At 50.3% G+C, this 67,505-nt stretch overlaps 2 protein-coding genes across 3 annotated transcripts; one reads left to right on the top strand and one right to left on the bottom strand.

The window, feature by feature from the left end:
- Positions 1–5,868: 5,868 nt before the first annotated feature.
- Positions 5,869–13,993, bottom strand: KLHL17 (kelch like family member 17; the record flags this gene model as incomplete). The annotated part of the gene is made up of 11 exons (XM_080631188.1): positions 13,773–13,993; positions 13,012–13,150; positions 12,392–12,613; positions 11,327–11,443; positions 10,459–10,672; positions 10,233–10,377; positions 9,439–9,606; positions 8,985–9,073; positions 7,916–7,989; positions 6,726–6,907; positions 5,869–6,097 (listed from the first exon to the last, which is right to left on the bottom strand). Exons 1-11 carry the CDS (start codon positions 13,985–13,987, stop codon positions 5,869–5,871), a joined length of 1,794 nt encoding a protein of 597 aa, XP_080487314.1. The 5' UTR covers positions 13,988–13,993.
- A 9,321-nt stretch (positions 13,994–23,314) lies between these two features.
- NOC2L (NOC2 like nucleolar associated transcriptional repressor) lies at positions 23,315–67,206 on the top strand. Of its 2 annotated transcripts, none has more exons than XM_080631073.1 (19): positions 23,315–23,358; positions 23,547–23,720; positions 24,478–24,649; positions 25,130–25,246; positions 25,851–25,971; positions 27,182–27,272; positions 28,000–28,078; positions 29,863–29,973; positions 31,710–31,823; positions 32,470–32,658; positions 34,031–34,170; positions 38,075–38,186; positions 44,395–44,508; positions 44,643–44,744; positions 49,361–49,504; positions 55,245–55,358; positions 59,268–59,403; positions 64,690–64,830; positions 66,783–67,206. In XM_080631073.1, exons 1-19 carry the CDS (start codon positions 23,339–23,341, stop codon positions 66,923–66,925), a joined length of 2,334 nt encoding a protein of 777 aa, XP_080487199.1. In that variant the 5' UTR covers positions 23,315–23,338; the 3' UTR covers positions 66,926–67,206. The 2 variants fall into 2 exon arrangements, with proteins under 2 accessions (XP_080487199.1, XP_080487198.1); XM_080631072.1 differs by having other exon boundaries at positions 66,780–67,206.
- The last annotated feature ends 299 nt before the right edge of the window (positions 67,207–67,505 follow it).

Raw genomic sequence — 67,505 nt, 5'->3', positions numbered from 1 at the left:
TCCTGACCATGATATGAGTCCCTTACTCTGTGGAGATAGAAATAATACGAGTGAGTAGTTAACAACAATCCAAAAGGTAGATGCAGAACAACTATTCCTATTTTATAGCTTGGAATAAACGCAGGCAGCACAGTCATAGGAAATGACAAACTCCCTTTTCATTCCATGGAACTGCGGGTCCCATGGAATACGGGTGGCTGCTGGAAAGTGAACAGAAAACTTAGATCAGATGGTTCAGAGAATTCATGACAAAGTGGTTTACAAGACCCGAAGAACAAAGATCTTATACCAAAGTCTTGCAGGACCATGGAATCCAGGAAGAAATTGCTGAAGTTAATGGGGACGCTGATATTTCAATGGATAAAGAATCCTGGTAGTTATGGGTTTGTCAGTGCCACTGATCCGTAGGAAAATTATGTAAGAGCTGTTAGGGAGTTTGATTCACTTTAAGAATTAAAGGAGGAGAATCTAGTTAATACAAATCAGCTTGGGGCTATGGAAATCAGATCTTGTCCAAGAAATTGAATTGCAATTGAAAAACATCAGGTTTAGTTAATAGAAACATAGAGAGTTAATAGAAAAATAGAGATGACTGCAAAACACATGATGTGACACATCGATGGAGCTAGGGAGACTCCGAGACACAAAGCCTGTAAGATCCATAGATCTCTTACAGACTGGCCAGTCAGGGAGAGTCAATAGCAACTCTAAGAGGGAATTTTCCTTGGGAAAAGCATTCCTATCCTGCTCCAGGAAGCAGAGTTTGTCTCTAGTGGCAGCCCAGCAGCTCCATCTTGCTATGGGAGCAGAAAGGTTACTGGGAGGTGGGTGTGGAATCTGCATGGAAAGCAGACCTGTGACAGCCAAGAGACAACAGGAAGAGATGCACAGAAAGTGAAGCTAAGAGCCAAGCTGAACCTGGAGCCTGATTTTCCTGATTTATTTAACACGAAAGGTTCTTTCTTACCTGAACATCTCCCAGAGGACTGGGATGCTTCTTCAGCAAGGGATGAAGCATTTGACTCAGAGATTTGCTATGTGAGGTCTTGGACAAAACAGGTGTGTTAGACTCTATTAGCACCCGCCTTGACTTGGAATGGAAGTCACCTTGCTCTAACACAGTCCACATATCCCCCAGGAGATAACTGCACAGTCAGGCAACACTTGCCCAGAGAGAGCTGCTGATAATGGACATGACATAACATTCTCTCTCTGTTGTATAGTCCATTAACCTTCATAATCCAGAGTCAGACACCCCTCTGGAGGGCCCCTTGCCATGATTCTGATGGCAGGGGGCTTCTGCAAGCTCTGCCCTTCCTGCACAGCTGTGAAACACCAATCCACCAGCAAACCCACAGGCCAGCACCTGCTGGCACAGCCCAAACCTCACAGTGAACAGCAACAACTGTGTTTGCTTCAGAAAAAGCGTAAGTCCTGTTAAGACCCATGGCTAACACGGTCAGCACTGTGACCAGAAATGTGCTGTTCCTAACATGTTCGTCCTACGTACAACCTTACAGCTCAAACTAGTGATATAACTGCATCTTTCCTGCTGTTATTGCAGCAGGAGAGAGGCAAATATGCAATATACCTGCAAATATGCATCCTTTTATCACTGGGACACCAGTGACATGACCACGGCTGGTAGGACCGATGTGACCGGTGGCTGAGGGCAAGCCCTGTTCTCCATGTGCTGGGTACACAGCTCTCTCAACCCCGCATTGCTCTGCTTCCAGGAGGGCCTCAAACGAGTGGCTCCAGCCTTTAGACAGACTTTTACAGCAGGATTGTTATTTATAGCAGCCTGAAACAGAAGCAAGAGCCTAGAGAGCAGCAAGAAAGAGGACACGGGTGGCTATGGCCAAGTCTGGCGTGCCGATCGTGCAGCATCGTGCCTTAACTGCAGGGATTACAGCACACACGCGTGGGAAAGTTCCCTTTGGGGCCCCATGGGTGTTGCCATGCAGCTTCTCATTGCTCTTTTCACCCCCTGCACTCTCACCACGATGAATGGGGGTAGTATTTCCCCCCTTCTCAGGCAGCAGCAAGGGAAGGCGGATCTGATCCACTGCTGAACCAGGCCAACCAGCTATGCTGGCCCCCAGGCAAGAGGCATGTGGCAGCTGGAGGTAAAGGAGGATGTTTTCCCTCTGGTTTTCAGTTCCAGTGTGGGGGAAAGCTGTCAACAGCAGTTATAAATCAGTGTGCCCCTAAAGCCCCCATGCATTAGGCTGGGCTTTCCCCAGTGGTCTCCAACACCATAAGCATCTTTGTCCCAGCACAGCACCCTTGCTGGGAATACAAAGCACCTTGTCCTCAGGACAGCAACCACCAGATGAGTGCAGGACCAGGACTTGAGCTATGAGCTGCTCACCTGTAGCACAGCAGCTCCTTCTACTAATGCCAGACCAACCTGGCCTCCAGATGGGTGCCTGCTCCTGCTCTTCATACCTCGAAGCCTGGAGTGGCTGTACCCAAGCAAATGCGATCTCTCCCATCAGTGGCTGATCAGATGCTCACAGCTTGCCGTCCATCCTCTGCCTGGGGCTCCTTCCCCTCCTCTGCACATGGCAACACAAAGAGCATCTCCCTGCCCCACAGAGAAGTGAAAAGGAAGGATGCAAGAGGCAGGATCCGGTATTCAAGAAAACGTCTTTATTGTACACGTTGGCTTCTATTGCTTAAATCCCCTCCCCGACCCCATGTAGTGCAAAAACTTCAGAGAAACGGAGTTCCACATAAATAAGTCAGATAACTTACAGAGAAATCAAAGTGACAACGGATTGACATGGAGTAAACCGGGTCTGCCCATCGGTAAGGCCAAGGAGCCCTCTCCCTGCACATTAGGGCAAGGGCTCCTGCCTGGCCTCGCAGATTGACACCGGGGTCCCTGGGTGAACCACATCAACACACACATCCCGCTGGGGGATGCTCCTCCACTGGGAAAAGCTCACATAGGGAATTGCACAAGTAACATGTTGGGTGAGACACCACTAACTAAAACTGGCAGAGAAGCCACACACAGTTGACAGTTCTCCTCCCCTCAGATAGGGTATTACAGACAGACAGACACAGACACACATCCCCTCCGAGGCCTCCTCCTCAGCAAGGGATGTGCAGCACCAGAAGCAAGTCCACCCTGGGATCACCCAGGGTAGATGCCGACACCTCGTGTCCACACAGTGTGGGTCAGGGTGCTCCAGACCCCCGCAAGCTGCTGGGGAACTCTTTTGCCCTTTCCTTCCTTCTTTCTCTTTTAGAGGAAAGCAGTGAGCACCTGCATAGTTAGAACATCACAGACACAAAACGCTCCCTCCCCTCCGGGTTCCTGCAGAACAGGCTCAGGGGTGATATTGCTCAGGACCCAAGTGATGGGGTGACAGGAGCCACACTGCCTGTTTCCCTGATCCTCAAGAGGCAGGGCAGCATTGCACACCAGTGGTGGTGTAAGTCGCTAAAGATTACAACTGAGGCCAAGGGCTCATGGCACAGAACTTCTCCTCAGCCTCCTCCATTGCCCACTTCCCCTCCAGTATTGCTTGCCTGCTGCCCCCCTAAGGCAGCAGGCCCCATTCATGTCAATAGCCACAGCTGGCCAGATGTGAACCATCACTAGAACAACTTAGTTGAAATCAGCCCTTCAGCAGGCTGCCTGGGCTCTGCTGTCATTACACCATTCATCACATAGAGGCCTCAGCAGGACCTCAGCATCCTTCACTTCTGACACAGCCATGGGGCTTTTAGGGTGATTCTGTTCAAACAGGACCCTAAGCCAGGTGAATCTTGCATGCGCTGGTCCAGCAGAAGACTAGAATCGTGATGTTGCTTATAGGAGTGGGATGGAAAGGTGTTCAAGGCCAGGCTGGATGGACTCTTAGGTGCCATGGTTTAGTGTGAGGTGTCCCTGCCCATGGCAGGGGGCTGGAACTGGATGACCTTCAGGTCCTTTCCAACCCTAACTGTTCTGTGATTCTATGATTGAGACCTCATGCATGCAGCAGTGCAGACTTCACTCATTTCACCATTACTTCCAACAAAGCAGATTCAAGTGACCACGTTGACCAAGGGACAACCTGCACGAGCAGAGCCTGGACATCTGCACTACAGTGTCCTTGGGGAGAGGCTGGGGGAGAAGCAGCCCAGATTTCCAGAAGCTGCCGGTAATTTCAGGGGTCCAATGTGAGGCACTGTAAGTGGGCTTCTAAAACATGCAGGCACCTGGCCAAGGAGAAAGCAGATCACCATAAGCATGGTCTGAAGTTGGGGAGTCCCTGTCTCATCTCAAACTCTCCTTTCACCCCAAAGAAAAGAGATCTCTTGAAATCCCCTTGAATGTTCAGGCCAACAAACTGTAAATGAGAGATGAAAAGGAGCAGGGAATAAAGGAAGGATAAAGGAATTAGTTCTGAACAGTTAGACCGTATTTCCAATGCTACATTTGAACACTGTTGAGGTACCAGTGGTTGAGTCATTCCTCTCTAACATGGAGAACACCTGATAACACATCTGAGCTCAAGGCTCACACACACACCCTAGAGTATGCGCATTGCAAACACCACCCAAGAGGTTTCATGGCATAGGTGGGTCTTACTGAGTGGGTCTTATTGACTTACAGTACTGATTTACTCAACCTTTAGCTAATTAAAGTGGTTGCTTAATTGCCAGCGAGTTGCTAATTGCAAATGGTCCCTTTCATGCTGTTGTCACAGTATCTCACACATGCACATATAAACCCATACATCTATAGAGAACGTCTTCCAGGACACAGTCATCATCTCATCCACAAGTGAAGAAAGTAATTGCATCCCTAAAAGCAGATGGGATGGGGAATTGCAGGAGTGTCAAAAAGAAAGGGATGTGAAGTCATTAAAAATCAAAATATTAGCAATTCAAATAACAAAAAAGGCAAAATATTAACACCCCAAAACGTAATGCCAGGAAATCCTCCTCATTTAGAAGAGAATAAGAACCAATACCTTCCCCTAAACCCAGCACCTGCTTTGCAGAGAGGGGAACAGCAAACAGGCCGACCCATTCCCAAGCTGAACCAGGACCATGTGCACAGAGCAGGCAGCCACACAGTCAGTGGAACCTGGGACAGCAGCAGCACGGATGGCAACAGGGTCCCTCAACTCATCCTCCTGGCTGGGGAGCAATGGTCGGCTGGGATCTTGGTGAGTGAGGTGGGACCAGCTGAGCATGGAAACACTGGAGGGTTCAGGATGCTGCATCCAGTCCTGTCTCCAAACCTCACCTCCTCCAGGCTCTGTTCCTTAAGCTGGGCTTCTTCTGTTTTGTGTATTTTAAGGCATCAATTAGACACCATTGAGAACCATACAGCGGCCTCAGAGTCTTCTAACAGTGCACGATAGGCTTGGTTAAAGAGTTAGGCTACAGTGACATTCAGAGGAGCAGTTGCACATTCAGCCGTGTCCTCGGGTGCTGCCCACCTCTGCCACCTCACAGGACTCCTGGAAGCCTCCAAGGCTGGCTGCGTTCATCCGTGTGGCACCGGCTGCATCACGGGAATCCAAGAAGCAGCAATGGTTTTAAGTTCCCCCTCCCCAAAGAAAATCTAGCCCCTTTGGGTGAGCGGCGAGATGAGTCTGAACAAAGCAGAGAGCATCCTCTCTTCTTGCCCTCTACAAGGAGGGTGCTCGTCCAGGAAGCACATTTCTAACTGCTGTGGTCGTGCTGATCTGATGTGTGCACCGAGAACAGGCATGGCTCCAGGGTTCAAGGAATGCTGGGGCTGGAGGCCAGTCCCTTCGCTCTCCTCCTTATAGCGACCGGCTGCCCCGTGGGGTGAGCCTAGTGCTCCACCACACACCCCTGTCCCCTTGAGGTAAGGTAGGTCCTGATTCTTTGTCAAAGGCTCGTCGAAGACACCGACAGGGTGGGCGAGGAAGGGGGTGGGAAGTTGAGGAGTTCCAGCACAGCCACCCCTACGCTGCTCCGGCGTGTGAACATGCACGAGGCTGCTACCCACTTGTTGGTACGGGGGTTGTACTTCTCGATGGAGTTGAGGCTGGAGCTCCCGTCGTTGCCACCTACAGCGTACAGCCACCCATCCATGGCCACCAGGTCATGGGTGCTCCTGGAATACCATGCAGAGATCAACAGGCTTGAATGTGGTGTATATGGGGTGTCGAGGAGATTAGCACCTCGGATGGTCAGGGCTCTGCAACCCCACGAGGCAAGTGCACAGCCTCAAATGCCCACTGAAAATGAACTATTGGGGCTCAAACAGGCCATCAGCAGCAAAGCACAATATAGAGCCTCAGATCTCCCCCTTCACTCCCACTGGAGAAGTGCCACCTCTGAATTTCAGGGCAGCCTGCTCTAGAGGAAGGTGACCTTGCCTATGGCAGGGGGTTGGAAGTGGATGATCTTAAGGTCCTTTCCAACCCAAACCATTCTGTGACTCTATAAATAACAAGCCTTAGGAGCCTAAAATATCTGGAATTCCAAGCTTTAAACCCTCCTGCAGCCCAGCAACACCTATATGGCATTGTTCAGCTACATACCACCTGGTTCTTTATGGCCACAGACTGGCTTCTGCAGAAGGTCCCTGCTCTGCCCTCCTGGCACACACACCTTCATCTTTCACAGTGCAGCAGGGACTGTGGGCTGCCCTTGTGCAGCACAGAGCCAATGGCAGCACTAAGCAAGCCTTGGGCATCATCTGCACTTCATGGTTTGAAGTGCCAAGCAAGGCTCCTTACCTGCGGATGTTCATGGGTGCCACACTCTCCCACGTGTTGGTTTTGGGGTTGTAGCGCTCCACAGAGTTAAGGCAGCTGGTCCCATCGTTGCCACCAGCCACATAGAGCATCCCCTCCAGCACGGCCACCCCGGCGCTGCTCCGCCGGCTCAGCATGTTGGCAATGGGTGTCCAAGTGTTGATCTGGGAAGAGGGGAGGTTTGTGAGATGGTCAAGTCGTTTTCTATGTATCCCTATGGTATCAGTCCTGCTCTAACCACACACTCCTGACATAACGGTGCTCTCCAGAAAGACTTCTAGGGGGATCCCGCTGACTTCCAACTCCCCCATACAGAGCTGCCCCAGGACAGACCTCTGCTGACTGGCTTTGGGAAGGCACAGGAGAGCAGGCGGGAGTCCTGCCATCCCAGGGGCATGAGCACAGACATCTCCGTGCTGGGCCACCAGGCAGGTCATAGAATCATAGCATCCTGTTCAGGTCACAGCTGAATACAGCCCAAGGCTGAGCTGTATCTGTCTCAAATGTGCACAAGTCACGGCTGTGGCTTTACAGCTCACAAAACCCCTCTCTTTGATCTTTCTGCAGTGATCCAGCCTGCTCTGACAGAGCCGGGAGACTGCAGGCCCAACACATGTTCCCAGCCTGCCACAATCACTGCTAACCACCGTGGATGTGCAAGGACCTCAGCTGGAAGCTGGAAACAACTCAGGTCATGTCCAAAAACTGTTCTACAAGAGCTGGCCTACAGGTAATGGGGATAGAGAGTGCCCTGGTGGTTGAAAACTTGGGAATCTCAGAGCTTGGATGGATGAGCTCTGGGCTGCACCCTGGATACTCTGCCCATGCAGAAGAGCTGGGGAGAGACCTGATATCCATTCTAGTTCATAGTCACACGTGGTGGCAGGTCTGTGCTGCACAGGCTCATGTGGGCACACCTTCTCCACTGCAGCTGCAATACTGTGCTAGGAAGTGGTCACGTAGAATCGTACAATCAGCTAGGTTGGAAAAGACCTTTAAGATCAAGTCCAACATCTTAAGCTACAGCTTAGAGACCACACATACCTGATCCCTTACTGGCTGCTAAGTTCTTTAGCAACTTGTGTAGCCCTCAGCTTTCTGCAGGGCCTTTTCAGGCACTCAAAGAGGGGAAAAGATAAAGGGCTACCAGACATGCTCCCTCTTGTGCTTACCTGGGGCTCGTACTTTTCTACTGTGGCTAAGTGGGATGAGCTGTCATATCCCCCAACAGCATAGAGGTTGCCTTCTGCAAAGAGAGTCACACATGCACAGGAGTCAGCCTCCTACAGCCCTTGCCCTTGGTGCCCATGTAGGGACCAGCTAAGCCACCATACCAAGCTCCTCTCAGCAGAGCTCCCCATCTCCTTGCAGCTTGGAGCACTGTGAAATACCCATCAGGCAATTCCCTTGCCACACCACGAGCTTCCCAAAGCTTCCCTCACATGCTGCTTATAGACCTTCCTCATTATGGGAGCTGCAAGTGCTCCCTAAGGGAGCAATGGGTTATTTTTAGCTGGAGCAGGGGATCAGGACTAATGGCAGGCAGAGAGCATGAGCGGGTGATGGAGGGGAGGGAACCTCTGAGTCAGCACTGAGAGCTGAAAACAGAGAACAGGGCAGAGGAGAAGCAGCACAGGGACACTGGGACACCACAGAGGAGTTGCTGGGATGGTGGGGAGCAGCGTGGTACCCTGGCATCCGCAGGGAGGTGCAGCCCTGCTAGGGTGGAATGTGGCACTTGCATTAACCCCATAGCTGTATTAGATGATGAGGTGGCCAATTCTCACACTGCATCCTCCTTAAGGACAGAACTCCTTCAGTGGAGTCTGGAGACATCACAGCATTGCACTGATCCAAGCTCTACCAGGGGTGTCACAACGTTGTGACACCCCTGGTAGAGCTTGGATCATCAGTAAAAGGACTGTTCTGCTTTCATAATGGAGTGGTAGTAAGGGTTTCTCTTCCTTTCTATGGATAGGTGACCATTCATAGCCAGCCCTTTTGCTCCAAAGTAGAAGGGGCACAAAGGAGCTGAGGAACAAGTTGTGGATCCCTTCAGGAGTTGCCTCCAGGATGTGATGAAACCCAGTCACTGGGGACACTGAGGACTGGGGATATGGCAGAGGAATGGCTGAGCACTGGATTCACAAGCTAGGAAGAAGGGGCAGGAACTAGAACAGAAGAACATGGAAGGGAACCCCCAGAGACAGCATGCCCGGAAGCTGGAATGCCATCACCCACCTAGCGTTGCCACCCGGACGTAGCGTCTCCTGGTGCTCATGGCAGCGATGGATGTCCAGGTGCCTGTCAGAGGATCGTACCGCTCTGCGCTGCAGCAGGCAGGGACACAGGAACACAAAGGTGTGACACTGGCAAAGCCCAGCTCTAAGCTCTTTGACACAAGCCCTCAGGGGCAGCTCCCAAAGGAAAGCTTGGGAATAGAGAGGGGAAATGAAGGGAAGAACTGACAAGGGCTGTGTTCTGTTGTGGCAGAGGGCTACCAGGTGGGGTTTTCCCCCCTGAAGAAGCTTTGCCTGGGCCAAAGACACTGGAACACACAGCTGGGTTACAAGACATCTACTCTTGGGGCCAGTCCATCTCTCAGGAGACAACCTTGCGGGCTTCCCAGGCACCCAGTGCCAAGGACAGTGCATGCAAGAGCAGTGGAGGAGCCTGTAACAAGGCATTGCCCTACCTGTTCAGGCATGAGGCTCCATCGTACCCGCCAGCAGCATAGAGAAGCCCATGAAGTGCTGCTACACCCAGACAGCTCCTCCTGGTGCCCATGGACACCTCGGGTTGCCAGGAATTGGTGACGGGATCGTAGGACTCCACTGTGGCTAAATCAGAGGTACCATCATAGCTGCAGGGAGCAAACAAGGAGAACATGTAAGGGGTAGGAAGCAGATGAAGCTGTGGGCTGGTCCTACAGCTATAGAGCCAACCAAGGGCCTAGACAGCACTGCTTGGTGTGAGTCCGTGTCACTATCCCGCTCTCTACCCCTTCCCCAGCTTCCTTAAGGAAAAGTGCATCAAAGGATGTGCTGAAAGTGCAAAGCTGCTGCAGTGGATAACCCAGAGATATGGGAATGCTGTTCAGCCTGGAGAAGAGAAGCTGCGTGGAGACCTCAGAGCAGCTTCCGGTGTCTGAAGAGGGCTACAAGGATGCTGGAGAGGGACTCTGCATCAGGGACTGTAGCGATAGGACAAAGGGTGATGGGTTCAAACTGAAACAGGGGAAGTTCAGGTCAGATATAAGGAAGTTCTTTACTCTGAGGGTGCTGAAGCGCTGGCCCAGGGTGCCCAGAGAAGCTGTGGCTGCCCCATCCCTGGCAGTGTTCAAGGCCAGGTTGGACACAGAGGCTTGGAGCAAGCTGCTCCAGTGGAAGGTGTCCCTGCCCGTGGCAGGGGTTGGAACTGGGTGAGCTTTAAGGTTCTTTCCAACCCAAACTAGTCTGGGATCCTATGATTCTCCCAGCCCCTCCTTACCCGCCGACAGCATACAGCTTGTTCCCAATGGCAGCAACTCCAACCCTGGCCCTGCGTGTTGACATAGAAGCCACCATGTGCCACCGGTCCGTCCGTGTGTCATAAGCCTCACAATCCCCATGGATGGCAAACAGGCTCCCTCCGCCTGCACATGGGATGGTGAACAGAGCAAACAGCAGTGCAGACACCACGGGAAGGGGTTTGGATGAACATGAGAGGGTCTTACCCACAGCAAAGAGCACGGTGCTGGCCCCCTCGCAGCGCCGCGGCCTCGTCCTGCTGTTGCTCAGGACCCCTCTCTGCTCCGGCATGAGGTGGTACTTGAGGGCTTCAATGAGCAGGTCCTTGCACTCCGAGTGGTGCCTCACCAGCAGCTCCGTGTCCACGTTGCTCATGAGGAAGTCCCGGCTCAGCAGAGGCAGCCGCACACACTTCATAAGCTGGGAAGGGAGGAATCACACCCCATTGGCGAGGTGGGAAGGGTTCCTCCAGTGCTGCTCCTACGTCTTCCATACAAACCACAGGGATCCTGGCAAGGCTGACTGACCTGGAGGTGCCTTCCTGCTCACTTGTGATGAAAGGCACCAGAGCACACGGAGCAATTCAGTCTTAACATTTCTGCAGAGGCAGAAGTCCTCAACCTGGCCATGACACATCCCACAGCCCCAATAGATCCCAACCCTCCCCTCTACCAGCACCCACATCCTCTTCTAGCAATCATGCTACAAGTAACAGAGCTCAGACATTGTTCCCCACTGCCCAGCGTACCCCATGTTGCTGCACTGCCCTCAGGAGGCATGTCTAAGTACACACAACCAGCAAAGCTGGGGGACAGGCTGCAGGCAGGGCTGAGCATTCCTGCTGCTCACATCCTTCTCAGAGCTTCATGTATCCAAGCCAGGGATCACACAGGGCATCCCCTTTGGGAGACTGAACTGTCTCGGCATCCCCTCATCTATGCCTGAAGTGGTTTAGCAGGGACCTGTTATCCCTGCCCTTTGTCCACCCTACGGCTTCTTCCAGCCATGTATCCACCCAGACCAGGCACTCAGAGCTGGTCGATGGAACCAGGCCACCTTCCCCAGCACACTCACCCTGGGGACATGCTGTCTTCTGCTGTCCACATCGTGTTTGACCCAGCTGAGCACAGCCCGGTACACCTCCTCCTCTGATGGCACGTTGAGGCTATCACTAGATATGAGGTCCAGCACCTGCAGGGTGGAAAGGGCAAGTATTAGCTGGTGTGATTTGAGAGGAAAGGACCCACTCACACACAGGTAACAAGGAGAGGCAGAGCTCCTGCCTCCTGCAGATGCTGGTGGTTGAGGGTGCGCATCTACTCTCTCTCATAGGATCCAAATAGTAACCAGGTTCCCCAAACCAGGAGCTGTGCCTCTCCTTGCTGGTGTGGAGACAGCTCTGCCCTGGATCATCCTCCTTGGCTCATCCCCCTCTTTCTGTGTCTGAAGCTGCTGCAGTGCCTGACACTTCCAATCAGCATCAGTGAGATCAGGCAGATGACTCGCCTTGCACATGTCCCTTCAGTATTCCATGGGATAGAACCAGGTGCCCTGGCTGTTTCCAGCACACTTGCTTCACTGGCCAAGGACTATGGAGCTGCAGCAGGATACGACCCTCCTCTCACTGCCACACACCCCACTGCCCTGAGAACAAAGGGAAATGTCTGTATCCTGCTGAGGGACCACGGAGGTCGAGTGATGCAGAGCAAGGAGTGGGAACGCCTCCTGGCCAAGGCACAGCACCCTGCAGACAGTGATGAGCCAGGAGCTGTCCTGGCACCACTTGCAGAGCAGCAGAAAACAATAGCTGAGCTCTGAATTAAACATCAGAGCTATGTGAGCAGGGCAGCAACGACTCATCCCTGGGACTGTGCCCTCTGAGGGAGGGCAGTATGCTCAGAGCTCACGTGGCAAGCACCAGTGGCAGCACTTACCCTCCCATCCCTATTTCACATGGCATTAAGCACTCTTCCCGTTTATTGTCTCTCCATGTTCTCTACTTTGGTCCAATGGATTCATTCCCTACCAAACCCTGTCCCCTCAGTGCAGGTTCCTTTGGCTTTTGACACACGGACTGTGTGGATAGAGCACGAAAAGCTTTGCGATTCCTATACCATCACACTCCCACGAGGACCTCACCTGTTTAAGAGGCAGCAACATGAACTCCTCTGTCTTGGACACCTCCACGAAGTGCTGGAGGACATACTTGTGTGCAGACTTGAGGAGGTCGCTGCAAGAGTGAGTGTCAGCAAAGCCTCGGATGCCCAGGCAGTTGGATGGATCGAGCTGGCTGAGCAGGAACTTGCAGCAAGCATCCCGCACACCATTGAGCTGAAGCAGGCTGGCAGCAGGAAGAAGTGTCTGGCAGTGGGGAAGAATAGGGGGGAAAGAGATTTTCCAAAGCAAGGAAACCATTCTTATCCTCATCTCACTGCTCATCAATGTCAGAACAGGTTTACTGAGCCCCTTCAGGCACACAAGCACAATAAGGACAAAGCATTCTTTGTTTCCAATAGGACTAAGCTAAAAGGCAGCTGAGGACACCAAATAGGGCCAGGAGAATGGGAGATGCTCAGACCTGCCCATTGCACAGTGCTTTGAGGAGCCGCATCTGTGGGCAAGGGAAGAGGATGAATGCCCTGGCCACTGCTAATGCAGGTACCATCACAGAAGGAGTTGTGCAGAACAAGCATCCCCAGGGGGTAAGTGTTGTACGGGACAGCTCTGTGGAGGAGAGAGGTGTGTGGGGAAGCTCCTACCTGCACGTTCCCCTCGCCCACCACAATCTCAGCCGTGTAAGCGTATTGCACCAGCTGCTCCAAGGCCTGCGGGTCGATGTCATGCAGCGTCACATGCGTCTGGCGGCTCTCGCTCATCTCATCTGGGGCAACACAGACACTGGGCATGACCAAAGGCCCACAGCAGGGTTGTTTCCACAGAGGGACGCTTGACTATGTGTGGAACAAGTCATATCCACTTCTACAACCCAGCATCACAGCTCTAGGTCTCCTGCCCACCTCTTAGCAGTATACTCTAGGGAACTGGGTCCATGTCTGAATGATGGGCATCAAGATGCCCATGCAGGGTGTTCTGGGCAAAGGGCTTCATGGAAAGGAGACAAATAAGGGATATTCATACAATCACAGAACAGTTTGGGTTGGAAAAGACCTCAAGATCATCCAGTTCCAACCCTCTGCCACAGGCAGGGATGCCTCACCCTAGACCACATCACCCAAGGCTCTGTCCAGCCTGGCCTTGAACACTGCCAGGGATGGAGCATTTACCACTTCTTCAGGCAGCCTGTTCCAGTCTCACCACCCTTACAGTGAATAGCTTCTTCCTTATATCCAACCTGAACGTTACTGCGCTACTCAAAGGGATGATACAGAGTCACCGTATTTCCATAAAGTAAAGCAGTGAGAATAGGGAGCAGGTCAGAAAGGGAAGTGGCTTGCAGAGAGGAGATGGTTGGAAGAGCAGGGAGGCCCTGGCCATGGGGAAGAGAAGAGGAGGACACTACTTGCTTGTGAACATGGCGTGGAAGTACGGGCTGCATGACGCCAGCACCACCTTGTGGGCCTTGATCTCCTTGGTGCCCACGTGGAGCACGATGTCGCAGAGCAGCCCGCGCTGCCGCATGCGGTTCATGCACACGAAGGCGTCGTGGTAGTGCCGCTTGGAGTTGTGGGAGATGCTGTGCCCATCGCGGTTGAGGAGCTGCACCCCCCCTTCCATGGCTGCGGGTGGCTCTCCCTTCTCTCCAGCACTGACAAGCAGAGGGAAACCAAAGCATTACCCAGGCAGGAATAGTGCCACTTAATTCCCATTGTCCCAAAGTACGGTCATGACTGCTCAAAGGCTTTGCACAGGAACTGCTCCTATCTAACTAATCCCTGCCAGACATCACCCTGCTCATGAACCAGAGAGGTGGAGAGGGCAGTGCCTGGAGGAACACAAGTGATACAAAGTGATGCTGAGACTATTCTGTTCACGGACATGCACAGCTGGAAAGCAATCTTTGGATTGCCGTCCTCCTTACCTGCTTTCAGAAGGGCACTGCTCTACAGCAGATACACACACACTGCTTTGCCTTGAAGTTGCACCAGCTCCATGACTCCTCAACAAGGTGCACTTCCATGCAACAGCAGCAGAAGCATTGATCCTGGAAGTCTTACCAAGCCATGCCAATCCTACATTGATCAAACACAGCTTAAACGGACCACTAGAGACAGCAAACATGACAACCCTGCTTAGCCTGAACAAAAGGGAATCCCATAACCTAAAAGGCAAGAGTGATGTTATGGTCCACAGGTCTAAGTGATGTCTGTTCCCTTCCAACTTCCAACTGACTCTTCAGGTGCACTAGACTGATGCAGGTCACTTGCTGCCCCTAAGATAACTGAAGTGAGCCCCAGAGAACCACTGCCCCTTCCCAGCATGGACAGTCTGAGGGCATGAGCCACATTTAAGGATAGGAGGGGGATGGGGCCTCCACAACAGGTTTGGGATGTCTGTGTGCTAGGGTTTGGCACCAGGAGGTAGTGGTTTGGTTTGCAGCTCACTAACGCTTCAATGTACTTTTACAATGTGCTACAATGCCTTTTGGTTGTGATCACTGCAGCCCAGCAAACAGCTCTTGCTGCGCATTCCCAGGTGGCCAGTTAGGAATCAGCAAACACACACTTTAACATCTTCATCTCCACTTCTCTCCCAGCCATATCCAACCCCAACCTCAAGGCTGCACCAAACAGCCCTGGTCTGCAGTAAGGGCAAAGCATCCTACATCTCCCTGGAAGCACCCCTGGCTGTCATTCAAGAGGTAACTTGGAACTTAGAGTAGTTTTGGTTTGGGACAGCCAGCAAAGACCAGAGATGCTGATGGGACCTAATGCAGAACTATCACACGCACCTCTGAGCACGGAGAGGGACAGTCCTGCTCAACCTGGGACAGGGAGCAGGAACATAAACTCAATCAGCTCATATAGAACAAAACCTGCCCCAAAAAGGCACGTTTTCTCTTTCCACGCTGTCTGTGCTGTTCTGAGAGGCATTTGGCTGTGTCAGCACTGAAGGAAAGGTGGGAGAGGGAAAGGGGATGACTGAGCAGCGGGAGGAAGAAGGGGGAGGGAGGAACAACAAGGAGCCGCGTGCTGCGTGGTGCCTGCCTGCGCATCCCTGCCGCGAGAGAATCCCTCACAGCACCTCCACATCCCCAGCCATCCCGGGCCTAAAAATAGAGCCCCACCACGCTGTGCAGCCTCCTGCTTGGGTCTGAATAGCGATGGTGTCACGTACGAGAGGCTGGGGGAGGAAAGGAGATGAATAAACATCTTTCCTGAGCAGGAGAGAAGCCTGCAATGCCCTCTGCTATCTGCATCATCCGGCGTGATTCCTCATGCCCCTGGCAGCAGGGAAGACTCAGGGGCACACAACAAAGGCAGCGCCTGTTGATGCTTTCCAGTAATGAGTGAGATGCCACTGTGCCCTTCATAGGGAAGAATAGCCCATGAGTTAGCTGGTCTTCTCCTACACTCCTCAGAAAGCTGTAGTGTGTTAACTCACACTGCTGGATGAGAGGTACCCACACGAAGGTGGTTTGTCACTGTTAGCATCTCTAGCTAATCCTTTCCCAGACCTGGGTTAGTGGCAGAGAGCAGATGGTGCTTTCTTGCCTTTACTCCCCTCCCTGGCTGCAAGCTGAGGGCTTTCTCGATCTGCTTGAGCTGGTTTATCTCTTAAATACACTGCTGAGGATGCTTCTCCACATCCCTATGTAAGTCATGCCCCAGCCCTAACTGAGAACTTCCATCTCCCCTCCTGATAGAGAGGGATAGGAGCTCCTGGCTCTACAGCAGTGGGAGGACCAGGATGTGGTAGAAGAACAGGGAAAAGATAGGACAACTTCTCTTTGTGCTCCTGGAGACTTGTGAGGAAGGGTTTGCTGCCCTGGCCCGGCTGGGCTGACACACGGCTTGGTCAGGGGAGACACACAGAGGGCACAGCAGACTGAAGGTTGCTGCAGCTGGTGCATTGGCATCACAGTGATCAAACTCATTTCCAAAGAGGGTCGGGAATGCTGGGCTCTCTTCCCAGCCCTGCTACTGAGTCATTGCACAGCTCTGGGCAAGTACAAATGCAGAGTGACAAGGGTGACATTATCTTCCCTTGCAACGATTCCCACAGCCACGAGGTAGGGGACCAGCTATTGCTCACTCCCTCTCCACCTACAGCCCCTGCTGTGCACCTCATAGTGCTCTGAAGAGCTCTCCATCACCCACATTGATGCACAGCACCCTGAGCTACACCACCACAGTGTCACTTGGTCTTTGATGTGACCAAGCAAGGCCATAAGGAGATGCCATGGGGCTTTTGAGCACCCCTGCACCAGGGGACAATGCACAGCCTGACCTGGCCCACGTGCAGCCTGAATCAGCCCTGCTTGATGGTTTATTGCTACAGCCGCACTACAGCCCCAGCAATCCCTTCCCGATGGGAAAATGACATCCTCCTGAAGCACAGGGAATGCTGGCATGGAGCTTGCAGTGGGTACAGCCCCTTCACCCCACCGCCCTCTGCCCTGCAATCCCATCAGAGCTCTTCAGTTTAATGGATCAGAATATAATAAGTGAGGAAAAAAGGGACACCCCACTGCTGCTTGTGCTGCTCCCTGTGTCTGAACTCTCACCCTCACTGCCAGCACTCAATATTCCTTCTTTCCTTCTAAAACTTCATTCCCAGGAAGTGAAGGTCTATGAGCATCACTAAGACACAATTCACGGGAACAGTGCCTGGACCACAAGAGACAGTGAAGCAGTGTCCAGAGCTGCAGTCAATACAAGCCCACTTTTGTGGAGCAGGCAGCACGTGTTGAGCATCAGCTGTAAAGGATGCGGGGCCTGACTTGTAATAACTCTTAGGTTATGACAACAAGAGGAAGGCGCTTGTTTGGCTGCGATGCGACAGAGCGTGGCCGTGCATAACAGCTCTGGTAATGAATGCAAACGATCCCTGCCCAAAGGGAGCTCTGTTCTCGTTGCACAAAACACCAGCTTTAGCTGAGAAGCATAAACAGGGAACAGAGGATCCTCCAGGGAGAAGCTGAGCCTGCCCTTTCCCCAGGAAGGCTCTGGAGAATGGCTTTTTGTCGACGGCCTGCATGGAGGTTTTGTGTCTGGCAGGAGAGAGTGCAAAGACGCATCCTGTGCAGCTGGTCTGGTGTCAGGGACAGGTCTGTGCTGTGGAGAAGTGATATCCTCTGCTCTAAAGCATGGAATCAGCCAGGTTGGAAAAGACCTTCAAGATCGTTGAGTTCAACCATTCCCCAGCACTGCCAAGGCCACCACTAACCCATGGCACCTAAAGCATGAGGTGCCCTGAGGCCTGACATGAAATCATGCTTAAGTCTATCACTTCCACGTGTGCCCTATCCTTACATTGATATCCCAGTACCGCTTTTCAGCTGCAAAGCCCTGGTTTGTGCACAGCACTGCATCTCCCATGGAAGTGCTGCTATTAGACCTTCAGGATAAGACATGAAGTCCTCTCTGGTACTCACCAGCGTCATGGCACTAACAGAGCAGAGGGCAGCACAGACTAGGTCAGTAAGGTGGCATCATATTGCCAGTTTCCCTATCAGGGAGTCATTTCCCTCCTTCCTTGGTGTTGGGGTTCATCTTCCAAACACAAGTCCTGTTTTTAGCCCTGCAGACCTCTGGCTCTGTCCTTAGGCAGGAAGGGGCTGCTCCATTCTAAGCAGTGAAGCCAAAGCACTGTGCTCCACAACAGCATAGCACAACTCATTCTGGGCCAGAAGCACGGCATGAAACCTTGGGGAAGATGGAGCTTGACAGTGGAGTCACAGACAGAAATCACTGCTTCCAAGTGCATCTCCATCTCCCCTACAACAGAAATCAGATCTCCTATATTTAACCCTCTAAGAGGGGTCACGAGCCATTTGCAGTAAGCAGCCTCCTGCAGTTCAGCATCCCCCCAAAGAATGCAATACAAAATGCACATTAAAGCTCAGGGCAGCATCAGCCTGGGGAGGAAAGAAGCACAAGCAGCTTCTTTTCTCCTGGAAGCAGGGCTGGGAATGTTCTCCTGTGTTCCTGCAGGCTCTTTCCTCCCTGCAACAGTCAAGGGACACAAACAGCTGAGCTGGCACTAATAGCTGCCGTTGTGCTGCTGTAAAGAGCACTAATACAGTCCCAGCATCCAGAGATGCAGCTGAGCACACGCAGGCCTGCAGATTCCCACCTCTATTCCCTTGTGGAGTTAATTCAGCTGAGCCACCCCTTTTGTTGAGCCCTGTCCATGTCTAAAGAGCAGCTTTAAGCTGCCAGATGACAGGCAGTATTTTTGCATCAGTAATCCTCTTGCAGTAAGCATGTCTAGGACACCAGGGCTGTTTTCACAGGCTACAGCACATAGACACTACCTGCCCTTATACCTTCAACTCGGATAGCCCAAATTCTTGCTTCTTTCAAAGGGCTGGTGCTGCCTGTTACAAAATACATTGCATTCCTATCTTTCCTGCTCCTTTCCCACAATAAGAATGAAATAAGACTGGAAATCATCCAGGCCCAGGGCTCAGATGCAAAGCAAGCACTAAATCAAGGCTGCTGTCCCCACCAGGACATGTCCCATTAGCATCACTGATACAGACAGAAAGCTATCCCCTCAATATAACACTTTAGGTTCAGTTCCTTCTCAGGCCCTGTAACACTTTCCCTGCATCCAGGGAATTCCAACAGCTCAGATTCTTGTTAATAGAAGGTTAATTGTGTGTTCAGCCTGAAAGAGCCAATGACTGTGAGGAAGCAGAAGGAACTAATAGCTCAGGACCAGCAAGAGAACCAGATGCTCTGAGCTGCAGCTCCAGCCATCACTCCTGTGATGGCTGATTTACAGCTGCACCTACATAGAGGTCAGGACAGCAAACAGTGATGGAAATGTGGCAGGAGGAGCTGTCGTTCCTGGTGAGGTGGCAGAACTGGGAAGCTGGCAGTTTCCGACAGCCGGATTGAGGACTCGGACACCTTGTGCCAGCTCCTGATGGACACAGAGGAGCACATGATCGCAAGAACGCAATGGGATGAGCTGCAAGGAGACATTAGCAGCACGTATGTCAGCTCCAAACCCTTCTCCGCACCACCTCCTGCTGCCACCACTGCCCTGAACACATCTGCCTTCTATTCCCTGAGCCCCCTGCTATGGATGGGAGGGCAACACATGCTGCTGCTGGCCATGGAATGGGCTCTGAGGGCACCGCAGCAGTGCTGAGTCTGCAGGACTGCTCGGTTGGGTTTGGGTTGGCTTCTTTTAATGCATGAGGCATAACTGACACGCACTGAATCCTCCTGTCTAGACATCTGCAGAGAAGTGACAAGCTGCCAGAGAGGATGTGGAGCCTCGGCAAGGGGGTGGGGAGGACGGGATAAAGCTGCACACACTTGCCAGCTCCACAGCACAGAGAGACAGTGCTGGCTTCAGGCAAGAAGGGCATTGAGCACATTGACCTCGTCAGAGGCTTTCAGCAGCTCAGTGGGTTGTCATCAATGGGCTCTGGTGCACGCACAAGGCTGGAGGTCTGTTCTAATTAAAGCCTCTCTCCCCATCACTCCTGGGGAGCTGTGTTTGGGAACTCAGCTCCAAGTTGCTCTCAGTCACCTCAGCTCAGGCTCAGAAAGGCTTTAGATGGGAAAGGAGGGAGCACAAGGCAGAGCATCAATGCCTGCCCTGGGATATTCCCATACCTGGAAGAGACAATGGGTATCCAGCCTGCTGGGTACAGAGTCTTCTCTCTCTCTCATGCACACTTTGCTGCTCTTCCTGCAGACATCTTCAAAGGCTTTTGCCTTCAATACATTGCAGGCAGGGGATTGCAGCAGCTCCAAGCAGGGATGCTTGAGGGATTTAGAAGCACCTCTGCTAACAATCGGGTCACTTAGTAATTGGTTGTAAGGGTCGGGACCTGAATAGGTTCATGACTACTGAATTAGGGTTAGGGAGAAACAAGGAATGGAAACTAATTCATGCCTTGAGGTGCTGCAGCACTGGGATTAGGCAGCAGCTCCCACAGGCCAGCACAAAGCACACCGAGATATAACTGAAAGGAGCCCTTTGCCAAGGAAATGTGGGTCATGTCCTAATTCCCCCTTCCCAGTGTCCCCCACAGACACAGGGGAGGAGCTACTGTCACATCCAGTGCTATTTTATAGCACAAGCAGTGCCAAACCTCTCCATGTAAGCATCATGCAAGTCTCTCCAGGCAGCAGAGTGATAGCTAACAGCTTCAGCTGCACTACCCATCACTGTGGTACCCCTGACCTCCCTCCAAGCATCTCTGTCCCCAACTCCTCTTACTCAAACAGGTAACCAGCCAAGCTGAGAGCACTCAGGTCACTGGAGGCAGCCCATAGAAGAGTATCTCAGTATTCCTGGCTCCTACACGTGCCCAGGAGTTCCTGTCTCAACGTCCTTGGCCAGCAGCTATTCAGAAAGGGATTGTGCCCTTTACCTGTCTGCTGTGCAAGGTGACACTGGCAGTAGGTGGCAATGGGCCAGCTCAGAATGGTTGTTACCAGCCAGCAATGCCCTGACGTCAGATGAGAGCCAGGAGACTTGGGACTTGGCTTCTAAAGGGGAAGTTGACTCCATGGCAGGACACTAGGAAAGAAGGAAAAGGCACTTGGGTCTTTTGGCTGCAGTGAGCAGATCTTTTACTGCTGCTCTGGAGTGCACTGAGTCTCCAAACCAGGTCACCAGGGATGCCATCACCTGCATCCCTTTCACAGAGACCTCATGGTCCACAGCACTTACAAAGCCTCCTTCCAGTCTCAGCCGTAGTGTGGGTTGGCAGCATGGAGGTACCAGACCCTGTAAGCAGAGAATCCCCTCACATCATAGGCAGCAGCACAGAGCACATACGTGAAGATTGAGCTATGAGGAGCATGTGATATTAACGGCCCTAAGTTTGCTGGCACACTGGGAATTGCAAATGAAGGAGCTTGAATCCTTGATCCTGACTCACATCCTTTATAGAAGGCAATGTGGATTGCAGCCAGCTCTAGCAGGCCAGGTGGAGATGATGAAGACCCTCAAGAGGACCAAGCCCACCAAATCCAGCTTGCCTAAGGGGTTGGAGGCAAGGCTCCTGCACCTGAAACAACACAGAAGCCAAGCACTGAGACTTCTTTGAGCTGCTGAGCCTGAAATGCAGCTGACAGAAAGCATTAGGGACCATCCTTGCTACCCAAGGTGCTAAGGAGCCACTCCATGTGGATTCTGGACTGCCAAGCCACGAGACAAGTGACAGTTATGTCTGCCAGCTTCTGGTCTGCTCTGATTTAGATGCTCTTTGCTGTGATTCATGAGTCAGTTCTCAGGAAGGAAACTCAGATCTTGACATCCAAAATCCCAAGGAATCTAACTCACTACCACACTGAATAGTATTTCCATCAGATGTGCATGGGTCAGGAGAGAAACTTGGGATGCAGAGGGGAGAGATTCCACAGATGTTAGCTTGGCTGTATTGATCATAACCAAAAGGCATTATAGTACATTGCAAAACTACATTGGAGTGTTACTGAGCTGCAAACCAACCCATCAGCTCCTGGTGCCAAACACTAGCACACAGACATCCCAAAACTATAGCTGAGGCCCCATCCCTCCTCCTATCCTTCAATGTACCTCATGTCCCATCCATACTGGAAAGGGGCAGGAGCTCTCTGAGGCTCTTTTCAGGTGTCCCTGTCTTAGGGGCAAGAAGTGACGTGCATCAGCCTACTGCTGTCAGGGGCACAAGCACCCGAATATCCACATGTTGCTGAATCACTCCAGAACAAACCTCCCTCCCTGTGGTCTCCAGCAATGGGGAGCACCCCAAGACAGCGCTGATGGGACAGCAGCCCTTGAAGTCAAAGGGGATCGGGCTTCCTTTACAAAGAGACCCCACCAAAGCAAGGCTGCTGCTCCTGCAGTTTCCTGGCTTGGCACAGAAGCCCGATGGGTCGGTGGCTGTGTCCTGGCACACAGGGACTGCTACATTCCTTCCTTCCTGTGGGGAAGCCGAGGTCCCAGGGCCACATTTCCTTGGAGAGGGAGGCAGAACCCAACCAGCTGCCTGCTCACAGGACCACCTCCATGAACAGGGATGCTCTAGCTCAAGGAGAGCCTTCTGCCCTAAGTCACCGCAGAGGCCAGATATCCTCCCTCCTGCTTGTCCTCCCGGGTTGCCACATAACCTGAGGCAGCGTTTCTCCCTTTGCCCTTCATCCCTCTACACCTAACGGTACCAAACACCCCGTGTGCTTCCACAGAGCGCAGGCAAAGCCACACCGGCCAGAACGGCTTTTCCCTGGGCCCCAGCCTGTCGCTGCGGCTTATTCCCGTACGGAAGGGATCGCTCCACGACTTGGCAGAGGACAGGGAAGGAGAACACGCTTGGCACAGACGCGCTGCCGGGCTTGGCCACAGATTGATGCCGAGATACAGCGGGGCAGCGGCTCGGAAACAGCATCGGTGGCTGCTCTGGTACCAGGTAGACAAAGTTGCGCCCTGAGCATCCCTCCTCCGGGGGCATCCTCCTCCTTCTCCTGCCGGCCCCCCGCTATCCCCACGGATTCCAGTGCTCCGGCCGGGTCCGGCCCTGCCGCTCCCTCCTCCTCCTCTCCCTCGCCATGCCCGGTGGTACTCACAGCTCCGGCTCGGTGACGGCCCGGCCCGCGGGATGCTCTTGCGGGGCACCGCTATTCCCGCACCGCTGCCGCCGGCCCCGCGGCGGGGAAACGGGGCGGGGAGACGAGGGGCGGGCAAGAACGCGGCTCCTCCTCGGGACAAGGCAGCCCCGCGGCTTCCTCCTTCACCCGGAATAACCCCCGCCGCGGAGCTGTGAGAGGGGGGATTCGAACCCGTGGCTGACCGGGAGCGGTGGGGGGGGGGTCCCGCAACACCGGCCCCGCTAAGGCAGCCCGGTGGGGGGCGTGGCTAGGGCTCGAAGGGGGCGTGGCCAGCTCCATCACCCCGCCCCGCTGAGGGGCGTGCTGGGAGCGGAAGCGGCGACCGCGTTGGAGCCAGGAGAGTGGCATGGCGGCCGCCGGCAAGAGGTGAGGGATAGCGGGAGGGCTGGACTAGGCCGGCTGCTAGGATATGGGATGCTCCGTAGGGTACCACGGTATCGGTGGGAGCTACTTAGGGTGCTCCGGCACCGGCGAGGCCCGTCAGCGGTCCCTCATCCTCGCGTTAGGGCCGCCCTGAGCGGGCAGGCCCGCTGAGTCTCCCCTTCTCTCCTCAGGAGTCTGGCGGAGCTGAGCCTGGACGAGTTCTTCGCTGCTGGGTCTGAGTCGGAGCCTGACGGTGCTTGGGAGGAGGAGGAGGAGGAGGAAGCTAGGCCCGGCAAAGGGGCTGCGGCGGAGCGGCGGCTGAATGGGAAGGCGAGGCTGGCGGGGGAGGCCCGGCCGGCTCCGAGGTGAGGCGCGGTGCAGCCCAGCGCGTTCATCGGCTGCTCGGCTGGGTGCGCTTCTCGGTGTTGCCTCATTTGTAAGCAGAGGGTTCATGCTATCTACCGTAGAATGGGCCGGTTCTGGGTCAAAGGGGGTTTAAAAGGGCAGTGACCATGGTGGGGTTATGGGGTACAAGATAGGTTTTCTGTTGTACTTGGGTCAGTTCAGTAACTGCAGTGAAGAAACGCTTATATGTGCTTTTAATCTTTCACAGGGTATATTGGACTCAGGCAAAGCTGACTTTAGCTTTCCCCAGTTTGTGTGTATTTGTATTTGCTCTAACCAGAGGACTTTGGGGTACGTGCAAGATACAAAGTGAAGAGTAGTTCTTAAGCACTGATAGTCATTATTAGAAGCCAAAGCAATTCTTTAATGCTGGATTGGATTTTATGATGCTTTCATTGTCAGGTTTCTCTGGCAGTGCCTTGTATTCTTTATAAAGCCTATGAGAGTAATTCAGGGAAATTGAGAACTGATGTTTTGTTTTCATGCCCTGTGATCCCTATCTCATATCTCAATATACTTGTTATCAATAGTTTAGTGCTGCATTAAAGTAGCCTTTCACAAGTCCTCTAGAGCAGGGATACAGAGCTGTGGCATAGCCCTAATCATCACTCAAACCAGCCGCAGGTGTGCTTTAGTGCCCAGGAATTGCTTGTTTCTCTTGCAACAGCAGCAGAAGTGTGAGCAGTGAATAAATGCCTGTTAATTGTTATCCACCAGGAAGAAGGGAAAAGCATCTGAACACAAAGACCAGCTCTCCCGGCTGAAGGACAGGGATCCTGAGTTTTATAAGTTCTTGGAGGAAAACGATCACACCTTGCTGAATTTTGATGCCTCGGACAGCTCGGATGAGGAGGAGGAGAGGGTACACGTACCACCTGATAAACTGGAGGTACTAGGCCCTATCTGGAGTGCTGAAACCAAGTGTTTCGATTACTTGTTAAATAGTTGAAGTTCAGTGCAAGGCTGAAGTATATTCAGGCTGATGAGGGCACAGAGGGCTGGGGTGGGGCTTCTGCCATGATCATCTGCAAGTGTGCAGGCTTGTAATCAGAAATCAGCTGCGCAGGAAGAGTTTAATGATTGTCAAAGCAGAGCCTTAGAGTGTGTCTTCTCTCTGGCTTTTGCTTTGTGTCACCTTTCCCAGTGAGGGTTTGTTTTGCCTTAAGTGATATGGTTTCTCCTCCATGTTTTATGTTATTGCATGTTGTGTTTATGTAGCAGAGCTCTGATTTCATTACTGCCTTACATAAAGTGCTGATAACAGCACCAATAAACCCCACTGCTGCCTTCCTCTTCAGGAGCTACTCAGTAAAAGAGGTGCTGCCAGAAACGTGTTAAGTGTTCTCTGTTTTGCTGTTAACTTCTCTAGGTAGCAAGTGATGAAGAAGATGAAGATGATGAGCAACAGGCAAAAGTCAAACAGAAAAGAGCTTCTTTTATCCCTGTGAGCCTGAAAATGGTTGAAGAATGGAAAAGAGCTGCAGAGGTGAGCAGGGAGTTCTCCTTTAAACACTCTTCCACACGTGTTGCTGCCTCAAAAGGACTGAACTCTATTTGTTCATCCTTCACAAAAACCTATAGAGAAAATGTATGTCGTTATGTAGGTCTTATTCCTAGAGCTCTAATTACCTCAGCATGACTTCTCTTTGCCTTGGGCTGCAAGGTTAGAGTATGTGCACTCCATCTGAGGAAGACTTGTGTGCCTCAGAAGGGGTCAGAATGGTTAACTGTGGATTTTGTATCCTCTTGGAAGCATTGTGCCTTTGGCAGCTCTAGGAACTCTTTTTAGCCACATTTTTAGTGATGAAGTGGTTTGCTGCTTCTGCCTAAGAGGGAGAGGCAAAGGTCAGATTGGATAGTTGCTTGCAGCTGATTAATTGCTTCTCAACCCCCAACGAGTTAAAACCCCTAAAGCCCATTTTAGCACAGGTGGAGGCCATTAGCACTCATTAACTCTGCCTTTACACCCTGTTAGGTGCAGCCATTTTTGCAGTCCAACTTGCAATGACTTCCCAGTACTCCATCCCAGTGAAGTGCTTCAGAACACTGCTTCCCTTTTCTCCTCAGCAGTCCTTTCCTTCTTTCCTCAGAGAAACCTAACACCAAAACTATTCCATGCAATCACTCAAGCCTTTAAAGCAGCTGTAGCAACCACCAAAGGAGATGATGGTGGGGCTGATCCCAGCAAGTTTGAAGTCACTGATGCTGCAGGTAAGTTGGTTGCCATACTACTACAATGAGAGAGGGAAGTCATTTGATAGGGAAGGTTTAGCTGTTGGAAGAGAGTGGGGATAAGTACTGGCAGGAGTTAACTTACCCTTTCTGTGCTTCATTTCACATAAGTAGCTTATCTTCCTGGTGGTGTCTGTGCAGTGGTATCTCCTCTGGTGTCCTGGAGTGTAAGTGCACCTCTTGATGTGTGTGCCTGGAGCAGCTGGGCTTGCAGGCTGCTGAGGAAAGTACCACTCTTCATTCACTAGGCTGCTTAGAGTGAAGGTGAAGCTAGGTACTATTTATGTGCTTGCAGTACACGGGGGTTTTGGACAACTTTTGCTGCAGCTTCTTGCTGTTCCCTCTTAGAACTAATCCAAGGCTATTTTGAGTCTCACCTAATAGTGTTCTATAATCACAGAGCAGTTCAGAGTTCAGCTGCATTATCAGGTTCACATTCCCCTAGCTGGGACTAAGTAGCTAAGTATTGCATGTCTAGATCTCCTCTTTAGGATTATCATACCTGTAGAACAATAGAGATGCAACCTCCAGTCTTAGCCGCCTTTTACATAAGCTCCAGGTTTTGCAGACAGTCCTGGATTAGACTCACAACAGCCTGGCTGAGAGGAAACCTCTTCATTAGTGTCTTGGAGCTGCATATGCTGCAGCCACACTTACTTTTACCACTAAATTAGCAGGGACTTTCTCACTGTGTTTATCAGCTTGTTACTGTGTGCCATCTGGAACTGGCACTCTGGGGTGGGACTAATATCCACCTGCTGTCCTTAATTTCTGGCCCAGCATAGGGCTTTTTATATCTTTCATTGCTTTTGTTAAAATCGCTTTCTTTAATACGAGATATTACATAGAATTCACATGTTGTACATTTTGGTGACTATTTATTAAGAAATGCCTTTAATTTTCGTTATGGTTTGGGGGAGATGGTATTACGGACTCCTAGTGATGGGTCAGGCTGCTTTTGTGCTTGGAGCTGTTCGATCAGAGGGTAAAAAGATGGCTGCTGTGCCGAAAAGCTGTCCAGTTGTAATACTGCTGTTTAGCTAAAGTCTAGGGTAAGGCAAACTGCTCTTATGTGGAAGCTTGAGGAAATGGGATAGTTCTGCTATGGGAACTACCTTCAGGAGCTCTTTTCAGATTGGGAATATATGGCAAATCATTTACAAATGCTTTTCTGTCTTCTTTTAACCAGTGTTCAATGCCCTTGTGTCCTTCTGTATCCGGGACCTCTTCCATTACGTGCAGAAGCTGCTTTTTCCAAAACCCCCAAAGAATAAGCACAAGTAAGTCTGAGATTTGAGAACTGCAGGTGGGATAAAGCTGCTTGGGGCTTTTGAGAACTGCACCATAGCTGGAAAAGGTGCCTGTATGTACGTGGAGTATCACAAGTATGTGACTTGTTAATCCAAGGCTTTAGCAGCTGTATTAAGTCCTTCCTCATCCCCTGGAGGGAATGTTGAGCTAAACTTTAGGTTCCTTGTTGACAATGGTGCCTAGTCTGAGAAGTAAATTCCAGTTCTTTGTGTAAATACCAGTCTGGTTTCTTCCCCAAGCATGACTAGTACAGACTGTCTGAATTTTGGGATGGCCTTGGGGCACTACTTCATGAGTTACAGCAAATGTCTCACAACTAGTTTGATCCCAAAATAGACTTGCTTGCTACAAGCCAGCTTGTTCTGTTCTCAGGCAATGGCTGCAGAATGCCTGACTAGAAGATAGCATCAGTGTGATACAGGTTTGCACCAGGCTTTCTGGTGTCACAGCTCCCTGTATCACACTTCCAGAGATGCTGGGAAGCTCTGAAATGAATTTTCTCCTGCTTCAGGCAGTTTTCACAGGTCAGAAGTACTTCTGCTCACCCATAACAGTTGTTACTCCTTTAACTTCTTGCTTTGCAAGCAGTTGTTCTTGTTCACTGGCAATATAAAGGACTGAACTCCCTTTCTGATGCTGACATCTAATTTATTTGGGGTTCTTTTAAACCTAAACCCAACTCTTGCTCCTTTCCAGACTGATCCTCCCTTCCACCAGCCCACTTTGGAGCAAGCTGCGACTGGATGTAAAAGTGTACCTTGGCTGTAGCATACAAGTAAGAAACTTCAGCATGGTGGTGTTACTGGGGTCAGTCTGCATCACTGGGCTTCTGTTCAGGTTCAGGATGTTTTGGAATAGGCAGATGGGCTTTCAGCAGTAAACAACACTGGTGGAGTCACTTTTCCCTTTGGAAAGGCAGTTAATCTAATTTGAGGGTAACTTTCTAGTTATCACAATACTGGGAACCTTGGGTATTGATTTCTGTGCCTTCTTGTGTAGTGGAGACTGAAGAAGACTGGCTGAGGCTGCTGTGGGCAGAAGCAATCTCAGCGAGTCTAAAAGCCTTGGACATCTGAGATTGTGTCTATCCAATTCACTGTCTTGTTTTGGGAGTATTTGGTTTAAAGATGTGGAGGTCCGTAGGGTGGTTGGGTCAAAACAGGCAGCCTGTAAAGAAGGGCTGAGTTAATATTCTGGTACTTTCCTGTCTTGATTTGTCTGAAGACTTAATATTTAGTGGGTTGCAGTGTTGTGCTCCTGTATTATGCATCTTCAGTTCAATTTTTGGCATTATGATCTTGCTACTTGTAATAAATGTGAAGGATGTAATGTTAATAACCTCACATATGACATTTCCAAGTATGATTGTGTTCCATCCCTCTAGGATACTCATCCATCTCAAGTTGCTCATGTGGTTCAGAGACAATGGATGGATTAGTTCTGAAGGGAATTTCCACCCCCAGTTAATTTTTTGATTGCTTCATCATAATCCTCAACTTGGGAATATCAAAAACACAATAACATTTGAAATACTCATTGTTCAGAAGCTGAAGGAAGGGCATATAAGAAGAACACACTGATGTCTTAGCTGTAAGCTGGCAGAATGACTTAGCAGAAAGAGCGTTTTGTGGTGCCTCTTGCCAGCAGCAGGAGATTGCAGTAGAAGAAGAAAAGCTGGCACTGCAGTCCTGGTGAAGTATCCCTGGTCCTGTACTTGCTTCCAAATCCCCTTTGTCCCAGGCTTCACTACAGTGTTCTTCTAGCACAATATCTTCTGTCCTTTTAGTATGAGGGACTTTGCAAAGGAGACCTGTTCAGTCCAGAATCCTTGCAGTGCAAGGAGGAGAATGAGGAGGAAAGTTTAAAGTAGAAGAAATGCCTCTGCTTCCAGCAACTGGGATTGGAGGCAAGAGGGAGCACTGCATCAGGCATGACTCTCTCCAATTGAAGTGACTTTGAGTCACTTCATGTTCACATTAAAACTGCTAACGTTTCCGGGTTTGGCTCCAGGTCAACTGAAACAATATAAAGATATTGTTTCTTAATAGCTTGTCTAACCTTTTCCTTGAGCTAGAGTTGACCTCTTGATACCCAAGAGTATTCCAGCTTCCCATGAAAGAAATCCTGGTGAAATCCAGTAAGTTCTCAAGTTCTGATGGCCTGTTTCCAAGCCTTGTGTAGCGTGAGGGTGTCTTCATCATGCTTTGACTGTAGTGAGACAGCACTGGTGTCCTGCCATCTGTAAGCTGTCTTAAACTGCTTTTGCAGTGTACGCAAGTGAGGTTTTATGTGATGAGCTCAGGTGCCGTTAACCATCCAAGTCCAGTAGCCTGCGCTCACATTTGCCAGGGTGATGCACTTTCAGGGGTGTTATTTAACCCATCACATGTCTGTTTCTTTCCTGGTACAGCTTTTGTGAGTTTGCTTGAGCTTCTTCCTATGGAAGGCTGGTATTCCAGGCGTTTATTAACAGAAATACTTGGAAACAGCTTAATGGTAAAAGAAGAGGTGATGGGGACTCTGCACTAAATGGAATCATGTTTTCTTCTCCTTCCGTAGCTCCTGTCTTGTTTAACAGAAGCCTCAGTTGGTGCAGCAGTTCTTCAGCATGTTAATTCCATAGTGCCTTACTTTTTGTCCTTTCCAAAGCAGTGTCGTGCACTTCTCAAGGTAAGGTGATGTCCTCTGTGTTATTTGGATCCAAGTTACTTCCTTAACCCCTTCTGATGAGCCTTTTGTGGGATTTGGGCTGTATCCCATGACACCTCAGTTGTTTGTACTCCTCTTCCCTTGCTTTTCTTTTGGTTCTGGAAAGGATTCCTGCTTCTTTTGTGTCACCTTTTCTAGGTGTCATGAAGTGCTGTCACACTGAGGTGAGTGGGCATGTAGCTCTGCGTGTAGCTACTACTAATCCCTATGCCAAGTGACACGGAGGTGTCTGCTTCCTCAGTGCAGATGGAGTAATTGCTGCCTGTGTGTGTGTGTCTGTCTGTGATACTATTTCCCTCTCCAGAGCTGGGGGTGGAATGTATTTGCAGCAACTTAGTCACAACTGCTGAGCACTTAAGAAAAACAAAGGGGGTGTGGAAGAGGGCAACGGGGTGGCATTTAAATGGAAAGCTTCAACACAGCATTTAAATGAGGCTGGGAAGCCTTTGATGATAAAGATGACTGCTATACAGTGATGGGAGGCTGGTACACCTCATATCTGGAGGTGTAGCAGTCTGCTCACTGCTACAATAGGGAGTTTAGAGTAGGCTTTTTCAGCCCTGTGATTGGAATCTTTCTGATTTTGTGTAGAGTTCATTACTATAGATAACTAGTTTTAGAGGCACCAGCCATCATTGTGGTCCTGCTGGAGCAGATGCTTCCTGACAGGGCCTGACACATCCGAGTCCATCTATGCTCTGAACAGGTAAATGCAGGCAGGCCTGGGAAGAACAAAATCTATTCACTTGCTTCTCAAGAAGTTAAGAGACCAATATACAATCGCTTTATGCAATGCAGAGATGTGTAAAACTCTGATTAATGAGTGTACGTGTCAGTGGTGGGCTGTCTGTTGGCCCAGACCTCTACATTAACTAACTTACCCTTCTGCAGCTGATGTGGGGGTTTTTATGCTGCACTGGGTGCTCATCGTCATGCCTGTACCAGTGACTAAGGATATGGCTCATCAGAAGTGCTGCCTTGCGCAGGTCCTGTCTCTGGCTCCAAACCCTGTTGTTCTGTTGCTTGAATTAATACAGTGAAAGCCTAGGGAACTGAAATTAAGTCAGAACTCTGTCGCAAGGAGATGTATCTTGGGAAATGCAACCTGTTTGCCTAGAGGGGAAAAGCATTGATAAATTCAGGACTCAAACTCTGGTGTCCCCTCTCCAGAGATAAATACATTCTTAATAGCATTCTTTGAGGAACTGGAATTTCGCGCTCATGGTAACTGTAGTTGTATTCTGCAGAATGCAATGTAAGACCTCAAAATCACTCTTTTAGTTGGGCTGGAAGATGTATTGGTCAAATGTGTGATGCAGCGTGGTGTTGCTGTTGGGGATGGTGAGGAAGATTTGCAAAGCCCAGGAGATCATCACATGCACAAGCTGGTGGTGCCTGTGCTCAAGTGTGTATTTAGGCCCCTGAATAAGAGTGCATTTGTTTTTGACATGCTAGCTCTGGACAGTTTCCTTTATTGCTTATGGCAATGTCAGCCTTGCCTTTTGTGTGGTCGCACAGCTAGAGTGTGAGGACAGAATGCTGTGGCTGATGTTATGACAATACAGCCTGCCATCTTTGTGTCATCTTCCTCCTCACTTGCTTTTATGGTGTGAAGGAGCGAAGCTCAGGCCTGTCTGTAACCAGGAAGGGGCCCTTTATCCCTTCACTTACCTGAGTCTTTTTATGTTCTATTCCAGCAAGCAATTAGTTTGTGGAGCACAGGGGAGGAAACAGTGAGAGTCCTGGCCTTCCTTGTGCTGAACAAGATCTGCCGCTACAAGAAAGAGCTCTACCTGAGTCCCTTGCTCAAGGTAAGGCTGGTACTTTCTGTCTCTGCAGCTTTTCTTTCTCATGTTACATGCAATGACCTTAGAGAGCAGCCTGTTGGGTAGGGCAGGTGCTGGGGATGATGCTGGCTACCTCCAGAAAATCAAACGGGGAAGAACAGAGCAATATCCTGCTTCCTACTACTGTGCTTCCTGCTGGAGGTATTCAGAGTCATAGCAGGGAAGGCTGCTGGTACTCATCTGTCTGCTGGATAAGTACTCATCTTCAGCCTCTTGAGGGCTTTCCTCAAGTGCTCACGCACTACTTGGTGCTGCTGAGCTGCTCTGATCTTTCAGCTAATAGCTGAGGTTGCCAAGTGTAGTTTGCTTAGATACCACTGTTAGAGAAAGAGGACTGTGACCAACCTTACACATGTGTGGCTCAAAGCCATCCTGCAGTTCTTGCAGAGAAACAATGATATGGGCAGCTCCAAGCTCTGCTAAACGGACTCTTTCTCATTTTCCCTGAAGAAACAGCAGGCTGGATTATTACTTCCCCATACTCCTTTGAAATGACTTGTAAAAGGAACAGTTCACCCCTGGTTTGGACATACCTGGGTGGGATATGCTAGTGAAAGAATGGTTTTGTTCTGTTTTATATGGTTGTAATCTTGTCCTTTTTTCTGCTCAGCAAATGTACATTGCCTTTGTGAAGAATTCCAGATTCACCTCTCCCAATGTCCTGCCCATGATCAACTTCATGCAACGTACACTGACAGAGATGTATGCCCTGGACACACACACCTCTTACCAGCATGCCTTCATCTATATCCGTCAGCTCGCCATTCACCTGCGCAGTGCAATGACCATAAAGAAGAAGGTGGGTACACATCAGTATGGAAGGAAGGGACTGGGAGCTTCAGAGATCACCCTGTAGTCTGTGTTATTTCAGCAGGGATGCAGACAAAAAGGTACCTGCCGGGTGGGGTCACTTTTCTCTCCCTAATTTATAAGAATTTGTGGTGCACTTCCCATCTTCTGCTTTGGGCACTCTTTTTCCACTCTGAAGCTGCTGTTTACAGCCTGTGTCACAAAACCTCAAGGTAAAGAAGATTAAGAGCCACCCTGGTGGCTCTTTGCAGTGAAGTCCATACTATTTGAAGGACTTAATTGAACAAAGCAGCTCAGACCTTTTGGGAGCAGCCCTGATTTCAGCCACCTCCAGTCTGACCTTGGAAATCTGAGTGGGATTGCTAATCCTGGCTTTATTCATGTTTAGCAAAACAGACCCTTATGGATTAATTGTTCAGCTGCTCCCAAACATGGCAGGATTGGTGACCACTTAAATCTCCTGGCTATTCAGACGTGGGGATAAATGAGCAGAGATAAATGAAGTCTGGGCTGCATATGCCCTAATTGGATTGCATTGGCTTCTTACACCCTCAATTCTGGCCTAGACAAGAACTAAATCCAGTGGATTTCACAGCTGGGGTGGGTTGTAGGAACTTGAAATGACAACTGCACAAATCCCAGCAATAAGCCAATTTAAACTGAGCAGTAGGTGGCTGTCGGGAGTGATTACAAGAGCAGATTGTACCTCTGTTCTATGCAGGAGAAGCTGAGAATGAGCTTCTTGGTACATCTCAGTGACCTGGTGAGAGCTGGGAGTGCTCTACCTTTTCCAGCTGCAGCTGCTACATAACCAAAGGAGTTTGAGTGCAGAGGGGGGAAATACAGATGAATTCAGATGAATTTCTTGCTGGCTTGAACCTGTACTCTGGCATTACACACCCTTTTTCTCCCCTCTCTGGTCTGCAGAAGCCAGAAGACAATTTACGAGGGTGTTTAAGGTTCCAGCCTTCCTACCTGTGGGAGACCAGGGACTGTGGGTAAATGGAACAGTTAAAGTTTTCCTAATGCTTGGCCACATCCCACCAGCTGCTGTGAGCTGAGTTATTAAATCACTCTTCTCAAATGAGCCGTACTTGTAAAGAAAAGCAATGTGTGTGTAGCTCATTACTTCCTTCAGGGCACTAACTAGAACCAAATCATAATGCTGCCAGTGCAGCATCTGAGCTTGCTGGATGGTGGCTCAGCCACTAGCATCAGAGACAGCTAAAATGTTAGTTATTCCTTTCTGAGCAGTGTCCTCTTGGGGAATGCTGGATAGAATGAAACTGCAGAGAAACCAATGAGCTCCTCTCCAATGCCACATCTTCAAGTTTGTGCCTGTGTTCTTGCCTTTCCTGCAGGAGAACTTCCAGTCTGTGTATAACTGGCAGTATATCCACTGCCTGTACTTCTGGTGCCGGGTTCTCAGCACGATCTACCCCAGTGAGGTCATGGAGCCATTGATCTACCCTTTGACACAGGTCATCATTGGCTGCATAAAGTAAGTAGGAGTTTTGTCTTTTGGCTACAGTTCTTTCTCTTGCTTGAGGTAGCAGAGCAGTTACTAAGGGGTGTTACTGTTGCATGATTTGGATTTAACCTTGCATTGTAAGGAATTGAGAGCTGCTTCTGAAGTGTTCCAGCTGAAGATGTGTTGTGAACATCTATATGTTCAGGTGGTGAGGAAGTTGTGGTGCAGGTTACTCTTTCCTAGGCTAAATTCTCTGTATAATAGAAGTTGCACAGCCTGGACAGATTATCCTTCCAGTTGTACACAGTGACAAAGAGAATGTTCTGACTTGCCTCAGAACCCAATCAAGTCCTCATCTCTAGCTCTGTAAATACAGTTAGAAGATGCATTTTTTTGTGCCTATTTGTTAGAATTTGAAGAACAAGGACAAGTTCATTGTTTTTAATGTCTCTGCTGAGAATTTGTCTGTTTTCCCATCAGTTTATATATGAATTCATATGCTTTGAAATGACATTGAGGGAATTTATGCATCTCTGGTGATCTCTGAAATCCTGTTAGCTCTGTTAACCAGATTCTCAGCTTTAAAACACTACCCCCAGCCTTGAAAACCTCCCAAGTGGTGATGAGGATAAGCAGATTTAAATGATCTTTAGAGCGTGCTTATATCCCTCTTCTCATCCCCCATGTGGCCAGGCTGCTTCCCACTGCTCTTGTAGAGCTTTAGTTGTCTTGCAGACAAACCTAGCCAGTTTTCTACCTGGCCAGGCAGATAAATCAGCTATGTGGGGCCAAGAGAGGTGAATTGGGTGAGTCTCAGCAAGTAGAATAGTTTAGCATCTGTGATGAGCAGGGCTGAAGGACAGTTACTGTCTGACAAGGCTTTAAAGATCTGGGAACCCAACAGATGGGTTCTAGGGTTGGGAAAATAGAAATAGATCCCACCCTGGCTTCCTTACTGAGCCAGTAATAGTCCAGTGTCTAGGATATAAAAAGGGTGGCTCCTTCCTGGACATAAGCAACTCTTCTCAGTGCTGTCCAAACTGGGACTAGCAAGAGTATCTCTGTGCCCCATCCCCTGATGTGGATAGGTCTGTAGCAACTGAGTGGGGTGGAAGAACTTAGGTTGTTTCTATCTGAGGTAAGAGGCTACAATAATCTACCCTGCAGGTCAAGGTATTTCCTCTTCATGGGCCACTTTATGTGTTTCTGGAAGGCCCATTTAGGGGAGTGCATCTGCTTGAAGGCTGCTTTGTATCTGGCTGCTGCCAGCAGGTTTCCTAGTGGAGATGGCTTCAATGACCCCTCCCTTTGTGTCTCTGGGCTGCTGAGCTTTGAGGATGCTGTGTAACATCTGGAATAGCTTCTTTCGCATCTGCTCCTGATGTTGTAGTGCTCTGGGCTACATCCCAAGGGTGATAGTGCTGGGAGACTCCTCTTCCCCAGTGCCTGTTGTACCGGGAGGTGGCGCCTAGCTCCAGCACAAGGGCTGAGCAGGGTGTCTGTCTGTCTGTCCGTGGGACTGATCAGCTCCTGGCCTCTTATGGGAGTGGAATGGGGCGAAACCACCATTCATCACAGGCTTTTTGCTCTAGGCAGGGACCAGGGCAGAACTTGAGAAGTGATTTAAGAAGTTAACTGGTAGAAGGCTGCCTGCTAAAATCAGAACTAGCTCCCTCATTTTCCTGCTCCTTCTCGCTTCCAAGCATCTAAAATGCATTTAAACTACTTTCAGTAATACATACTTCTGAAATAGACCCCTTATGTGTCTGGAAGTTACCTGTGCTCAAGATGTGCTCCAGGGAAGTTGGACTGCTGAGTGGAGAAATGCTGGGAATAATGGTGTCTGACTTTTGGGATGCTGGGAAGGGCCTCATTGCTGAGTTTGCTCATGGAATTGCCATGGAGTAATGAGTGATGCTGTTTTCAAACAGCTGAAGGGTCGCGGTTAGTTTGACCCATGGGGGGGTGGTGTAGCTATTGCAGAGATCACAGAACATGGATATTTCCCCTTCCTTCCTTTGCTTTGTGCTTTTCTGTCTCCACGCTCCATAAGTCCCTCCTTTAGATCTATGTGCTTGCATTTGAGTTGGTAGTTGGGTTTATTTGCAGAGGAGTTGTCATAGAAGCTCCTGTTTTGATATCCCTTTTCCCCTCATCCTATAAAGTGGTTTTCTGACCATGTCTACCTGGATTTCTACCTTGCTCCCAGCCTGAGCTATAGAAGTGAAGTTCCTCCCTAGCTTATAGCTAAACGAGGATTTTTGGTGCCTGTTAAGGGTTAGTTTCCAGCCTCTCAGCACATAAAGGGCAAGGCACAGCCTCCCTGGAGAAGCAAACACAACCTTGGTGTCCCTGAGCAGCTTCCCTTGGTGACCTGTCCTGGTGGGGGGGAGGCTGACGTTGAAAGGAGCTTCCTCTGTCCTCTCTAGCCAGAGGAAGGCTGTGGTCACCCAGAAGTATAACAGGAGGAGCTGTAGCAAGTAAATAGAAGCTTGGAGAAGCCTTTAGGCTGTTTTCTGCACCACAGCCCATGTCCTGGGAGATGTACAGCAGGCATTCCAAGAAGCAGTGATGGTAAGGCATTAGAAAGAACTCTCTACTGAGATGAGATGTCAGTTTGAGCCTGCACTGTGCAGTGAGTAGGCAGTTGGACCTTTCCCAGCAGAGCTGGGACCCAGCTGTGTTTTGTATTCTCTGTGCATCCAGCTATTGGGAAGTGGGGCAGATTGTTGCATCCTTGCGCGCACTAAAATTAATGGCCTTGGTTTACAGTAAATCCATACTCTTAACAGGTTTATTCCTCGATCAATTAATTCCTGGGAATGGCTTTCGTCATCTCCACTGGTGTCAGAGCAGGGGTGCAGAGCAGATTTATTCCTGTAATGGATCCAACGATAATTATTTCACTATTTGGAGCTGAGGAGATGTAGGTGATTTATGATGCCTGCTCAAGCATCTTCTCTTTGCCCTCCTGGCTGGCTCTGCAGGCTCTTTGGGGAAGGGTTCCTTGGTCAGACTTGAGCCTCCTGGAACTGTGGGGTTTGGGTTGTTTGAAGTAGTCCTGGTTAGTGCTGGAGGCATCCATGTTTTCAGGTATGGGTCATTCAGAGTGAGAGGTTTCCAGAGGGATACAGGAATGAGGTCTGTGTCCTCTGGCTGATGTAGTGCTGGGGAAGCTGACCCTTCTCAGGCCCAGTCTTACAAATGAAGTTGGCTCTAGTTCTCTCAATACCTGAGTGCTTAACCATTTGAAGTGGGGGTCAAAGGAATTCTGGCCTTTTCCCCTCCATGCTCATTACTGGCTGTTCAAATGTACATCTCGCTGCTCTGAAGGAGATGGGAATAGCTCTGGATTGGAGAGCTGAAGAGATGTGGCTGTGAGAGCTCACCCTCATTCCCATTCTGTCCTTTCTGATATGCTGGTCTTGCTAGTCCAGCTCCTGCCTCAGCAACATTCCACACTAAGGGGTATGCATGAACACTGGGTACACAAAGGGTACAGAGCCTGAAATGGGAAGCATATTCCTCCTTGTAGTCTCTCTGGTATACTGGGGGAGCCCTTTTCTTGGTAAACTTGCTGCTTTAGATTGCCATTTTACTGCTGGTTCCTACCACTTTTATTGCCTACCAACCTGTGCTGGGAACATGAGAGCTGCAAGTGTTGAACAGCATCAGTGATAAACTTCATCTGCAAAGCTCTTGTAGCACTTTCTCCCAGCAGAAGCTGGCAACTTAGTGCTGTGGTTGCAGGAATGTGTGTTAGTGTTATAGCTTTAATGTGTGAATCCTATTTTGAACTATGGGATAACTTTAGCAGCTCAGATTGCTGTGCAATACTAAAGCTCTCTGTCTCTTGGAGAGTAGGAAAAGCTCTCAAGTGTCATTGAAGGCTGCAGGTATAAACTTGCTCTAATGTCTGTCTCTTTCCCTCTAGGCTGGTACCAACGTCTCGGTTCTACCCCCTGCGCATGCACTGCATCCGTGCACTTACACTGTTGTCTGAGAACACCAGGACCTTCATCCCAGTGTTGCCATTTATCCTGGAGGTTAGTTGCTTCCTGCAGTCCTAATAACAGCTAATACCTCCTACCTGCTCAACACATTCATTCACTGTACCTACCAACAGCTTCCAAGGTTGCCCAAGTTGCTCTCCTCCCTTTCAAACAGCATCAGACAAGGATGTATTGTTTGGTTAGCAAATAGAATTAAGCCTTTATTGGCCTGTCAGCAGAGAGTATCCAAGATAGGTGGGTCCAGAAATGCATTCTAAGGTGGTTTAATGCAGCCAGAGTAGGCAGTGGGTTTGCCAAAGAGGTTCAGAGGCCCAAGTGGTTGCAGTAAATCCCCAGTTACTTACTTGATGCTGCTGGTGTGTTTATATCTTAGCAAGAAGAAGGATTTCTACCTGCAGACAAAGGGAAAGGAAAGGAATCCACAAGGGTCTTTGCAGCTTTGCTGCCATGAGAAGGTGGTGCAGAAGTGGTGCAGCCAAGTTGCACTGAAGAAGCATGAGCAAGGCAGGGTGAGGTATGCAGAAGCCCCAGTAGGTTGGCATGAGGCTGGACACTGAAGAGGAGGAGGGAGACTTCTATAATAAATGACCTGAGTCAGCCAAGCTCATTCCTAATCAAGTTCTGTTGAAGCAAAAGGCTTTTGTGGTTTCGTGTTGTTGTAAACGTCCTTTGCAAACCGCATCCTCTGAGCCTATGAAAGGCAGTGGTGTTTATAAATCTCCTGCCTCCTCTGCTGCTCCTTGGCCCTGCCCTGTGTGGCTTTGCCATTCGCCTGCTTCCTTCCTCTCCTTCATGCATGTTTGACATCCTGCCAACCAGATTTAGCGATAGCAGCATCTCCCCTCTGGGACAGTGGAGCTTGGGGCGAGGATGCTTTTTGCTCTTTAGTGCTCTGAGAGATAAAACCTTTTTCCCCTTGGGGCCTTCCCCCCGCTCTTTGCCTTCTGGCCCCAACACCTCAGCTTTAATCTGTGTGTCAGGCCCCAGCCAGACGTTACCACACTGCACACTGAGCTTCCGCCCTGCTTCCACATCCCGACCACATCCGATCCTGCTGTGTGAAGCACTGCTCAGTTTAGCTTGTCCAGGTGCTGGTGACAAGGGAGAGATGGGGGCAGGGTAAATGTGTGCATGTGTGTTGCTTGCATGCTCTTTCACATTGCTTTGTCAGTTATTTTGCTTCAGTTTCTATAACCTAAGAGGAATGGGATGATGTTAAACTCAAACCTTCCTTCCACTGTCAGCTTTTCCCTTCTTCCTGCCTGTCTCCTGCAAAGGATCCCTCTAACATTCTGTGGAGTTACCAGGAGCATTCAGGGCTGTTCCCTTTGTGTACTTCCATCTTCCCAATTCTTTCCTCTCTGCTGCAATGGTATCTGAGCTCTCTTACAACCCTTCGAGTGTCTCCATAAGCTGGCTCCAGGCAGATGTATTCCAGCTGTGTGGATGAGGCGGTAGGAAGCTTTAGCACACAAAGGTGAAGTGACCTTCCCAAAGTCCCAGAGTGGCTGTGGTGATGCTGGAAGGAGAATCTGTGTCCTGATGCCCAGCCACAGAGCTTTAACTATGAGCCTGTTTCTACCAGCTTACAAATTCAGCAGTGACTTAGTCAGTGGACATTTGTCCCATGCCACATCATGTCATGAAACAAAATCCATTTAAAGCCCATTATCCAAACTATTATGAGATTCAAGGATCTGATCAGTGTTTTGGTTCTAAGCAGGAGTAAACTTGAGGAGCATGACTGGGGTCTGGGGAGCAGAATGAAACTTTCCCAGCCTAATGTATGCTCTGTGTGATAGGAAGGAGGAAAGGCTGCTCTGTCACTGTTGCAGTTGAATCCAAGTGCAGTAAAAGAATAGCTGTTGGGTTTGTGACCCTCTATTTTGTGCCCTTTTTAGAGAGGGCTTTACGTGGCCGTAGAGTGTAGAGTTTATGTGCAAGAAGTGAATGTAACTGTGTTTCCCTTCCCCCTCCCCATCAAGCAAACCTAAGCCTTGCTACCTCTTGTCTCAGCCCTGTTGCTGCTGTGCTTTCCAGAGACAGCAAATTGAATGTCTATACAATTCCCATAGGCACAGGAATTCCCCAAGCCCCTGCCAATAGCAATAAGAGCTACCTGCCTGATGCATCTTGACAAGGGCTGATGCTCCCCAGCGTGGGCATCCAGGGCTGTCTCCCCTCTGACTCTGCTTTCCAGGACGGAGCAGAAGCAGCTAAAATTACATCTTAGGAGGAGGTGGCTTGGGAGAGGGTGTGAAGCAGGCTTTATTCTTGCACTGTTACTACCCTTGAAGAGCCTGTGTGATCCCAGGCTCTGCTTTTTTGCCATCACTTCAATTCCTGTGTGACAGGCAGTAGTTTCTGCAGCAGGAAGATTGGTGGCTCGTCTGCTGGACAGTGGATAAAGAAGGTGGAAATGTCCCCCAGGCACATTTCACATGCCAGTTTAAAGCTGGCTTCGTCGGGAAGGGATGGGGAGAGCAGGTTAACCCTGATGTTCTTAGGGAGGCAGGAGTGTTTCACTTTGACACTTGAATGGCTTGGGTCATGCAGCTTGCTCCAGAGTCCTCAGGGGCTTGGAGTGCAACATGCAGTGGGTTGTGTCAGAGGAGCTGGTGTGAAGGTTGTACTTAGAGAGCTGATAATGCTGGAGCTTGTCCTACATGTAGCACAGATCTGAGTTTTCTACAAGACGTGGGCTCTTTGCCCCCTTTAAAAGGGAAACAGAACTGGAAGTTGAGACAGAGCAAGCTCAGCCACTGCTCCAACTGAAGATGGATCTTTTCTTTCCCTCATTCTTGTCCCTCCACTGTTACTTTGCAGCTCTTAAATTCTGGATTACAGCCCTACAGGTACCAGGGGTTGTTTGAGTGAAATCATGCCTGACCAAGCTAATAGACTTCAGTGAAGAGACGATGGGCTCAGTGGATGAGGGGAGAGCAGTGGATGTTGTTTATCTCCTCTTTATCAAGGCTTTGGATACCATCTCCCACAGCTTCCTCACAGACAAGCTGATGAATTGCAGGCTAGATAAGCAGGCTCAAAGGTGTATTGACAGCCAGCTGATCTTCCAGGGCTTATGCTGTAATCAGAGGCATGAAATCTAGCTAGAGGCGAGTGATGTACACTGGAAATGGATACTGGGGCTGACAGTGGTTATCATACTCACTGATGATTCAAATGGTGGGGCAGAGTGGCACCATCAGCGACCTTGCACATGATATGAAGCTGAGAGAAGGCTGTGTTAGAGCTTTGCCAGCAGTTTGATTGTGGTCTTTCCCCTCTGCTGAGCATTAGTGAGCCCACAGCTGGAGTGCTGTGTCCAGTTCAAGGGGTGAGAAACATGGACATATGGGAGTGAGTCTAATAAAGAGCCACAGAGATGAAGGGAATGGAGCATCCTTTCATGTGAGGAAAGGCTGCAAGAGTTGGGACTGTTCAGCCTCAAGAAGATGAAGATCAGGGATGAAAGTCCCTGAGCACTGGCACTGGTTTGTCCAAGGAGGTTGTGGAGTCTCCATCCTTGGGGATGCTCAGACACAATCTGGACATGGTCTTGGGTAGCTGGCTCTAGGTTGTCCTGCTTGAGCAGGGCACAAGATGACTTCCAGAGCTCTCTTTAAACCTCAGTCATTCTGTGAATAACGAGATTCGAAGCCAGATTTCTCTCAATGGCAGTTAGTGCTGAGAGGCAATAAGCAGAAACTGAAATACAGGAGGTCCCACTTAAGCACTGGGGGGGAAAACAGCCCCAAAACCCACCCCCCCAAAAAAAACACCAACAGTTTTATAGGATGAGGCTAGAACAGGCTGCATAAATCAGTGTCTGTCCTTGGGGATACTCAAGATATGAGTAGGAGGTTGATGCCAGGCCTGAGGGAGAGCTGCAGGCAGGCCCAGCAGAGCTCTGGATTCTGCTGTGATCTGGCCTGGGGCAGCCAGCTTTGGGTTGATCAAAGGAGATGCCAGGAGGCTTTTGCTAGAGCCTGAAGGAAGGAGATGTGGTTGAATGGGGTGGAACAGTGCGAGTGCGGTGGGTGCAGAGTTGGGTCTCTGGTTTGTACTCTGCCAGTATAAACTATATGTGAGCACCCTTCTCACTAGCCACGTGGAAGTCATCTGTGAGCTTGAGCTTGCCAAAAAGCCTTCCCCTTCCTGCCTGTGTTGCCCTGTTCTTTCCTCTGTGGTTATCACTTCAGCCAAATTGTTGCCTTGTGCTATTTTCTGGCCCTCTAGTCCCTCATTACCACCTTTCCACCCTGCTCCGGCATTCCTAGACATCAGTTATCCTCTCCTGCATAGTCTGGAGATGGGAGAACCACATTTTCCCCCTATCCCACACGTCCTGACTGGGGCCTGGGAGAGTTTCAAACCCTCTGGTTGTGTTTCCCCCCTTGCCTAGAGGCATCCCGCAGAGCCCAATGCCTTTTGCTTTAATGTGTCTGACCTTCGGGATCAATACTGCTGTTTTGGCCAAAGAAATAACCGTGCATAACAAGGTTTATAGCATCGATTCCCAAGCCTGGTGCTCTTTGTTTTCACAAGCCACCAGGTTTGTCCCCCCCCTTCCAAATAATCTGGATTGACAAATAAAATGTACAGAAATCAATAGTTGTCTCCATGCTTTTCTGCCCTGGGGGCACTGGGGTGACCTGAACACCCTCCCTTACCTCCTCACCTCAGCCTCTAGCAATCAGTGTGCTGCATCCCCACCTTGCTGGGCTGCTTGGTGGCTGATGATGAATGTCTTACTGCTGCAGAGAGGGAAGGGAAATTATTTCCTGCTTAGGAGTGCAATTTATAAGCTTTGGGGACAGGGATAGAGGAGCTTTGTGCTGCCTTTGAGGTGCTCCTCAACAGCCTCCTCAGTGGTTATCATGCTCTTACTAGTGACCACCTCCCCTGATTGCTGCTTGTTGTCCCCTGATGGGTGTCTCTGGGAAGCTGCCTCACATCAAGCTGGTTTTAGTGCTCTTACCACCTTTCTCCTGAGGTCTGCCTCTATCTTTTGCTCCTTCCTGTATCACAGCTTCAGAGGAAGAGCAGCACAACACACAAGGGTTATTGGGGTAACAGTACCCTGTTGCCTACCCAGGGCAGAAGGACCAAGGCACATTGTGGCTTGAGCTGATTTCAGCTGAAGATCACTTGCCCATGTGCCAAATGTAGCCTTGCAGGGAAACGAATGGAGGTTCTCATTCATTCATGTTACTCTTTCCCCAATGAAGTTGGGAAACTCCTCCCAGAAGGGAGTAAGGAAAGGGCTTTCCTATTGTAGTCTCAATTCCAATTTGTTAAGCTTTAAGACAATAATGGCTCTTCTGAATTAAATCCAAGCTTGAGAGCCACACACACGTGGCCTTCCTCTGTTTTCTTCTTTCTACTATGTCAGCTTCATACCTTCGTATTCCTCTCCCCAGCCATTATCATTAAATGAGCTCTGGAAGAACACAAAAGCAAGGTTCAGGTCTGCCTTTTGCCTAAGCATCCATCTGAACCCCAGAGTTTGTGTGTGCTCATCACTCGGATGAGCAGGGTGCATGGACTCCTCTCAAACTCTGGGAAGAAGCCAGCATGTCCCTTGCTATCCGATGGCCATGGGGAATAATCTGCACTAATTTAAAGGCTGTTGAGTTAGAATTGGTACAAAGGACACCAATGGGAAATGAGTTAGAATAAAAACCTTGCCTGGTGAGGGTTGTTCATAGAATAATAGAATGGTTTGGGTTGGAAAGGACCTTAAGATCATCCAGTGCCAACCTCTTGCTATGGGCATGAAGAGGACTTCCTGGTTTCTGCTTCCTGGGGCAGTTATTTCAGTGACAATAAAAGGGTAATGGATTTGGTGTAAGCAACATTTAGTATTGCTTGTTCCTTAAGGGACAGCTCCAAAATGCACTTTGGGCTTTGTAGTATGATCGTTCTGCCCATGAGAAGTACGAGTCTGAGGAACGAAGCTTGAGTTTCTTGTGCTGTTGCTTGTGTTGGTTTCCTTTAACTCACGTTTCTGGGGCGTCTTTCACACCCAGGTCTCTATAAAGCTTCAAGCGTGGTTGGTGTTTGCTCCCTACCTGTTGCTTGCAAGGGTATTTAAGCAAGCTGGGGGACAGTGATCAGAACGGGCAAGCAGGAATCAGGATTTGTGGATTGTCTTCTCAGCTCTGCATGATCTTAGTTGAGTCATTTGGTATTTGGTTTGTGCTGGGATCATCTTTACACTCTTTCTTTTCTGGTGTAGGTTTTCCAACAAGTGGATTTCAACAAGAAGCCAGGACGTATTAGTGCTAAACCTATAAACTTTGCAGTGATCTTGAAGCTTTCCAATGCCAACCTGCAGGAGAAGGCCTATCGAGTAAGTGGAACCCTGGCACAGCTTCTCTAAGCAACAGGATTGCCCTGTCTTTGTGTTCCTGTCCTTAAGCTGGAGACTCGTTTCCCAAGGTTTAGTTCCTATCTGATACCTCTATTTCTCCTTCCCCTGCTCAGGATGGACTCATCGACCAGCTCTATGACCTGATGCTTGAGTATCTCCATTGCCAAGCCTACAGCATTGGATTCCCAGAGCTGGTTCTCCCTACTATCATTCAGGTAAGGTTTAAGACTCTTTTTGGTCATTCTGTAAATGTGCACAAAGCAGGATAAAGCTGTTTAAGCTAACGGGGAACTCGGGATGGTCCTCGTAAGGTGAGGGAAGAGCCGTTTACCTTTTCTTAGTTACAGTTTTCTTTGTGTTTTGGGGAATTCTTAGGAAGGAGCAAACCTTTAGAGGCAGCACATCTAATTAGGAGGCTGAAGGTAGGTGACAGTGGAGTTGGTTGCTCTTTTGGAAGCCAGAGTGGAATAGAGGGCTGTGTAACTGCTGTAGGGATGCGGTTTTGACTACTGAACGCAGATGAGTTCTTGGCTGTTGGAATTGTGTTGTCTCGGAGCAGTATCTGTGCTGTGATCCCATGCTTTTCCTTGCCTCACAACCTCCCTCGTGCTCTCCACAAGATGGCAATCTTCCTTCCTTTCGCAGTGCTTCCATCAACTGAGGCACTTTCTCCCCAAGTCCCTCCCTACAAACCAGTACAATTCTTGTCTTCCACCTAACAGTGGTGCCTGCAAAGTAGTCTCCTTCCCCTCTCCCCTGCCATTCCACAGTGCAGGATGCTTTTCCTAACCACGTCCTGTTTACATACTTCATTGTCTGCAATCAAACTGCTTAAGAGTGCTGTGCAGCTGGGTGCGTTGTGCATAATCCTTCCCTAATACCTTGCTAGCTGGGTGGCTTCAGTTTTGAATGAGCAGTGACCTCTCTGCTTTGAACAGTAAGATTGCTTAGTGTAAACGTGTTGGAACTTGTTCCCTCCCTGCCTCTTAGCCCTATTTTTAACTCATGAATGACACATGTCACACTGTTACATCCTCCACTGGGACATGAACCTGTTTTGGTGTCTGCCAAGAGACCCTGTGCCTGCACATCTTGCTGCTGTGATGCCTCTGGTTGACGTGGGTGCAGTGTCTCAGTGGGGACCCACTTGGGTCTCGTTTCTGCTCTGTAATAGGCATCTGTCAGGCGCATGACTCTTGGCTGGGTCCCTGCAGCTTGGCACGGCCCATGCCGAGCTGGCAGCAGGGTGCTTTGGCTAATGTGAGCTGACAGGCACTCGCTGTGCTAGGGGAGCAGCTCCTGTGCTTGCTCTTTGCGTGCCTCTCCCTTATTGGCAGTGAACAAGGCCCTTTCCTCTCAGCCAGCAGCTGCTGAGAGCATCGGAGCTGTCGGAGCCGATGTTCTAGCTGGGATGAGAAACGGCTGACGGCCCTCTGGCACCCAGCACCCTGTGGCTTCCAAACACACCCTGGGACCAGCCTCTGTTTCTGCAGAGAATTAATGCTATCACATTTCTAGTTGGCTGCCACTAACCACAGCCTCGTGGCGTCTGCTGGGCTGGGGTGCTGAGGTTGGCTTCCCAAAATCTCCGAGTCTTCGGGAAAGCGTGTGTGTGTGGGGAAGGCTTTTCTCCTGGAAAGCTTCCAGTTAACTGTACGCATCCATCTGTCCTGATTCTTCCTCTCTGATGAGCTCACGCTTCTCTCAGTGCCGTGTCGTAGGGGCTGTGTTCCAGCTGGCGAGGGGTTGAGTTCCTTGTCTTCTGGTCAGCGGCTTTGGGAGCAGCCAGGCTGAACTGCCCTCAAACTGAGCTTTCAGTCCTCCTTGCCTGGAAGGCAGGAAGCACCCCAGCACGTTAAAGGAAAGGAGGGGCAGAGCAGGAAACAGTTCAAAGGCTTCTGTTCTGCCCAGCCGCTGGCACGACCCCATGGTGGTGCTGCCTCCGCAGGCTGGTAAGGAGCTCAGAGCGCAGAGCCTCTGTGTCTGGATGCTTGGAAGAGACTGCCTTTTCCCTTCTCTCCTCTAGAGCCCTGACAGGCATCACATAGGGAGGTTAAAGGGAAGACTGGGCAGGGTTGGGGGGGGTCTGCTGGGTGAAGGCAGGAGATGGCATGGCAGAGGCATGACCTGCAGCTACAGAAGGGCAGGAGGTGCTGGTTTGCCTGGCCAGCAGCCATTCCTGCCGCTCACACTCTATCCCAGGCTGAATGTTCCCTTTGCTTTTTGTGGGTGGGGGATTGGGCTTGATCTGGGTTCCCTGCAACCCATGCCCAACCCCTTCAGGTCATTTCTGGTTCCCTGCGTCGCTTACAGGAAGAGGAGCTGGGTTTTGCTGTGGTCTCTTAGGGTGTAAACCAGTGGTGTTTAAGGCAGGCAGTTGGACAGCATCAGTCCCACTAATCACAGAGCTGCTTAGCTGGGAACCAGTGTGAGATCTTAATGATGTATGTGCACACACACATGTTCTGATTGCTTTTATTCTGCAGAGATATGACTGTTGTGTTTGGCAGAGTGGAAAAGGACACACACAGAGTCCCTTTCTCTCTTCTACCTTTTACCTTCTTGGTTGTATTCCCTGCCTCAACACAGCAATGAGGTCTCATTATGTTTCATTACTATCTGTGGCAGATAGTGGGGGGACTGTGAGGGATTGCAGGGGTAGGAGAGAGGAGGAAGGGGGGGAAGCAGAAGAAATGAGGCATAGGGCTGTGAGAGCAAGCACCCGACACCAAACTGCACAGATAGAGGCAGGGATTTTGCAGGATTTCTGGTGACACTTCTGCAGTGGAAGAGAAATGATAATGTATGTGGCAGCGGATGGAATGGATCTGGGGCTGCAGTTGGGGGGATCAAGTGAGATAAATGGAATGACAAATGCATCTCTCAGTGGAGATAAATATGCAGCACCTATAAAAGAAAGAGGGGTGTGAGACTAGGACAGTCTTCAGCAGCAGAATGGTTTTGCTGAAGGTTTCTCTGTACTTGTTTGATGGGCTGGATGCCTTGTGGAAAGGGGGAAGTGTTCATTTTAACTCCCGTTTTCCCAAGTTGGATGTACCATGGCAGGTTGGGTGTATGCTGGGGATAAAGGGACAAGAGAAGCCCCTGCTGTTAGGTGCTGGGGGACATTTTTCATGTGTGTAGCAGACAGCAGAGCTGCAGCAGTATACCCATCAAGAGAGCGGTGTCCTGACAGAGAGAGGCTAGGTGTGACTGTCACCTCTTGATCAACATTTAATACCTATCCACATGTGAGATCAAGCCACCGTATAGGCTTGATGGGAAGGAGACATTATGTTCCTTCCTCCAGCTCTGTGTTTTGAGGCAGAACATTTGAAGCCATAAGTGGAGAAGGCAGGACTATGTCTGCTGACTAGAAACTCTTCATCTCTATCATGATAGCATCTGCAGGTCACAGCTGAGATGAATGTTCCATTGTGGTTAACCATTATCTCTTGCCTCACTGGATCTCTTTCTCTAAATCAAGTGTCTGTGCATTGTATATTTGTGTGTGTGTGTGTATATATATATGGCTCTAACAAAGAGCTTGGCCTGCAGAGTTTGGGCAGCACTCCAGAGGCTTGTCTTGGAGCTGGAGAAAACTGTTAGCAGACACTACAGTAAACTGGAATTCAAGCCATGAGTCAATGGGACATCGCCATCTCTCTTTCTGTCAGCAAGAGCTTCCATTGCTTCCTCAGCTTTTAGTTTGGAGGTGGCAGAACAGTGCAGTGGTGTTGGAGGCTGGTTTGTATTGGGAGGGGAAGTCTTTAGCAGAGAGAGAAAAGAGGTTTGCTTGAGGACAACTGGGGTAAAAAGGAAACGGACACAAAAACATGCAATGAAATCTCTTTGACAGTAGTGAAGTGCCTTGGATGGAGAGAGAAAGCAGGGCCATGTTCTCTGTGAGTAGGATGGTGCTTGCCCTTTCTGGCTGTAACAAGGTTTGTGTTTTCCTGGCAGAGTGGCTCTTGGCCTGAGAGTTGCATGTAAGGTCTGAAAGAAAGCATCCTGTAGGCATGTGCTGCACAAGTTGTTGGACATTGCTGTGTGATGGGGGTGTGGGTTTGCACCCTTGAACGTTCAGTGGTGCCAGTTGGAGCTGGGTTGGGGCAGTCAGACATAAAGCAAACTTCACCCCATGTCACCCATCTGTCCTGACCCACAGCAGCAGCACCGCGTTTCCCTCTGTGCTGTGACAGAGACTCTTACACCCAGTCAGCAGATCCTTCCACCTCACTTTGAAGTCTCTTCTGAAACTCTGCCTCCAGTCCCAGCGTCAGTCTCATCCACAGCCTCTTGTATTTGGTATTCCCATTCCAACACTGACTGTGCTCTTCCTAGAAACCCTTTATCATGATAACATCTGCAGGTTCCAGCTGAGATGAAGGTTCCAGTTTCTTGTGCTTTTGGTCATCTATCATCCATGTATCCACTGTTATTCCTTATCTCTGCATCTGGTCCACAGTCCCTCATCCTATTTGGCTGAGCAGGAGATAGTGATACTGCAGCTGTGATGCCATCTCGGAGCAGAGGCCAAAGAGAGCTCAGGCTTTATTTCCTGCTGGCTGCTTGGATTCCACTGATAACTCTTTTCCAGAAAGAAGTAGTGTTAAAGGGTGCAAAGAGCTGGGTTTGAGCTGGATTCTGTACAAACATCTGGCCTGTCACTGCATCCTCCCAGACCAGGGTAGCAGGACTCCAGGGGTGATACACTGGGGTATGGTATGAATCGAAGGGAAGAAGTGCCCCATGCTGTCACTGAGGGTAGGATCTCTTTATGGAAATGATTACATTGCTTTCATTCTTACTCTCCTTTTCTTCCTCTCAGCTAAAATCCTTCCTGAAGCAATGCAAGATTGCCAACTACTGCAAGCCTATCCGGCAGCTCCTGGAGAAACTGCAGGAAAACTCTGCCTACATCTCCAGCAGGCGTCAGAAAGCTGCCTTTGGCGTGGCCAGCAAGGAGGCTGTGGTGAGCCTGCTTCTTCCATCTGGGCTTCCTGGAAAGACAGACAGGCTCCTGCTGCTGGGGTTGGGCCAGTGGCAGAGGGAGGAGGGACAATGGGATCATGGAAACGGGAGGGTGTGAAGTGGGGCAGATGTTCACAAACAACTGGACACAGCAGGGCTCTGATGCTGTAGCTGGCAAGAGCCTCATGGAAAAGAGTCCATAAATAGTGCCCTTCTATTATTTGCCTTCTATTATGTGCCTTCTATTATTTATAACACACAGACATGCATGGAAGCGCCTTGCTTTGCTGGGGCATCTGTGATGAGAAGCTTCTTGGTTTTCATCATTTGTTCCTGTGCCAGTTTGTGCCTGAAGTGGTGGTGGGGATTCTGCTGCCTCTATAAGTGTGGTGTTTACTCCTAGTGTGTAGACACCAGACTCCAGCAGTGTAAAACCAAGCCATTGGCAGACTGATATCTGGCAGTTTAGGATCCTGAGGCAAGCCTTTCCCCATTTTCCTGGGCCCTTGTGGAAACAGAGCTATAGAATCAGGGAAGTTATGAGCCATAAGAACAGTCATCAGGCATCTTGCACTGCAGTTGCTTCTCAAGAGAGATCCTGGTGTATCTTCTCTCTGCAGCCTAAGCATCCTGCCTGCAGAGCAAATTGTGAGCATATCTGACACTTAGAAAAGTTGCTTTGGATCTGGGTGGTTCTTAATGCCTGTGGAGTAGTTGAGTTAAACATCAGGATTCTACCTCAGTGATGAGATGAAGAGAAGTTGCCTCTGGTGATGATGGAGGCCCCCTCTTGTCTTAGGAAATGAACTGTAGCACAGCTAGAAAACAGTGTATTAGAGGGTGTGGTAGCTAGTAGTTGGCCATCTGGCTTAACAGGCTGAGAGATGCTGCCTTTCTCCTTGTTTTCCCTGCTCCAGGAGTTTGCCTGCTCTGAGCCAGGTCCTCCTAGGGACGATGTAGCGTATTATCAACACATTCCTTACAGTGTTCTTGTTGGAGCTTTTCCTTTTTGCCTTGCTCCATCCTTCTTGGCTGCCCCATCCCTGGCAGTGTTCAAGGCCAGGTTGGACACAGGGGCTTGGAGCAAGCTGCTCCAGTGGAAGGGGTCCCTGCTTGTGGCAGGGGTTGGAACTGAAGGAGCTTTGAGATCCCTTCCAACCTGAACCATTCTGGGATTCTTTGAGGACCTCTTGACCTGCCCTAAACTCTGAGGTATGGGAAATCCAGGCCCTATGTAAATGAAGCCAAAGGGAAGGAAGCCTTTTAATGAAGCTTGGTTTGTGTGTCCTTTGTGTTGGACATTTCAGCTTTGTTTTTTATCCAGCACAGCAGCCTTTGCAAGCCTGACAGTAGGTGAACTACTGAGAGGAAGTAGTGGGTTTGACTCCTCCTTTCCTGGCAGGATTGATGTGAAAATGTCTTGTCTGCAAGGTGGATCAGAGTAGTGTCTGTCCACACGGTATCATTGGGAAGTCTGGAGTTCTGCATCACTGGAGAGCTCCACCTATTGGAATGGAGCTGAGCATGGAGCAGCAGTTGCAGCACAGACTAATTTGTCCTCAGGCACGAAGATGCAGGGACTGCAGGAAAATTAGCCTTTAAAATCCTGGCATATCAATGCCAGGCCCCAGCAGCACTATTCTGGCATTAAGGGGTTGATGGAACTGGGTTGGAAGTGTCTTAAGTGTCTAATTTGGTTCTGTAAATGCCATTCTGGGCTGGCCTGTTTTGCTGAAGGAATCACACTTCCCGTCTGGAGTGAAGTGGTGAGGCTCTTGTGGCTTTGTATTTGTTACAGGCAATGCTGTGACCACCCACCCGCTCTGCAGAGGCAGATTGCACCCTCTGGGACTCTCCACGAAGCAGATGAGCTGGGGAAGTCGTTGGCTGAATAAAAGTGGATTTCCAACAACTCAGCCACAGTCTGCTCTTCCCAGCAGCTCTGGCTGCAGTCCCTTGTGTAAACCTAAATGGTTCTTTTAACATCTTGCTGCCTGGAGGTCTCGAGCTGACACTGATGCACTTGCTTTCCCAGGGATGTCTGGGTGTCTCAGCAGCAGGAATCAGGCAGTTTTGGCTCTGGAAGGGTGGTAACAGGCAGGAGGATGGTTAAGGGAAGCAGGCACCAGTTCGCTAAGCCTGGTTGGAGATGGATGTTCTGCCCTTTAAGGGGATAGAGCAGCAGTGTGAAGTGCTGCTCAGGGAGGATTGCCTGTGCAGTCTGTATTTGATATCTATGGTGGTGTGCTGTGGGGGGAGAGAGCCTTTCTCTTCCTTCACTAAATGGGATATCAGTGCTCCTGGGAGCAGACAGCCCTCTCGGTACTTCCATGGGGTGGAAGAGCCATGGTGGCTTCTCTTTTGTGCCCCTGTGTTTTCCCCCTACACCTTTGCAAGCAGATGATGCAGATTCTTAAGAAGGGCCATAGCTCCCACAGAGGTTGGGCTTCCCAGAATGGTTTGGAGTGTCCCTCGAAGTCTGGGTTGAGTTTGCCAGCCTGTCTCCAAGATATGTGGGGCATTGGCACTTCTCATCAGCAAACACTGCCAGAAAAGGGAAGGGAAAGAGGGGGGTGAAGGAAGGGGAGGTATTTGCGTGTCCCTCTTGCCAGCAAGAGCAATTGAAAGCAAATGCTTTCTGGTTTTCACATGCCTGCATTTATGCCTGCTCCATTGTAATGGAGCTCCAAATTCAGAGCTAATTCTTCCATGCAGCGTGCTGAAATGTGGCTTTTGTGGGGGGAATGAGAGTACTGGGCATGCTTTCGAAAGGTGGATTTTACCTAAGCGTCTATATGTATAAAATAGATGTAATTAATATATATTAATATATATATAATTTTAAAGACACAGCCTGAGGATTACACTTAGTGCAGTGGAGGGGAGCATGATGGTGCAATGTTAACTTAACATGGAGGGATCCCTCTGTGCATCCCAGGAACCATGGTAAGGAGGGATAAGCACACCAGATGTGTTCAGCCTGACTTCTTCCATGTAATTTTAAGATTGAGAACTTCTCTTTTCTTTTCCCTGTAAGCAGCAGGTTAATATTTGAGGGTCAGTGCTTTTTGAGAGCACTGATAGGTCACTGTAATAGTTAACGTGAGGGGAGCCAAAGAAAGCAGAGCCTGTGGCTGAAGTGGAATCCAGATGTATAATGTGCAGCTGTGATTTTAGGGTTGTCTGCACTGGTGTGGGCCCTGGATTGGCAGGGAAAAAATGCAGGGAAGGAGAAGGAGCTGCAGTGTGTGCTGGGCTGTGTCACAGCTTCGCCCTGAGCTGGGGAACCTTCATTTAAGAGCAGCGCAGCCCAGCGGGCTGTGGCGCTTAATGAGATGTGAAGTGTAGGGAATGAGCTGATGGAAAGTATTGCCTTGTTTCCATGGGTTTTCCAGATCTTCTGAGTCCATCGCCATCTCACATATCAGATGGGAGGGTTTTCTGGGGAGCGGGTGATGACCTTTGGTACATGTGATGTGGGCTTGAGCCATGCTGGGTTTTTACCTGATAGCACAGTGATGCAGAAGCAGTAATAGAAGGAGACTTAGAGATGGTTGAAATGGGTAGGATGGCATCCATTCTCTCATGAGGTGTTCTAAGTAGAAAGATGGGAGTGTTTTAATGGTCTTTTTTATCTCTGGGTTTCAGCTCCCTTTAAAACCAAAAGAGCTGTATCAGACAGAACAAATAGACTTTTGCCCTCTGCACGAAGAGCCTTTCTCAGAAGCTGTCCGTCCCAAGCAGCATTAACAAATTGCCTGATTGCAGCTGGCAGCCTGATAGGAGCCTGATGTATAAATGGGGTGACTTTGTCCTCCTTGGGAATTGCTCCTCTTGCCATAGTGGTGGGTCAGATTGACAGGAAGGCTCTGCTGTCTGCTGCCTGGCGTCTGGGCTTGCCAGCACTGCTGGAATCAGCAGTACATCAGCTCTGCTCACTGGCAGCCTGCTTGGGAGGAGACACAAGCTCCAGCCCTGCAGACCTGGAGCTGGGATACAAGCAGTCCCATGGGACAGTCTGGGACCTGTGATTACCAGGTCCTGTTTGGCTCAATGCAGTATTGATAGTGCCTGGTGTGGGATGCGTAAGTAGGTTCTGTGCTATTAGAGTGCAGGTGACACAAGCTGGTCACTGTTCAATTGCCAGAGTTCAGCTCCTGGTGCCAGCTACAGAGACCACACATTATGTCTGCTTCCCTCCCAGTGATGGGCCAAATCAGGAGCTGGCATAGAATGATGCATTTCACTCCACAATATATACTAAGTACTTGTTTGTCGGTGTAAGGTGGGAGCCCTGTGCTGCTATCCAAAGCTCTGTCTTATTCATACACTGCTTCTTCTCATGCCTTGGTTCACAGGCTGCAGCCAGCACACCACAGCTCCCTAATTTTGGGGCTCAGCTCCCCAGAAGCAGTTGATTTGAGTTCTGCTGCTGTGTTTGCTGCCCTCAAGATGGTCTGGCCCTTCGTTCCCACCCTCAGGCAGAAGCATTGTGTACCCACAGCTCTGGATTTGTTCTTAGCCCTGGATCCAGGGTACTCCTTTTGTACCTGTGTTGATCTTTGAGTGTATCTGTGCTAACCCTTGTTCCTATTGCTCCTTTGCCTGTTTCAATTCCTACTTGTATGTCATGTCTTTGCTTCCATTTTTACTGTGGGGTGATCAAAGCCTCTGGGCACTGTGGTAATCCGGTGAACGGGTACAGTTCTCTGTGGGTTTTAAGTTAAAGGGATGTTGGCAGCTTAAGAAGAATGCTTTTTAATATGACATAATCTGCTCCTGTTTCCGCACCAACATGCCAAATGATTGAAGCATAAAGGAATTCTTAACCATCTCATTTGCTTCCCACCTTCACAGTGCTCACCTGCTTATTCTGCCTGCTTGGACAGCAGAAACAGGCTCAGCACTTCCTCATGCTTGCCCTCTCAAGGTTGGGATGAGTCCAAGACCCTGCAGGGGAATGTTTGTTTCAAGAAGAAGCACTTGGCTGTAGAACAGGCACTCAGACATCCCTGGTACTTAGGTCTTGTAAATGCTTGTGTGACATTTCTCAAGTGATCAAATGCCTCATTGAAGGAGCAGGGGATGCATTTTGTTCTGGTAGATCCTCTGGTCTGTCCCTTTGATTCCTGCCTTCAGGATTCAGTTGAAGTCATTCGTTTTGCATTACAGGAGGCTTGATTTGACTTCTTTGTCAGTGTCTTCTCACCAGAGCTAGAGCAGAAGTGGATATTCAAGGCCAAGATAGCAGTATTGGACACCAGAAGTTACTGAGCTGATTCTGAGAGGCCCTGTTGTCAGTTCACAGCAATTCTGAGAATCAGGCCTCTTCTAGAAGGGAGAAATAGGAATCTGGGATCCCACATTCCAGGCCACCACACTGAGAAAGTCTGGTGATCTTCCATGAGCTGAAACACTGTATGCACCACCATATAGATGCTCCTTTATGAGAACTTCCTTCAGTGCCATTGGTATCCATTGGCTGCCCATTTCATCTTCTGGCTTTCTCAGATTCCCCTGCAGTGCCCAGGTATTGCTTTTCCTAAGGAGAGTTCCATAGGTGATTCACACTTAGTCCTTATTGCCATTCTTAGTCATGGTTGCCAATTTCTTACCCTGAAACTGGGAAAATGTGGTTTGGGAAAGGATCTTGCCCTCTGCTCTTGAATCCCTACACTTGCCGGATGTATTGGAAAACTGCTTTGAAAACCTTCCTTATATTTGCCTCCTTCTTTCCCCAGGAGCAATGGGAGAAGCAAGTCAAAGAGGAGGGGACACCTCTGACCAAGTATTACACTCAGTGGAAGAAGCTGAGAGAGAAGGAGATACAACTGGAAATCAGTGGCAAAGAAAGGGTAAGGATGGAATACCCAACTTACTGAACATCATCTGTGCTATGGGAAGACAAGAGAGCCATTCCTGGCAGTGGGATTGTGGCTCATCAAACCTAGCTCCACTGGCATGAGCTGAAATGGGCTTGAGCTGCCTGAGTGCATAGGCTGGGCATTGTTAGACACAGCATGAGTGTGGCTGGACAGCAGCCTAGCTGATGCCTTCAGCTCCCTATGGATTTGTCTTGCTGGGATCTCTTAGGTGTGTCCCCTGCGTGTAACCTGTTCATTTGCCCAAGTTAACAGAGGGTAGGTGGCACAGAAAGTATTAGTACTATGGTAAATTTCCCTCTGTGTTTAAGCTCATGCAGTTCAAGACCCATTGGTACAGCAGCCTTTGTAATTCAAGGCTAGGAAGCTGAAGACAGTAGTGATAGAACAACTGTGTGCACTGGCAGGGGTAGGTGGGGTAACAGATTGATACTGTCTGAGCAATGGGGGCAATAGCCCCAGTGGATGGTACTTTGGGAGCAAGCATGTGAAGTTTAGACTGTGGTACCCACAGTTCCTGTTCCGTGTATGCAGTCGTGGGCCTTCTCACATTGCTTTGGGCAGTTTGCATCATGTCTTGCTTTCTTGCTAGTAAAACAGAGCGGGTTAAGCTTGTGGAGGCCTTTAGCTCTTTTTCCAGCTCTGCGGAATGTGATTGCCATGCTAGATCCTAACTGCAGGAAAGCAGGGAGGGGAAGATGCCAAGGGAATATCAGAGATGGGTTCTGTGTTTTCTTATCTCCCCCCTGTGAGGTTGGACTTGCTGTCTGGACATGGGCTGTTTCCCACATCTCCTGCCCAGGGGAAGGCTCCTCATGGCACTGTGCTCCAGGATGCTGTGGGTGGGAGCTTGCCTACTTAGGAGTCTAAAGGAAAGCTGTCTGGATGCTAATGCAATGCAAGTGGCTGAGCCAGGCTCTTGGCCAGGGAGCAGGAAATAGATGTAATTGGTGCCTCCAGTGTATGGTGGGGAGCAATTAAAATAATCAATGGGCCGTGAGGATGATTGGCTCTGGGAGAAGGAGAACACCTGGGACAGCCTGGAAACGCTGAGGATTGTGTACCAGCCGGAGATAAGGCTGAACTTCCCTGCAGCAGCCATAGAGCGAACAGAAAGCACTCTGACTTTCTGTGCAAAGCCAGCAGAATGTGGCCTTTGCAGAAGGGAAATTGGGGGGGGACACACGACTGAGAAACAGCAAGAAGTGATGGGGAACTGCAGCTCCTTGGGGTGTCCAGGACCAGCTGAGGTGGCAATCTCCCCTTAAGGGGCTTTGCTTTCATATAGCAAGGCTCAAGAGGGTGACTTCTGAAACCAAAAGCCTGAAGGGCAGTAACAGGGCCTTGGTTTCTCTTGGAGAAAGGGGGCTGAACAGATCAACTGCCGAGAGGCAGGCTGTGCAAGGCCTGTGGCTGCCTGGCATCTCTGCTTGGTGAATGGGGCTGTTGTCTCTCTCGGTGGGGACTGCTAGTTTAATGATCCAGCATTGTGAGCCCCAGCAGGAGAGTGAACACCATGAGGCCCATTAGGGCTGGGAAAATCCATGTCCCATTAGCAGCCATTCGGGGGGAAGAAAAAGTAATAACAGCAAAAATAGGCCTGGCTCTGAGCTGCTGGGAGATGCAGCTTGCCTTCTGTAACAGCACTGACCCTGTCTGCCCATTCCATTTGCTTTTCCCAATGGTTTTTAATGGGATGTAGGCTACTCAGCTTCATGAGACTCAGTAGATAGTAACCCTTTAGCTGGGGATTAAAGGGCTGGCCCCCAAACGACCTGATTAGTGCTACAGGGTGATGAGCTCAGGCTGTAGCTGTGAGCTGGGCTCAGTACAAGTCTCATTCCTGTGCTTTATGATCCTTATAGCTAGAAGGGTTTTCTGGTGCCTTTATTTGGAGGTGCCCATCTCGAAGGCACTTCTATGGAGTCTCAGGAAGTTGGAGGTAACACAACTCAGCATGATTCAGCACCAGGTCCTTTTTAATGTGCTCAAGTTGAGTTCCAGCAGTCCTGATGGCATCCAGAACTGTGAGCTGCTTTGGAAATGGGGACTTCTCATAGGCAGTATGAAAATACAGGGAAGTCCCAATTAACAGCCTCTGCTCCCTGCTGTACATGCCCTGCTCAGGACGCGTGAGGAGGGAGGATGAGACCTTGCATGATTTGTGTTTCATTTACTGCTGCTGGGAATGACTGGGGTCCTGGAGGACAGGACCAGCCAAGAGGGATGTGGGCCGTTGGTGCAGCAGTAGTTTGTTGTCAGAACTGGGTTTCTGCTTCTGTTTGTGATGCTTTTAACCTCAACTGTTTCCTGGTTAGGCAGAGCCGAATTCCTGTTCAGCTGCTGTAGAGTGATAGCTGCCAGGCTCTGCAGGTAGCATGGCTCTGGGCACAGAAGAGGGCCCAAGGGTGCTGCCTGTGACTGGGATACTTAAAGTTACCTGCCAGAACAAATGAGAGGAGAGCAGCACGAACCTATCCGGTCCATTAGAACTGGTAGGGGCTAAGGAAAACGTTTTCACCCTACAAGCTCCCTTGCTCCATAACGGAGCTTGCTGGAGCTATGTGAACCACCCTAGGAAAGTGGATGGGTACAGCTTAGGTCAGCTGAGGGCAGCCGTTTGGCAGTGACTCTGGATTGCTCTTGCTGCATTTAGCTTCCCAGGTCTCTCCTCTGGCATGCACAGACTTGTTTGGAACAAGCTGCTTTCTTCATGCACCTCCCCAGCACAGACAGGTCTCTGGGAGGCCAGTGGATGGAAAGGCATCTCAGAGTGGAAAAGAGCAAGTATTGGTTGGGGATTTACTCCCTTTTCCCCTTCTCTGGCCAGCCTCTGACTTTCCATCCTGGTGCTGCAGGTTATTGCTTGTAAGTGCTCTGCTCCTACAATCAATATTGCCCAGCTGGGGACCATCACTGTGAAACGGGCTGGGAGAAATTGCTGGAATTGGCTGCTGGAGCAATGAGCATCTCCTGGCTCCCGTTGTCTCTTCCCTCTATGCCTCTTCTGTCTTTCTTCCTCTCTGCTGAGAGACTGCTTTGTGGCTATTCCTGCTGGGGGGAAGCTCGCGGGAGGGTTGGAGTGGATGTGGAGCGTGTTGAGGGGTGGTCTGATGGGTGGGAAGAGAGCAAATGAGTTATTACTCACAGGGTGAGTGTTTCCAAGCAAGCTAATGTGTGCTAATGCCCGAGTGCTTCCCAGGAGGTGTGCAGCCAGGCACGGGCAAGGCAGCTGATGCTCACAGAGCACTTGGGATTCAGTTTGCATTCTGATTATCTTTGCCCTGCTCGCCTGAGCCCTTGCAAGTAAATCCTCGTCCTGAGGTGGTGTCAATTGCAAGTTACTTAATGGCATTGATATTGGCCTTGCTGCAGCAGCAAGGCTCTTGGCCCATTGATCTCCATAAGGGGTAGCTGTGGTGTAGACATCTTCAGCACCTTGGCATGTAACTGTGCTCAGCTCTCACAGCTTTTGGGGTTGGAGGTGACCAGCACAGTGTGGCTTCATTGTGCTTGGCTGCCCAAGCTCACATGGATGCGTGGCTTTGAGTCCAGAGATCTAGGACAGCTGGATCCATTGCTATAGATACATCTATATCATTTTTATCCGTGCTAAGGTAGCAGCAGTAGATGGCCCATTAGCAAAAGCAGTTTATTAGGTAAAGATCAATAGAGCAGTGGTGCTTTGCATGTATCAGTCACCTTTGTAACAGACTCACAAAGCTGTGGCTCTCCTTGTTGGCAGCAGGCAGACCCAACTGTTCTTGGCAGTGTGGCTTACCCAGACTGGGCAAAGCCAAGTTCCTGTGTCTAAGCTCAGTGATTTAGGTTTAAAAGTACAAATTAAGGTTGTTCTTACTGGTGCTTTTGTTTTTTTTCCAGCTTGAAGACTTGAACTTCCCAGAAATCAAACGTAAGAAGCAAAATGAAAGCAAGGAGGAAGATAAGAAGGAATTCAAGGACCTCTTTGAGCTGGACAGTGACTCTGATGAGGAGAATGCTGGATTCCCTATAAAAGGTATGGGGCTGGGGCTGGGCATACCTTCTGCTTGTCAGAATTCTCTATGATGTGAGTCGATATGGTCTTGCCCTAATGGGGTGCATGCTGGCCATGCTTGGTTCAAAAGGTGCTCTGTTAAGGAGAGAGAGCACAGGATGATGATGCCTTTTGGAGGCATTTTAAAGTGACAAGAAGCGGTTGGGAGGCTTTTATCCTTCTCTAGCTCTGTTTTATCAATCCAGCTCTTTTTAAAGCCTTATTTCCTGCATTAACCTTTTCTATACGTGACCTGTAGTCTCTCCTCCTCTTAGCACTTTATCAACAGGCACTGACCTCGGCATCACAGCCCAAGAACTGGGGGATGTGTGGCTGAACACAGACCCTGCTTTCAGAGGCTTCAAATTAGCAGCCATAGGTTCATATCCTAAATCCCAAAGAGTGAGTTCTCCTTCTTGTCCAGGTTCTGGGCTGAAGTTTCACCTTGGAGAACATAAAAGTGAGTGGAGAAATCCGTGTTTTGTTTCCTCACCTATAAAAGAAGACTGTTCTAGCAGACAGCAGTCTTTGCTGTCTACATCCCTGCAAACAAGAGCTATCAGAGGGGCTGGCTACCAGAACAAGGATCTTTGGTGGAAGAATGGTTATTCTCTCTTTCCATGCACTTCTGATTTATGTGTATGATAGTGACTGATGTTGCAAGTGTTCTGGACAAGCCAACAAAGGGTCTGTAGGGAGAATGGAGTGATGTCACTCTCTGGCTGTGACCACGAGAGGGCCACAGTAAATTGTGGAACCTGCTTGAGAAGTTGATGTGATTTGAGGCCAAACTTAGGTGTTCTGTTTGTGATGTAGGATGTTTGGGCCATCACAGGTACATACAATAGCGTGACTTGAAGGAGCACTGAGTTTTCCTGTTTGGAGATTTAACTTGTGGATAAAGTCCGTGTGCCCATTGTAAGGCATGAGGATAAACCTTGAGGCTTAACACAGAACCACTGTCTCCCTCACAGGAGGAGGAGAAGGCTGGAAAGCTCTTGTTTGGTAGCTCGAGGTTGCAGGTAGGTGACCCAGCAAAGAACAGGGGGAGAGCAGAAGTGAGCACATGACTGAGAGATCAGTGTGGCATCAAAATGAATTGCTGAGATAGATCCTTGAGATCTGGGGTTGTCCTGCCTGCTGTATGAGTCAGTGCCTTAGAAGAATCAGTGGCATCTGTAAGGGCAGTGATAACTGCAGCTCAGGAGGCAGGATGCTGTGATCCAGGGAAAACCAAGGTCTCTTCCTGTGCCTCCCAGGAACTGACTTTATGTACACTTGAGAGGTTTCTTGGACTGATGGCCTTCCAAATACCCATTGGGATCCTAATGGGGCATGTCTGTGATGAATATACACCCCCTACATGTGCTTGTGCTGCGTGTCCATGAGGTTCTTTGGCAGCTTTAAGGGCCTGACATATATTGTGCAGAGAGTGCAAGTGAGGACTGAGTTCCATATGATGCCAAAGAGCATCCCTGCTCCATGTGTGCATCCCAGAGCTGTGGTACCTACTCACTGCTGCCGTTGGTATCCAGCATTCCTGGGTCAGCTGCCTCTCCACAGCCTTTGTTCCCAGCAGGGTGTTCTCTGGAGGGATGGAGCAGGGCCTGAAGGCAGCTTCCACCTCAAGGAGCGACTGTGCTCAGCTCCACCATGGGTCCTGAGGCGCTTGGTGGAGACAGCACTGGGTCTGCACTATAGCAGAGGGTGAAGTCCCCTCCGGGCTGTGGCGTGACTCTGCAGTGGGAAAGGGATAGGGAACAGGGAGGCTGGGAAAAGCGCCTGTGTCTTGGGAGATGCATACAATGAGCTCTTGTTCTTGCTCTGTGTGGGGTGTGAGATGTTCCCAGCCCTGCTGTGCATCCAGTAACTGTCAGGGCTGGCTGCAGCTGGAAGTCAGAGAAGCCAATGCTTCAGTTTGCTGCTGAAGGGAATATAGCTGTAAAGCAAGGAACATAGCTGTAAAACAAGGAATATAGCTGAGACTGTCCAGTGATGCTGACCTCCTTGACAGGGAGAGACCTATTCCAAGATGGGCTGGTGCTATGAAAGTATCTGTGTCATTGATGTGTCACGGGGATTTGGGAAGCCCTTCTGACACAACACTACTTCCAGACATGGGCAGGAAGAGGTGGAGCTGGTGGGCTGTGCCCTCTCTGCGCTAGGAATGGAAGCAGGGGCATGGATTGGGAATGCCAAGGTTGATGTGGGAAAGAACAGAAGGCTCCTTGGAAAGGTCAGCCATACCCAGAGGTGTCCACGCTCTCCTCAGTAGCAGCAGCACCCAAAACTGTTCAGTTCTCACTGGAAAGAGCCAGTTCCAGGATCCTGGAAAGAAGGAGAGAGGGAGGGACCACTGGAAAGGAAGGAATTCCCTGCTAGAAAAGTCCTTGCTAAGTACTTGCATTGGTTTTGTTGCTGTAACTCATCCTCTTGGGCAGCCCCATGGGTTAAATCTGTGAGGATGGTTCCCTGGTCTGGAAAATTCTCTTCCCCCTGATGGTCACTACATAAAAGTCTGGATTTCAGACCCTGCTGCTGGTGCAGCATCATCCTGGCTCTCTGGTGGGATGCTGGGTACGGAGGCACAGTGAGAATGGCTCCCATCTCTCCCCAACCACAGCACTGGGCTTGGCAGAGTTGCCTGTGTTAGGATGTTGTAGTTGTTTTGGCCTGTCACATCCAGACCAGATTCCCAAGAGTGGAAAATTGCCTGCTGAAAGCAGGGAAATCCTCCCTTTGCCGTTACTCAGCTGCTGTTCAAAGCCCCCCTCACCTTTTCTTCCGAGTTACATGAAGTATTGTATCAGTGCGATGTTGATTTGGGTTTGCACTGTCCCTAATCCCTAAGGAAGAGAGGTCTGGAGGGCAGCTACAGTCCTTGGGTTAACCATTGCCAGCCAAAACATCTTGCTCATTGACTAACTTGTACCTCAAAGACCGTGTCTCACAGCAGAGCAGGCTTCTGCAGAGGTCTTTCCAATCCCAAGCAGGGAGTGAATGCGGGGCTTTCTATTCTCACAGTTTGCCATCACTCCTTCCTGGCATCATCAGCAAGTAGATGATGATCCTGTTGTTTTCCAGCAGCACTGATGCACTTGTGCATTACCTTCCCTTCTGTTCTGAGCATCCCCCCCTTGTCCACCCCTACCTCTACCATCCTCATCCATGCTTCAGCAGGGAAAGGAGATGTGCTGCATCCTGCCCCAGCACTAGTGCAGGGAATGGCCATTGGCATGGTGGTGGTTGCAGCTTACATAGCCCTTGGTGCCAGGGTGCTGCTCCCACATGGGGCCACCAGCCCCTCTCTTCTTCCCCTGGGAACCAAGAGCAGCAGCATCCTCTTGGAACAGCATCCCTGGAGCAGGCAAAGAGGGGCCACTGGGACTGCCCTGGAGTTGAATAGGGAATAGATTTCCCAAAGAACAGGAGACACTGTGGTATGGGAGGGGAACAGATTCAGATGGGTTCCTATGGGGAGAATCAGTGTGGGCATAACATTGTGGTTGTGGATTCTCACAGGGCAGGATCAAGGCTGCACATCTCAGGCGAGGGCAGAGCGTGGGTTTGATCCATCACTGTGTCACTAATGGGGATGGGGAAGCTCATGCATTCCTCTCATTTACCAGCTGACAGATCCCTGCGAGGAAAGGCTCCTGGAGGTTATTGATGGCTCAGAATGAGGTGCTGGGCTGCCTCATCATGAGCCACTTAAAGGCGAGGAGGGAGCGTGGCTGCAGCATCTCTCTGTGCCCGGCTGTAATGAGTGCTGTGTCCACATTAGGTGTTGCTGTGCCTCTAATGAACTTGAGCAGCTTGCTTCATTTATCCCTCATGTAATTATATTACAGCAATTTAATGCCAGGGCTGTGGAAGGAGAGGTCAGACACTGTCATTTCCTAAGCAGAATAAGCATGGCCCTTCTTATAGTGGTAAAAGCCCTGTTGTGGGCTGGCAGCTTGAGGATACAGGGGCAGAGTGAGGAGGAAAAGCACAAATGAATGACCCAAGGGCCCCAAACCCAGTCCCTGCCCACATCTGGCCTCCTCGGGCTACTCTCAGATGAGCTGTAGCTGGATCTGTTGGTGCTGTTGCTGTTTGATGGATGAGAAGGTGCCCCTCGGTGTTGCCTGAGCTGCTCAGGTGCCCATCAGTGTGATGTGGTGCAGTGATGTGCTCTGCGATCCATCTCCGCATGGATGCAGGTTTCCTTTCTCCATGACATGGAGCTTCTGGTCCCTCGGGGGGCAATGGCAGGGAGGCTGCGTCCTGCCAGAGCTGATGGATGGGTGAGGATGGGGAGCTGGGAATGCTGCAGCCACCTTATTGATGGCTCTGTATCCAGTTCAGTGAGTAACACAGGTCAGCTGCTGAGGAGGGAGGATGGGGCAAAAAATAGATGCCATGGTGCGGCCCAAGGGTCACAGTGTGAGAAAGATGTATGGACAGCTGGCAAGCAGGAGGGGTGAATAAACTGCTTCCGCAGCAGCTTTGGAAGCAAGGGAGGCTGCCTGCAACACTGAGCTGGGCCTAGCTCAGAGAGAAGGCAAGGAGCAGCTGGTTCTTCTGCTCCCTCTGTTTGTATTCTGCCTTGCTCCACTGCAGTGAGCTCAACAGGGGTAAAAGCAGCCTGGTTCTGGAGGCTGAGGGGCAGGGGATTCCTTCCAAGGCTCCCTTGGCCCTGGCTATCCATCTCCAGAGGGAATTTGCAGCAGTATCTGTTCCTAGACCTTTCTGTTCTCGCTAGCAGAGGGAATAAAGCTAAGAGAGGTTTACAGCGATGCCCTGGACCAGACCCCTGTTTTCAGTTACATGTAACTGTGAAGGTGGGGATGTGCAGCACTGTTTCTCAGTGGAACCAGCCCTCTGTGGTACGAGCTTTGTGACTTAGTCCTCCTCCTTTCCCATGTCTATTCAGTAGCCCATTTCTTCTCATTGTGCTCTTCTGTCTTGCTCTCCCAGCTTTCCCATCTCTCTGAGCAGGACAGGCTTGGGTGCTGCGCCAGTGGTGCTCTGTAACAGCAGTAAAACCCTGCCAGGTGCTTCTGAGGTGATGTCTCTGACTGGGTCCTGGCCTCTAGCACATGGAACACATCCTTCTCTGGGCCTAAGTGCAGTGCTATTGGAGAGATAGGGTCTCTTTCCCCTTTAGTCTGACTGTACTCCTGAGGATGAGTGTTGGGATGGTAGAACACACATACTTCATGGCTACTGCCTCTGTGTGTGCTCGTGTGCTGCTCCTCATCTTGCCATTCGCATCACTTGCAGGTAAAGGCAAAGCCAAGCAGGCCTCAGATGACAGTTCAGAAGTGAGCAGCGAGGAGTATGGCGAGGATGATGATGAAGAAGAAGGAAGGTATGAAATCGAGGAGGACGAGGAGGAATTGGAAGACGACAGTGGCTCGGATGGTGAGTAGAGCAGTTGGGCAATGGGGAAGGGGCTCTTTTGCACTTGGGAGGCTCCTCTACAAAGGAACCATCTGTTGTGTTCTGAGCTGCAGAGTGTCAGGAGGGACTCTCACGCACAGCCTGGACGGGGAGACCTGAGCTGACACTGAGAGCAAAAGGGTTAAGGTGTTTGCAGGCCTTGCTCCTCCAACCCACCAGTCCCTTTCATCTCTTCTCAGGAGCCTCCTGCAGAGAGGCTCAAACAAGCTCCTGAAGTTCAGCCCCCCCCCAGCAGGGCACAGGGCCTTGCTTCAAGGCTCTCTGCAGGTTACGCAGCCATGGGGGTGGAGGGTGCTGTGCACTCTTCATCTGAGCAGTGCTGGGCTATGGGTAACCCTTTGGTTGCTGCTTCTCAGCCGCTCCTCCCAGGATGGGACTCGTAGGAGACCTTGCCCAAGTCCTGCTGCATCTGGGGGTCCTCAGACCCCAAGAGCTCATCTCAGTCTCCCCTCTTCTCACCTTAAGTAACGCTTTCCTATTACTAATCCTGATCATTTCTGCAGGCCAGTACCTGCTGCCCGGAGGTATTGGTCAGAGCAGTGGGCATCCAGATGGGAGGTTTCTAGCTCCATGCTTCTTGCAGGCCAGAACCAGCTAAATAGGTACTGAGGAAGCCACCAGCTGTGTCACCAGCGCTGTGTGGATGCTAATCCAGGCTTTGGTGCAGCTGATGAGAGAGCATCCTCCCCTTCCATCCCTTGCACAGCACCACAGGCAGCCGAGAGCCTGCTCAGCACCCAGCAGAGCAGCTCAGGCTTGCCCCTGTCTGCCAAGTCCCTGTGCTAAGCTGCAGACAGAAACCGGGCCTGCCAAGGGTGTTCCTTTGTGTGCCGCTTCCTTTACCCTTTGTATCGGAGCAGCAGGGTCTGCTCTGCACATGCCATGGGGTGCAGGAACAGCCCCCAAAGCTGCTCTGTGCTGCCTTTCTGTACTAGTTTGGGGAGCAGGAAGGGGGAAAGAGGCCAGGCGAGAGCACAGCGTGCCTGATTTAGCATGGCAGATGGCTGTGGCTTGGCACGCACACCCAAACCTCGGCGCCCAGAATAGACGGGTGTTTGATGCATGTTCTGACAGTGCTGGGAAGGAGCAAGAGGGAAAGTTTTCCCTCGCTGCCTATTGGAGTACTCAGAAGGAAAAGCACCAAGGAATGGTGTCTGGGGGAGCAGGAACTCTGAGCCTCCCTTTTCCCAGCCCTGATGCAGCTTTAGAGCCAGTTCCTGAGTCTCCTTGTTCCTGGATACCCAGTGTAGCTGCAGTGATGTTCCAGCCCAGGCGCTCCTGGCCTGTGGCACTTTTCCAGCCAGCCATCGGGCTGGGATGGGGCAAATCCGCCCTTCCCGAGTCTCAAGCTGTGTGTGCTGAGTGTTTCTGTTGTGCTCTTCACTCATACATGCAGCCTGGTCAGGCAATGAGACAGTGAGGAGCTGGTGTCCATGACAGCTTCCCAGCCTCCAGCAGGCCAGAGCCTGAGGGGAAAGCTGTGCACATGCTCCCAGTGGAATGAGAGGGAAGGGCACTGGGAATAGGGACTGTCCCTAGAAACCAGTTCTCACTTGTGCTCCTTGCTATTAAAGCATCATTTCAGAAAGGAGGGAGTGTGGGGTTCGTTTTACTTTGGGAGGCTCCTTTCCTGCAGCCCTTCATTCCCAGCCTGGCATCTCTAGCGAGGAAGACTGACCTGAGCCGTGAGGGATGAAGGTTTGGAAGCACTCATGTTCCCCTTGGATCTTACTTCATGTCTCTGCCCCAGGCGTAGCAGTTATTCAGGTCTCCCATCACTCCCTGCCGAGCTCTCCTGCTCTCTGAGAGCTGCAGCAGCACCAATACATTAATGAGGGGCTGGGGTTAATTAGCAGCGAGTTGCCTTGTTCCCAGTGCAGCAGGATTGAGACCTCCCTCTCCTTCCCCAGCAGAGGAAGGCCGGGAAGGCGCCCGCGTTCCGCAGGGATCCCAGCAGAGGAGCCGCACGGGTGGGATGTCCCGAGCCGACCTCGAGCTGCTGGCGCTGGGAGACGAGGATGTTGTGGAGGACTTGGCTTTCTCTGACGATGACTGAGCCCCCTCCGAGCCGCTGGTACCACAGCAGCCACCCTGCGGCACCCACAGCTGGGTCCTGGAGCCATGGTAAGAGCAGGGAGGGCAGCCCTGGGTGCCATCAAGGACTTGGCAGTGACGCAGCAGAGGCGCTGCTTGGACTTTAAAGCTGTTTTCTGCCCATTCTGGGTTTGGTAACAGTGGAATTGTGCTTGCATCCAGGCCAGTGAAAGTGCTCAGCACTGGTAATAAACAGCCCTTGTTAAAAGCTGCTGCTTTCAGTAGCACAGGGCTCAGTTTCAGCTCCTGGAGCATGAGCCAAGGGGAAGTGCAAGTTCTTTTGTCTGAGGGTCTTAAGATACAGGGGGAGTGCAGGGATGGGAGGTTGTGCAGGCAGAAGGGGGAGGAAGAGGCAAAACTACCACCACAGGAACCATGCTTTCATTTTATGATGGGTGTTGGACTTGCTTAGCACAACCGAGGACCAAATCTGAGCCTGTGCTTTGTACCAGACCTACTGTTAGGGACCTAAAATTGCCTTCTGGAGCCAGTTCCAGCTGCTGCTGAACACGTTTGTTCTGGGCCTGCCATCAGCAGCGATT

The sequence above is a fragment of the Psittacula echo genome (genome assembly GCF_963264785.1).
Source record: "Psittacula echo genome assembly, chromosome: 17".
Lineage (NCBI taxonomy): Eukaryota > Metazoa > Chordata > Aves > Psittaciformes > Psittacidae > Psittacula > Psittacula echo.
The sequence above is the reverse complement of the archived record's forward strand: the minus strand, read 5'-3'. Positions and strand labels throughout refer to the sequence as shown.

Bases quoted from the DNA above. Each gene is read 5' to 3' on its own strand.
- NOC2L (XM_080631072.1), top strand. From the start codon at position 23,339: ATGGCGGCCGCCGGCAAGAG. The intron at 25,247-25,850 runs GTGAGCAGGGAG...TTCTTTCCTCAG, and splicing joins AATGGAAAAGAGCTGCAGAG to AGAAACCTAACACCAAAACT. The intron at 38,187-44,394 runs GTTAGTTGCTTC...TTTCTGGTGTAG, and splicing joins TGTTGCCATTTATCCTGGAG to GTTTTCCAACAAGTGGATTT.